We start from the raw sequence: 60,841 nt of genomic DNA, 5'->3' as shown, positions 1-60,841 counted from the left end.
TCATAGTTGGCCAGAGTGCAAATTATACTACAATATGTTCAGCTCTTCGTGTCATGGCTGGAAGATTATTTTCCTTTGTGATCTACCCGATAATGGTTCATTGTTCGCATTGTTGTACATGTAGGGCTTATTTTACATCAATATTTCATTACAAGCAGGCCCAGGTTCAGATCCTGGTTGAGGTTTTTTTCTGGAGTTTTTCCTCAATCCATTAAGAGCAAATGCTGGGTACCTTTCGGCATTGGACCTCAGACTCATTTCACTGGTATTATCATCTTCATTTCACTCATGCTAGAGAACTACTGCAGTTGATAGAGTGTCGTAAAATAAACAAATTAAAATATTTGTTTGTGAACATGTATAATACAATCAGTAGCGTAATTAGTTTACTAAGTGAGGCGAAATTACTTCACAGTTTTATTGGATGTGATGAGTACTCTTCAAAGGAAGTTCGTCTATTATTGCAGTTAATAATAAATTTGGTGATTTTTATTAGTGAAGATGAAATTATATATGTTAGAACTTCTATAAAAGTAGTTCTCAATATATTTATTTATCTAATGGCTGGTAAATTGATTATATAATCATTAATCTTCAAAGAAAACAACAAGCGAACAAATATTAAGAAACAGTTCTATATAAAAAAACATCTTTCCGGCTTCCCAATGGCGTTTCACTTCTGTGAGTGACTGTAGGCCAGGACATACTGAAAGGTGATGTCGGTCCACCTCTGTATTAGAGATACACAATTTGCAGGATGGTGTTTCCATTATCCCAAAACGAAACAGGTGTTTTGCCAGTAAATCATGCCTTGTTGCTAGACGAAAGAGTGTGACTGCACTTTTTCTTAGCTGAATTGGTATTTTCAGAATTGGCTCTCTCCAGTGCTTCAGATGTTCTTGAGGTTATATATAAATATTTTGATTTCGGTTTTTCTCGAGGTACTTACATTTCTGTCAACACAATCTGCCTTCGCCCATTTTCAACTATTATTTGTAATGGTTAAAAATAGGCTGGGCTTAAGTCTTGGGGATTGTACGTGTTTCCAATGTGGATGTGGGAAGAGCTTATGGCTTATTAGTACCCGTGTAGGTAGAGTTTCCAACCCTCCTGTATCTCCTGTACTTAGCCCTAACTTTTAACAATCTCCCAACTCCCGTATTTTTCTTCTCTTCGAGCATTTTTATCCTGTATTTCTGCATAATACAAAACTCTATTTGAAACATTTAATTTTTTTATTATCGAAAGTGATTTATATTATGGGTTCAGTTGTTCCAGAGATGCACTGAAATGTGTTATAGAGTTAGAAATTCAGAAAAAAAAAAAACTAGCTCATGCAGAGAATATTTTTTCTTATGAACAGTAGTAAATGAACAGATGTTCGAAACAGGACCACGAAACATCTAATTAAATCAGAACTGCAAATCACAGTTTACTTCAACTATTCATGCAGGGAATGTTTACAATTTGTTTGAAACTATTATACCAGGCAAACAGGACCACGAAACATCTAATTAAATCAGAACTGCAAATCACAGTTTACTTCAACTATTCATGCAGGGAATGTTTACAATTTGTTTGAAACTATTATACCAGGCAAACAGGACCACGAAACATCTAATTAAATCAGAACTGCAAATCACAGTTTACTTCAACTACTCATGCAGGGAATGTTTACAATTTGTTTGAAACTATTACACGAGGCAAAATGTCTCAAAATACTCGTAATTTAAGCCTAAATGGATGGAATAATTTCTCAGTTTTCTATGTGAAATATTGCAGATTGCTTAGTCTCCTGTATTTTCTTCAAAAGCAGTTTGCAACCCAATGTGTAGAAATGGGATTTAACTTTGTTAGGGCTGAGGAAGGATGATTCTTCTGTCAGCACAGGATTCACGAATGGAACCTCAAAAGCTTATTTTATTCTCTCCCCCACAGCACTTTGGCATGCAGGACATACTTCCTCGGGAAAAGTCTCTGTAATGATTTTGATGGTGATGCCTGCAGTCGCTTCTTTACATGCTGTTCTGTGCAGTCAGGTAGCCTCCATTTGCATTAATGTTAACTGATAAAGATTCTGTTCTAATTTTGTTGTTAATTGAATGTACACTTGGTCAAAATGAAAGTGACTGGCGTCTGAGAGACTTCAGTTCGAATCGGGTATTTCCGTGAGTGCTGAGGACAGCCAGGCTTTGTTCAAAAGATTGCGTATATTCTTCTAGTAGTTATAATGGGGAACACAACTATTAATCACTAAAATCTTCCGAGAAAATATTTATATACGAGATTTAAAACAGACAGATCGTTCAGTGTGTAAACAGTGATATTGTAATACAAACACTATATGAATGGGTTATTTATGAAAGGGCCTAAGTCATTATTTTGTGAAAATGAGTTTGTAATGTAATAACTGTTCTTTTGGTGTAGATACATCGATTTAGATATGAAGAGGACTAAGTTTCAAACTCTAATGCTTAGTAGAATTTATGATACAATTTTTATTTCAGCCTTAAATTCAAAATTTCGGCCTGTAAGCAGTTTTTCTTACATTGTTAACAATTTAGTATTCAAGACTTAGGCCCTTTCATAAATAACCCATTCATATACTGTATAACAGGTTCTCAAGTGGAGAACGACCATTGCTCGTTACAATGCCATTTCGAATGCAGTAAAACTCTTAGCGTAGTTGGTAGAGTGTTAGCTAAAAGTTCGCGAGCTTGCAAGTTCAAATCTTCGTGGAGTTAAACTTTTTTTTTTTGTTGCCTTTTAAATGCGTCAGTGAAAATATAACAGGTTTTCGTCATTTCATTTTTATCCTTAGAGTACTTTTCGGTTTATTATTTTTTTCGTGCTAATAGAAACTTCTGGCGCTAGATGGAAGTAACTCTAAAGACAACAATTAGGGGCTTTCATATTAAAATGCTGTGTTAATTATTTTATTAATCCCTGCTGCTTTGCACTATATTGCCTAAGGAACATTCAGTAAATATGTTGACGGTTAAATAATTGGCAATTATTAATTTGCAAGTTGTGCTACAGGGAATATGATTATTATACTAATCTAAATCCGTGATCATCAGGGCCTAAACGTAGTAATTATAAACAAGAAGAAAAACTGTAATTCTGATCAGAATATATCTTGATTTCCTGGAATCATAACCACAAATTTTCACCAATTTTGTAATTACCTGTAAGTATCATGAATTAACATAAGCAGAATTATTTGATTATATTACACTAAAATGAGTTGTAAAAAATAAAAGAAAGGACAAGACAAAACATTCTCGACGGAGATTCGAAGCATGCTGTGGAGGTAGCCCAAATCGGTTAACTAAAATGGCGCACGGAGGTTTATGGTAGTGAACTGTGCGCTCACTCGAAGGGACTTAGAAAATTTTCACTGCTCAAGAGACCGGCCACTTTAATTTTGACCAAATGTACACTTTGTTCACTGAAAGTATTTCGAAATTCCCCGTGGCATGCTTCAAATAAGGAACATATGTTGTTTAGGTTAACACTAACTTTGGCATGGGTGAGTGATTGTGAGTCTAAATGAGGTGAAATAGTTGTACTTCATACAGATTTCGTTTGTAAACTAGAAATACATAATGACTTCACTGAGAAAAGTTTGGGGCTTCAAGTAAGCAGATCATGTTGTATTGAAATCTTATTAATGGTTTTTCAGGCTGGCATATGTTCATATGTTTCTTCATTTTGGTGAATCTGGTGTTACATTATACAGTAACAAAGATGTGATTTGTCCCTGGTACTGTACTTTCCTTTACCTGTTTTCCATATTCCCACCTTCAGGCAGCTATCAGCTGCAGTTGGGAGTATGCACAAAATGGACAACACCCTAAAATATTTTAAAGTAAATTCACCCCCATTACAGGCGATGGAGGCCCACAGAGTGGCAAGAACTTAAGATTCTCAACTGTGCAGACAGTCAACACCACGAACCTGGCTTTCCAAATATTAAAAGGAAGCTCTAGGTATGTTATCCAGGGAAACACTCGAAAAACCCACGCTACCTATTCCAGCAACATTCCGGGATACCCAAGGGCAAATGTAATCTCCAAATTTCCCTTTGGACTTCTTGAGTTCGTGTTAATGAATTCGACAAACTAAAACTCCATCTTTGCTCATTTTTCCGAATCCAATTAAAGTTTTCGGCTTTGCCATATCTACTTTTATACATGTAAATTGATGTTTTAAGTAGCTTCACCTATGTACGATGCAGTGCAGTGCAGTATGAAGTGGCTAAACAATATGGATTGATTCTCACCTGTAATGTTTCCTAGCGTCAGTGGCGTAGCCAGACTTGAGTGGGCCAGATATGCAGGATTTGGAAAGTACATGGCCCAACTCCTGAAAACGCCACTGCCGTCAACTCTCTTGAAACTCATTCTCGGAAGTCTTATTTAATAACATGCAAAATTATGATAAACAATCATGTAAGGCATATCTATACAAACTCTTCATAAGGTGAAGCTGGGTCTGTCGAGATTTCCTAGCAACGAATCTCGAACACTGATGAGTCCTACAACTAATCCCAACTTTCTTCCCTTTTGATGGATAAAATTGCTAGATTACAAAGCCTTGTGTTTGACATGGTTGTCCTGGCATAAGTTTTTATTCGTCGTAAAGCAGAAAAGGTCCTTTTTGCGGATGCAGCACTGGAATGAAATTCTTCGAATTTTTCTTAGTTTCGAAGCTTTGAAAAGCTATCTATCGTTGCCTTAATGAGGGACGAACATTTACTAATATCCATTTTTGGAGACTGAAGTGCTTCCGATAATGACTGCAAGAGCAAGAATACCGTCTAAACATACCAAATAAAATAAGGTGTCAAATTTTTGTAGCTGATGTAACAATCCAATAGCCTCCACAGCTTCCTTCTTTTTATCATTGCCAGACAAATTTTTAGCCCAATCTAATACAGTTGACTCGTGAAGGAATGAACGCATTTTCTGATTTATCTTAATTCTATGGATTGTAACTCTCTGGATATATGGTTTATTTTTATTGTTGAATATTTTCCCTAAAAAGAAACGCAAAAATTAGCAAATTTTTTTTGGAGGGCCTGGGCCCACCCGCTGGCTACGCCACTGCCTATAGTGTTACTTATTTCCCTCCAGGCATCATGTACCTATGTTATTATTTCAATAGTATTTGTGACATTTGTCATAATGAAATTGATATTTCTCCAGTTTTTCACAATCCATTTTAATTTCTTAACTTTAAAGATGTCCCCTGAACGTCTCCCGAGGCAAGCATACTTTTATAAGCCTACCGGCAGACGAGACGTTGGCCGTCCAAGGAAGAGATGGACGGAACAAATATTCCTTTAGTTTCGGGACGGGACAAAAACCCAATCCTTGAAAGGAGGAAGAAGAAGAAGAAGAAGAACAGATAGGCTATATAGAAAGACAGTTGACTGTTTTATGTCAACCATTCAGCGCCTAACAGAAAAACTCTAGCATCTAGCCGACAACTTCGGGCTCTGATGTGCTTTCGAAAATAATTTGTTCTTCCTGATGAATACCCATCGTGCCTCAGCGTGACACGTGTGTCCAGGCTATTAATAGGCCTATCTGATGTGTTCTGAAGAACTTGTGTGATTTTTAATTTTATGATGCTTTATCAACTGGAGTGATTATCTAACGTCTGAGTGAAATGAAGGTTTTGTCAGCGAAATGAGCAGGGGTACGAAACTCGTATTGCAAACAGAACAGTCAGCATGAGTATCATCGTACAACAGCAACTGTACGGAGAAGCTAAGCTCCCTGAGAATGGCTGTTTCCCGACCCTGGAAATTAGGATGCAGCGCCGAAAGTTCCCTAGCATTTGCTCTTTATGGGTTGAGGGAAAACCCCGAAAAAAAAACCTCAACCAGGTAACTTGTCCCAACAGGATTTGAACCCAGGTTCGCTCGTTTCACGGCCAGACATGCTAACCGTTATTCCACAGTGGTAACACTTCAGTGAATGAGTTCGTTCACCTTTAAGTTATTTTCAACAGTACGATCACAAAAGATTCCCTTTGTTTATACAGTCTGTCTCGAAATGGTTATTCAGTTTGGAAAGTAGGTACAGTATGTAAGTTGTAGAAATTAAGTTTGTCTCAATAGACAACTAATATAGGCCTACCTTAGTTTAGCGTGTAGCGCTTAGTAGACGACTGTAGATGACAAGTGTATAAACGAGGTTAATTCAAAATGAACTTTGAAGAAGTTAAGGTGCACCTATACGATTCAACTTTTCTTTGAACTTTACGCATTCGAGCAATGCATGCAAGATTGATATTTAATATTAATACGAGTATGTATGTAGTGAAGATGACGTTCAAAACGGCGCACCATGCATCTTAATTGAACGCGTGTTTTAAACTTGATTATTTCAATATTCTTGCCAGATTGCATGCGTACGAGCATGGAAAATTGAACCGTGTAGATACACCTTAAGAGAGATCGGGAAAGTCAGAATGGAAAAGTATGAGTGAGGTAAAATACTTGAGGGTAAAAATGAACGGAAGAAAGACAGAGAATGGAAAAGTGAGAAAGTTGAGACAATGGAGAAGTCGGAGAACGGGGGGAGAGAGAACGAAAAGTTGGGGACAACAGGAGAGTCAGAGAAAACAGGTCAAAGAATGAGAAAGAGGATGGGATTGAGAGAGAACGGGAATCACGATACGCGAGAGTGAGTGAAGGAATGGGAAAGAACGAAAGTCAGAATTGGGAGAGAATGAGAGTCAAAGACGGGAGAATATGAGAAGTGGAGAGTAAGCGAAAACGGAAGTCAAAGACGGGATAGGTGAGTGAGAACGCGAGTCAAACCCGGAGAGTACCAAAGAAGGGGAGTTAGAAATGGGAGAAAATGCTAGTCAAAAACGGGAACTGGAGAGTAAGGAAGAAGGGCGAAGTACGAGAGAAAGGGAATCAAAAAGACAGGAGATCGAGGGAGAATGGCAGAGTACAGGAGAAAGGGAGTCAAAAACAATGAGGGAGAACGGCAGAGTACAAGAGAGGGACAATCAAAGATGGGATAGTGAATGAGAAAGGGGGAGTACGAGAGAACGGGAATCAAAAACAGTGAGGAAGAACGAGAGAGAGTGAGATAAGGCAGAGTACAAGAGAAGGAGAGTGAAAGACGGGAGAGCAAGAGAGAACGGGAATCAAAAACATTGAGGGAGAACGAGAGAGTAAGAGAGAACGGCAGAGTACAAAAAAAAGTCACAGATGGAATAGTGTGTGAGAACGGCAGAGTACAAGAGAAGGAGAGTCAAAGACGGGAGAGTAAGAGAACGGCAGGGTACAAGAGAAGGACAGTCAAAGATGGAATAGTGAATGAGAAAGGGGGAGTACGAGAGAACGGGAATCAAAAACAGTGAGGAAGAACGAGAGAGAGTGAGAGAAGGCAGAGTACAAGAGAAGGAGAGAAAGACGGGAGAGCAAGAGAGAATGGGAATCAAAAACATTGAGGGAGAACGAGAGAGTAAGAGAGAACGGCAGAGTACAAAAAAAAGTCACAGATGGAATAGTGTGTGAGAACGGCAGAGTACAAGAGAAGGAGAGTCAATGACGGGAGAGTAAGAGAACGGCAGGGTACAAGAGGACAGTCAAAGATGGAATAGTGAATGAGAAAGGGGGAGTACGAGAGAACGGGAATCAAAAACAGTGAGGAAGAACGAGAGAGAGTGAGAGAAGGCAGAGTACAAGAGAAGGAGAATGAAAGACGGGAGAGCAAGAGAGAACGGGAATCAAAAACATTGAGGGAGAACGAGAGAGTAAGAGAGAACGGCAGAGTACAAAAAAAAGTCACAGATGGAATAGTGTGTGAGAACGGCAGAGTACAAGAGAAGGAGAGTCAATGACGGGAGAGTAAGAGAACGGCAGGGTACAAGAGGACAGTCAAAGATGGAATAGTGAATGAGAAAGGGGGAGTACGAGAGAACGGGAATCAAAAACAGTGAGGGATAACGAGAATCAAATACAGTGAGGGGGAACGGGAGAGTAAAAGAGAAGGAGAGTCAGAGGGATAGTGAGTGAGAACGGGAGAGTGAGAAAGAAGGGAGAATGACAGAATGGGAGATTCGGGGAGAACAGAAGAGTCAGAGAAAACGGAACAGAGAATCGGAAAGTCAGAGAACGGCGGTGAGAGAGAACGAGAGTTAGAGAGTACGGAGTTCATAATGGTTTGTGTATTGTGAAACTAATTATGTTATTGAAATGAGAAAATTGCACGTAAAAACGGAATTACATTCAGATTAGTAACGTCACGATAACCATTTCGCCTGCCATATGCATTTGAAGTTAGTATTGCTAGTAGTAATAGTTGTGGTTAACTGGTTATGGTGGTAGTGGTGTAGATCAGTGGTCGTCAGCACTAGCTGAAATGTGCAAAGGGTACGCGGTGCCGTCCCGTGTGCACCGTCGTGCAGCGGGGAGAGATAGAGAGCATACCCGCTAGCAGCTACGAGTGCACCATGGTGGTCGTAGTTTGCGGTAAGGAGGACGAGAGGTAACAAAGTGTGCAGTGCTTTTTAATGCTCTAACGCCCACGTTCAAGATAAGCTACATACCGATTATTTAGTTCTGACAGCTCAGCGATGCGAAAGAGGGGAAGTAATAGGAGTAGTGGGAAGAGGTCCGGAGTAGAGATAAGGGCGAGCGGTCGGTAAAGGAATGCAGTACAGCTTAATTGCTCTACCGCACGCATGACTTCGATCGCTCCGATGGCAAGCGAGAGACTAACCCAAACACCCCTTGGCGAAACTAAATGAACTCGCCTGACCCAGGCGCACATCGCCAGGGACTGTCAGGACTAAATAATCGTACTGTACTTGAAATTTACCGATCACCCACTGGCAGAGATATATTAAAAGAAGCTTTAGTTTTTCATGATATTTTATTAAAACAAATTTAATATAGTTATGTTCAAATTTATAAGACTAGTATAAAAGACGCTTATCTTTTACATTAGATGATTAGCCATATCAAAGCCTTCTCTCTCCTCATTCTTACAGTGGAGTAAGTGTTTCTCATCGCAGAAGATGATATAGCGGTGTGGACTGCTTGCTTTGTGTAACTGCTTAATTTCCGCAAGCGCTGGGCTCTATTTGATAGTCTCCTTTCGTTCACTGTATTGACAGAACAGTTATCCAGCTGTAAAGTCCGCGATCCAGGAACATTATTTGGGCCGCTAGTGTGGTTTTCCAAATATGAAACGAAACAGTGATATTCATTATTGTTGTTTGAGTGTTACGTAAGAATGTCTTAGGAGCACAAATATATAAATGCAATATCTTATTTTATGCATAAGTGTGTGAGGTATTTCTGAAAAGATCAATATTTTAGTGCTACAGATTAATTTTGAAAACATTTTTCTCCTAATTTGTTCTACTGAATTCCGGAAAAATTTAATTTCGCTTAGTGTTTCAATATACTATATGCGCCAAATTAGTTTTTTTAAAGTTCCATTCACAGTTTTAGGCTCAATATAATTTACGTTTTTAGCTCCAGGGAACATAGAAAGTACGAAAATGTTGAAAGTTTTAGAAGTTGAAAGCTAAGAGAAAAATGTATTGAAATCTAAAAATAAGAGCCACATTCATAATTTGCGTATGGGCAATGTAGTTAAATTGTGGTAGGCTCATTCCCAAACCCACACCGGTTGATTACACTAAGGTTCGCTGCGTATCCAGGTTTCGAGCAGCCAATCCCCCTCGCTCCTAGGCCAGCCTCCTCCGTGCGTCGCCAGCCGGCGTTCGGGGAATGATGAAATGGAGAAATGATGTAGATGCCTAATATGAGGAAACGGGAGAACCCCGAGAGAAACCTCAACTGCGATTTTGTCCGCCACAAGTGTCACTGGATTTTTCATCCAGTGAAAAAAGCTTAACCGGGACTCGAACCTGGACCGCTGCGTGACAGGCTGCAGTTCTGACCATTCAGCCACCACAAAGGTTTGGTTTTGGTTAACTTTTTTTACTTCTGCCGCTGTGCCTGAGTAATACTGCGCAGGTCGTGTCAAAACATAGTCGATAATGGCATTTATTCGGAGTTCATGGGTGATTGTGTAACGGTAAAGAAATTTCAGAACGTCCTTCCAAACATTTGAGCCTTTTCCAACTCTCCTGTGTTGTGCATGTGGTCTTGGTTTATTTAAGTAAGCCCAAGCAAATTTGTCATGGCCATTATATCGCCCGCAGTTACAGGTGGGCATAGTAATGACGTCATCTTGGTTTGTACCTAGCTCATGTTTCTTTAACTAGTTTGATTTCCTGCCACTCCTCGGAGAGCGCCGTTGTATATTATTGCAACGCAGTAGGAGTGATCAGCTGAGGAACTAAAAACTACAGTGTATTTTACCTTTTGTAGGAAGTTGGTGGGCAACAGTTTTATCTAATCTTACGGAAGTTTTCCATTCAAGTAAGTACTGTGCTTTCATTTTAAGTCATTTATAAATGTATAACCCAACTGTGCAAAATGCTAATTCAGTAAAACGTATGTGCCAATATTTGTGAGTCAAATAATGGCGCCAGAATACTTGTCTTGTAGTTAAATAGAAGGATTTTAGTTTTGTTTTTGATTCACTTGATACCGAGGAATTCACTTCGTGATCACTGATTTTCATGATATTGGAGATGATAGCTTTACTTAATCCTTTTTTTCCGGCAATTAAATCTTTTAATATTGCTGCGTCAATATCATGTGGTGATTTTATTGAAACGAAATATAAGCGCAGAATATTGTGATTTTATACTATGAAGAAATTATAAGGAATCTAGATTTTACTTTATTATTTTGTTGGAATTTGAATAAAATAATTATGTGAAACGCTACACTGTGAACATAATATAGTAGTTGTGATACTTTCGAATTGCAATGGAATACCTAACGTAGCTTTAACGAATCAACATAACTGTAATACATTGACTGCGACTTTACGATTTTTGTAATTTTTATGCAAGCACGGCCCTCATTAGATTAGGAGGTAAATATGCTGCAGTCCAGGAACGTTCAAGTCACGCAGGAAAAGAAAAGGAAACAAGTACCATAAAAAACAACTTGACATTGTTTATTATGCGCGCTGTCACCACTAAAGCCGCCACTACTAAACAAGTCATGGAACTTACTATTCCATTTAATTTTCTTGAAACAATAACATTGAACTTAAACTGTTTATTGTATATTATAGTGTATTGTATTTTTATTTACCTGGTTTATACTATGAATTTCGAAATATTAGGCCTATTTGGTAAATATTTGTTTGAAATACAGAAGTGGATTGACTAGTGCTAAAATTTGATGAATATTTTTCTTTTAATTTTCGTACCTGGCTACTGATATCGAAATATTGCAGTAATATAGATGAATGAAGATTGACACGTCGTTTTGATACGGACGTGCTTGTTAAGTTTGCTCTGTGTCCATTAAGAAGTAGTTCCATATTATTTCGAGTTAGTATAAACTGAATTAAATAAATTTGATAATAATTACGCGCTCGGGCGTCGGTTCGATTCCTGCTTAGACTGATTATCTGGTTGGGGTTTCCCGAGGATTTCTCCAACTGTACGGAGAATGTCAGGTAATTCATGACAAATCCTCGTTCTCATCTCGCCAAATACCACCTCGCTATAACCAATTCCATCGACGCTATAAAAACTACTGTTGCCGAATTTTGGACTTTCAAATAAAGGCGTGAAATTTTCAAGTTGTCAGAAATCTGCAGAAATTGGGAGGTTAAAACTTGCAGAGACTTTTTAATATTGGTGACATTCTATTACTACAAAATAAATGGCACGGTCGACGCGTACACTTCTCTTCCTATTGCGATTCCGTATCCCGGTCGAGCAGGCTACCCGCTGCACAGCAGAGCTTGGCGTGCGGGCACTCTTTGTGGCATAAGCATTTACTCTACTATTAAGTTCATATTACACAAAATAATGTTGTATTGCTGTATTACTCCCGTATTTTAGAGTATGAGATATCACTGTGAAATGCTACTTAAATAAACCACCATCAATCATATGATTGTTACAATCAGTAGCGAAGTTCTTAAGAGGGTTTTCAGGCTTAGCCTACCCAAAAAATATGAGTCATTGTATCTAATAATATAAGTTCGTATCGTAACACTCGGTTTTACTCCGATCCTTCCATACATTAAATTCACTATTGGCAGTCATTACACTGCGAGAGGCTCGTGGCATAAGTCTCATAGCGACGCTCGACTGGGAAATTTGAGGGAAGGCAGGGGTATCGATTCGCTACGACTCAGTAGTAGGACGTGGGGCTAGCCTCAATCGCGATATAATACGCCGCGCTATGTTCGTGTTTTGTGGTTGAGCTGCACTGTTGAATGTTACTTTAATCAAAAGTGCATGCGTGTGTGTTAGTAATTTTGTGTAAAATGGCTCATACTGAGAGAACATTGAGGTCATTTGCAGAATTGAAAGGAAAACCGTTTTCAAGACGGACGTATGAAAAAAAAAATAGTTTACAAAGATGGGAGATCGACACTACATTTACATATTAAAATAGCGGTTGAAGGAAGACAAAATAGGAAATTTCAATTTCCATGGTATAGGAAATAACCTTGGCTAACAGGGCGCTCTGAGACATAAGTTATATTGTTTTACCTGTCTTCTGTTTGGGGGTGAAAATGAGTGGTCATTTTCTTGTGGGGTCTGTGTCACAAACTCTGATAGAAAAGCCGACAAACATTTGCTGTATAAAAATATATAAAGTAAGTATATTTTTTCAGGTTACCCAGTATTTACACCTTAGCTTCATCACTGAAAATAATGCGGCATACGATTTGATCCGTATATCCTCTTTATTGTTGTACTCTTGTTAGATATCTGCATACAATGAAATCATTCATTTGCATGATCAGATACTGCTTGTTCTCCCTTTTAGTGAGACATCCGTTGTTTTCGAAACTACGAATTTTTACTATTACGCTACTGCTACTATTACTACTACTACTGCTACTATTACTACTACTACTACTACTACTAGCTACTGATACTATTACTACTACTACTACTACTACTACACTACTGATACTACTACTACTATTACGCTACTACTACTACACTACTGCTACTACCACTACTACTACTACTACTACTACTACTGCTGCAACTACTACTATTACTACTACCCTACTGCTACTACTACTACTAAGCCTACTACTAATACTACGCTGCTGCTACTACTACTGTACTACTACTTCTGCACTACTACTACTACTACTACTACTACCCTACTACTACTACTACTAATATTACGCTACTACTACTACACTACTGCTACTGCTATTACTATTACTACTACTGCTACTACTATTACGCTACTACTACACTACTGCTACTACTACTATTCTACTGTTACTACTACTACTACTACTACTACTATTACTGCTACTACTATTACGCTACTACTACACTACTGCTGCTACTACTACTACGCCACTGTTACTACTACTACACTACTGTTACTACTACTACTACTGCTACTACTATTACTACTACCGCTACTACTATTACGCTACTACTACACTACTGCTACTACTACGCTACTGTTACTACTACTACTTCTACTGCTACTACTATTACTACTACTGCTACTACTATTACGCTACTACTACACTACTGCTACTACTACTACGCTACTGTTACTACTACTACGCTACTGTTACTACTACTACTACTACTGCTACTACTATTACTATTACTACTACTGCTATTACTATTAAGCTACTACTACACTACTGCTACTACTACTACGCTACTGTTACTACTACTACTACTACTACTACTACTACTACTACTACTACTACTACTACTACTACTGGAACGTAATTTCATGGTGAGGATATCCGGCTGTAGTATTAGCCTAAACGTAGCTGTGACCGAATATCTGATGTCCTGTGCGTGAAGACAGTTTTAAGGAGACTGCACAGCCAAGGTGACGGCAATTATTTCGAGAGGTGACCTCGACAACTCATTATGACTTCACATCTAAGTCACTGAAGTGAATTCATTACACAGTGGGCAGTGGGAAATCTACAGGAGACTGTTGTAATAGTTTATAGGCCATACCCAAGGCCGGCTCTGAGAGGGATCAATAGACTCATACTGAAGTCAGTATTTGATCTGTCTAGCGTTCTTTACCTTTCGTGACATGCATGTCTTCGTCTTACTGGATTTATAGATTTCTCTATTGCAGCTATTTTTATTTTCTTTCGTGCGGGATGGAGATGGTTAACATCACGTGCGGGTGGTTTCGCCTCAATAAAGGGCAGAGTGGGGCATACTGAAAGTGTACGGTGTGAGTTAAAAATAGTTATGGAAGTAGTACAGTTATCCCTAGTACAGGCCCTCAGAGTAGCGGAAGTTAAGGTTTCTTCCTTTACAGAAAATTGGCATTAGTAGCAGTAGAGGTGCCAGGCCTACATGCTTGCCGGCTTTACACCAAGAAAGCAAGTCTGGTATTCATTTCTGTTAGAGACTGGCAAGCAAACATTCTAATGGGGGCAGATAAAAAAGTTATTTTTTTTCTTTCACCATGTTAATGATGTCAAAAGTGTTCATACAAATTTTGGCCGCTCGAGCACGATTAAAAAGGTCCTCTCCGGAAGCAAGTTTCCCTGGGGCCGTTTACAGAAAGAAAACACGATTTCATAGAAGGATTTATTGGAACAGATATAGCAATTGTTGAGCTATTTTTCAACATATCCCCCACTGGAATTGAGATATTTGTCATACCGTGGGATCAACAGAGAAGTGCAGACGGCTGTCACACACTGGTTCTGATCCCAGACGGCAGATTTGTACGATACAAGTATTCAAAAGTTCATCCCATGGTATGAAAATGTCTCAATTCCGGTACGGAGTTTGTTGAAAAATAGCTCAGCAATTGCTATATCTGTTTCAATAAATTAATCCATGAAATTGTGTTTCCTTTCTGTAAACGCCTTCAAGGAAGCTTACTTACTGGACGGCCCTCATAATTGCGACTGGCCAAAATTAGTATACATAAGCATTTGTTTTGATAACATTAACATGGTGGAAAAAAACTTACCTTTTTTATCTGCTCCCATGAGAATGTTTGCTTATGAGTGAAACCAAGGATCATTCCGGGCCGGCCGGTAGGATTTAGATCAATGGAGAAAATCAATGACTCCATCGGGAATCGAACCGGCGACCTTCGGGATTGCGGCAACTTAACTACGGCAGAAAGGGAGAGAAAAATTCTTTGTATCCTAGATAACATTTATTTTTAAATTCTGATCCATTTTGAATTCCGCGTGTACAATTTTCGTGCATTACAAAAAGGTATAGGCCTATATCGTGTAAATGGTGGCTATTTGAGCAGCGATCAGTTCATTTACCGATCAGGATAAGAAGTGAGTGATGATTACATCAATATAACTGTAAAACTTAACAAAATTAATAACGTAATAAATTGCTTAATAAGGGAAAATCTTTCAGGAAACTTTTTATTTATATCAGCATCAAATACTAGTCTATTAAACGAGCGATTTTTGTGCACCGCATTTGCACATTTTTCTTTAACACGGGCCTTAGGATTTTGATGAAATTGGGTAAATCTACCGTTTCTGTGTATGAGAAAGATATTTAAGTCTTCACTTATGGAAAACTCATTTTTGACTCCAAGAACTAATAATCCACTAACAAAATAAACATAAGAAAAGAATTTACAACTCGTACAAAAATCGATTAACGAAGCAGTAATATATGAATGAATCTATGTTTAATACTTCGACTGCTTCCCCTTCCCCAGCGCCACTATTTTGAATTCCCAATGGAACTAGATTATGAAGAAAGGAGAGCAGTTACGTATCTCAACAAGGACTTGAACATCACAGCCGAATAGCTACAGAGCATAAGGTTTGTCTTTCTTGATTACAATCTTTGGAAATAGCATAGCATAATATTGTTTATGCACTCAGTTCTTTACCGAGCGATATCTTCATTGCAATTGGGCATCATCCCGATGGTATCTGTGTGCAAAATACGGAATTACAGATCGAATTACAGACATGATGAAAGATAACGAAACCCTTTAAATTACATATTGAAGAAATTGGCAGAATTTGGCAATTAGAATTGAATTAACATCTTCATAATAATTAACACACCTCTCAATACGATGTTATTTGCAGATGATAGACTGTATTCGCTAAGAGTACTATTTAAATTAAATCAAATAGCTTGTGGCTATGATCTGAAGATATCGATAAAGAAAACGAAGATAATGGGGATTTTCAGGGAAAAATGCCTCTAAAACAAAAATTGTAATAAATAATGAGCCCATTGAACAAGTTAACAATTTTAATTACCTCGGCTATATTATATCATATTATGGTAGAGCATCTGATGCAGAAACAAAGCTTCCTAAATTAAAATAGCTGGTGTGAACTATTGAAAGAGCACTTTTCAATAACATTAGAAAGGAAACTATTTTAAATGTAATAAATAGGTTCCGTATTCCAGCTACCTTTAAACTGGAATGAAGTTACCTGATTCGAAGTATATCGTCGTTGTTCCTGCAATAACTCCTATGTGCAAAATATAAAATTTTTCAATAGGAAGAAAAAACACATTAATTCATCCTATGGCAGCCGTACATAGGAGACTGTGAATTCTTACATTTTCGAAACAAAGAAATATAATTACGTATAGGAGATTTATTATTTGCTGTATCACTATTTAAGTTGTTTAATAGAGTAAAAATCTGACAATCAATAAATATGTCACATAGGAGTTATTGCAGGAACAACGACGATATGTGACGTTACTGTGCAGGTACAGGTACTTTCGTGTACAAAATAGTTACGCATCCTCTGCCCTCTTCCTTTAGAAAGTGAAAATTGGGAAGCAGTCATTTAACTATATCTTTGTGGCTGATTGAAGGTTCATTGCAGAGGTAAAATGCCTTAGGTAAGACGCTCAAGCGTGTAATATTGCAGGGCATAGTTGAGGATATTTGAACTAATATTTTCACTATCAATATACTTACTTACTTACTGGCTTTTAAGGAACCCGGAGGTTCATTGCCGCCCTCACATAAGCCTGCCATTGGTCCCTATCCTGGGCAAGATTAATCCATTCTCTATCATCATATCCCACCTCCCTCAAATCCATTTTAATATTATCTTCCCATCTACGTCTCGGCCTCCCTAAAGGTCTTTTTCCCTCCGGACTCCCAACTAACACTTTGTATGCATTTCTGGATTCGCCCATACGTGCTACATACCCTGCCCATCTCAAACGTCTGGATTTAATGTTCCTAATTACGTCAGGTGAAGAATACAATGCGTGCAGTTCTGTGTTGTGTAACTTTCTCCATTCTCCTGTAACGTCATCCCTCTTAGCCCCAAATATTTTCCTAAGCACCTTATTCTCAAACACCCTTAACCTATATTCCTCTCTCAAAGTGAGAGTCCAAGTTTCACAACCATAAAGAACAACTGGTAATATAACTGTTTTATAAATTCTAACTTTCAGATTTTTTGACAGCAGACTGGATGATAAAAGCTTTTCAACCGAATAATAACAGGCATTTTCATATTTCTTCTGTGTTTAATTTCCTCCCGAGTGTCATTTATATTTGTTACTGTTGCTCCAAGATATTTGAACTTCTCCACCTCTTCAAAAGATAAATTTCCAGTTCTTATATTTCCATTTCCTACAATATTCTGGGCACGAGACATAATCATATACTTTGTCTTTTCGGGATTTACTTCCAAACCTATCTCCTTATTTGCTTCCAGTAAAATTCCCGTATTTTCCCTAATCGTTTGTGGATTTTCTCCTAACATATTCACGTCATCCGCATAGACAAGCAGCTGATGTAACCCATTCAATTCCAAACCCTCTCTGTTATCCTGAACTTTCCTAATGGCATACTCTAGAGCAAAGTTAAAAAGTAAAGGTGATATTGCATCTCCTTGCTTTAGCCCACAGTGAATAAAGTGAATTGGAAAAGCATCTGACAGAAACTGACCTATACGAACTCTGCTGTACGTTTCACTGAGACACATTTTAATTAATCGAACTAGTTTTTTCGGAATACCAAATTCAATAAGAATATCATATAAAACTTCTCTCTTAACCGTGTCATATGCCTTTTTGAAATCTATGAATAACTGATGTACTGTACCCTTTCACTATCAATATAGACAATATTATATATACATGTGTAAAATAAACGTGAAAGTGACAAAAAAACAGTGCACTGAAAGACACTGCAATACCAAAAGGTACAGAAAGTGTGATGAACGTAATCCAAAGGAACTAGTACCATCAAAATCTGAAAATTATGAAGATATTAATTCGAAGTTTGGCATGAATTTGTGTAGCCTATCATGATATTCAGTGCTATCTCAATTAATAAATTAAGTAATCTACATTTTAGCAAATTTCTAGAAAAGTACATTGACAATTAGTGTGTTTTCAGTACAATATCCTAATGAAACAAAAAAAAAAAAAATCAAGACAATAGGAATATCTTGTAGGCCTACTAAATCGTGCACCAATAAGTCATATGTTATTGAAATAATTTCTTGCAATATAAAATAATTTCAAGTGACATCCGCATTTGTTCAAGTTCTGTAACTTACGAATGCATGTTATTATTTAGTACAAAGATAACGGCTCAAGCATGTGTTTACTAATATAGCTTCAGAATGTCGGGAGTTGACTATACTCCACGAACACGCGGCGACGACGTGTTTGTTTATATCCTTATCCGTTGCATTAGCTACCTGTGTTCGGCGTACTATATGCCCAATGTGTCTTTAACTTCAGTCTTTAGGTAGCTGGATTACGGAGCCTAGTTATAAAATACTTTTCATACCCACATTAATCTTTGGATCTGAGGTTTGTGCTTTAACTGAAAAACAAGAGAAAAAAATAGAAATTATAGAAATGAGACTCCTCAGACCTTTGGAAGATTGTATTTACTCCGCGAAGAACTTAATATACCGTAACATGTATGACAACTCTTGATAAAATGAATATAGCCTATGAATAGATGGCTTGATCTCAGAATGGAACAAAATCGCATTCCGAAAATAATATACCAGTGTAGACTAAGAGGCAGAAGAGATATCATTCAACTTAAAAAGAGATGAAGTGATCAACTTTAAATTCTAATATTTCTTAAACTACATATGGAGACGGAACAGGCCTTAAGGCCTAAGCCGTGTTGTTTATGATGATGATGTTTTTTCAGAGACTTTAATTTTTAATTGCTTATTTAACGACACTGTCGCCCTCGGTAGCGTAGTTTGTATAGCGCTGGCCTCCTATGCTCGAGGTTGCGGGTTCGATCCCTGCCGAGGTCCATGGCATTTAAGTGTGTTTAAATGCGACAGGCTCTTATCAGTAGATTTACTGGCATGTAAAAGAACTTCTGCGGTACAAAATTCCGGCACACCGGCGACGCTGATATGAACTTTGCAATTACGAGCGTCGTTAAATAAACCATAATTTAATTTAACGACACCTTACAGTTGGAAAAAGCCACGAATAGAAACACCGAACCAGGTAATTAGCTGAACGCACGCCTCAGTGCATCCTCGAAGCACTAGTTAGCGTAAATCTTAGCGGAATATTGTACAGTCAAATCTCCGTATAACGATTATCGTTAGAACGATTAACCCCTCTATTTTGATTAAAAATATGGTTACCGGCATAAAATGTGTTCTTTTAATGTAAAAATTCTCCCGATATAACGATATCCTCTATTGCGATATATTTTTATTGAACGATACACTTTAATAGTCCCCAGTGTAATATTTTCTCTACTACGATAAAGCCCGGTAAAATGAAATGTTTGTCGCTAAGCGATACAGTAAGGTAGATCTTACTTGATAGAAATCTCAGTTTAACTGACCACTGCGTATTTACTTTGGGCATCCTTTCTCCTCCTATCACCAACCCGACATTTTAGTTTCCTCTGAGTCTACAGAGGAAGACATACTTGCTGAAATTAGAGGGAACCCTGATGACCAAGAAGAAGAAGAGGAAGAAAATGATCTGCAGAAACAAGTCACTTCAACTATAACTCCAGGAGAGGCAGCATGTTAACAGTTCCTATCTAGTGTTAGTGATGTTTCAGAAGTGTAATTAGTGTCTTTTGATTTAATAAGGTCTTTATGTGTGGCAATTTCCGTGAAGAGAGCTCTGAAACAAACTGACATATGCGACATCTTTTAAAAATGTTTGACAGTATAATGGGCAACATATTAAGAGGGTTTCAGTAATAATTTTAACGCTTTGTATAATAATATACAGGGTCTTTCATAAGTAACGAGTCTATCGAAAAATTAACTATTTTGGATAATTTTTTTTAATGTTGCCCATCCTCACGAGAAAGAACCCTTTCCGGTGCCATACAGTCGATTTGAAAACAAACATCCCTTCCTCTCGCTGCCAGAGCTAATAAACGAAAGAATGGTTAGTGTTTTAAACCTTCATTAAAAGACATAAATATAAAAACAGTTTAAATTGTTGTCAAATCATGGTGTGCAATTTTAAAAATGTCTTTCGTTCTGCTGAATGCACAAATGTAAGTAACGTATCAACTCTTAATGGATTCTGGTGAGCACGTCAGGCGGTAACCATTTGTATCGTGTGTTCAATTCGTTCCACCAATTCACGAGTGGTGCGTGGCTTAGTCGCATAGACACGATCCTTGATGAATCCCCAGTAAAAGTAGTTCAGGGGAGTCAAATAAAGTGATCGCGGAGGCCAACGAATTGGTCCTGTGCGACCGATCCACCTGCCTGGAAACACGTTGTCTACGGAATAAACGCTTAATTTGACCGACATTGTTTCTAAGTTCAAACAAGGCAGCAATTTTTCTCCTCTGCAATAACGTTAAGCGTTTCCGTGGCATTTTATCATTCCAGTCTATCACAACAATGTGTATAGACATGGCCGTGTGCCATTATACTTGGTGTATAGAAGGCCATAATCGAGATCATTTTAAGTCTTTGGCGTATAGAAGGCCATGCTCTAAGTCATTTAAGTTGGCATCAAATACACATTACACATGGATACGTAGCTTCCTCTCGCGGCGGAGGTAGGAGGTGTTTGTTTCCAAATCGACTGTACGGCACGGGGAAGGTTCTTTCTCGTGAGGATGAACATCATTTCAAAAAATTATTCAAAATAGTTGATTTTTCGATAGACTCGTTACTTAGGAAAGACTCTGTACACACCAAGTAAGCTGAATAGAAAGCCTCTTACCAATTTGTCTTATTTTTAAAACCCTCCTTATAACAGTATTTTTCTTTGTTCCCCTAAATAGGCTATCGCTATAGAGAGATTTGACTGTATTAAATTCCTTCCGTCAGTGATACAATTTTATCGACCTACATGAAACATCACAGACAACGGAAGAACAATAATCCCAAACTAAGCAGGATTCCAATCCACATGGGATCTCGTGTTGCTGTAAGTCTAGATCTTAGTGTTCGTGTATACAACGGTTAGCGTAAAAGAAGACATTATACCGTAAACGTTTTTCTTGCCTCTTCAGAAACAAATTCTAGCCATGTCAAAATGAAGGAGCGGACGTCTTACAAATCGTTTCCTTATCTAGAAACCAGTTCTTCTGCTAGGTCAACTTTCGCCTTCTGGGGGTTACTGCTCACAGCATGCAAACTAGTGCACGTGTTACAATTGTGGTACATAGTAAGAGTATTATAGTATTCACTGGACTAAACGACATTCGTGAGGTGTTGTTCCGTGAAGGACGATCGTTTCACAGCAAATCCTGTACGTAAGTTTAATATATGAATAATGTAGATGTTACAGTGTTAATTATATTTTTATTAATGCATAGTCTACGTATCTACAACAAGTCCTGCGTTATGGGTACAATGGTAACTTTTCAGAATTACAAACTCAATCGACTCGGGTTCGATTCCCAGGAGAGAAATGAAGATTTATTGTATATGCCCCATAGGCGGAGATAGAACGATTTTATTGGGAGAAGGGGTACTGTTGTGAGACAAAATAAGCTAATTCACAAATACATTCGTAGTGTTCTGCCCAAGGGCGGGTCTTTCACTGCAAACCCAGCTTTCTCTTGTCTTTCCCATTCTCTGCCCTCCTCTTTGTCTCCTCATATGATTCATATATCTTAATGTCGTCTATAATCTGATATCTTCTTCTCCCCGAACTCTTCTCCCGTTCACCATTCCTTTCAGTGCATCATTCAGTAGGCAGTTTATTCTCAGCCAATGACCCAACCAATTCCTTTTCCTCTTCCTGATTAGTTTCAGCATCATTCTTTCTTCACCCACTCTTTCCAACACAGCTTCATTTCTTTCCTTTTCACAAAGACGTAAAGTTAATATTTTCGAATGCGCCACACACGTAAAAATATATATAATACACATAAACAGAGTGAACAATAAGTATGGAATATTGTTAATTACTTCTTAAATTTTAATTTTACAAAAAAAAGTTTTAAACAAAACCTGCTGGAGATAGGGGAGACTTGTACCTTGAACATATTATACCTTTGAACATTTTTTGTTTTTTAATTTTTGCTGCTACCTAGAGGAATGAAACTGAAGTAGGTTGTAGAGAAAGTCGCTAACTAGCTCTTTTCATAGTTTCGGTTTGATTTATTGCAAAATGTGAAAAAAAAAAAAAAACAATTTTTTTAGTACCAAAAGTAAACATTTAGTTCATTGATATATGTTTTCTAAGGCAAAACCAGATTGTATTTGTTACTATCAATCAAGTACGGTGTGTTCCCTATCACCTGGTGAGTAATAACATATTTTAATTTCCACGATTTATTCGAATCTCTAATTTTGGGAGCCATATTTGTTTAAACGTGCACCCTCTTGTATCTTTGAACACAAAACATCTTTTACCATGGAACATGTTTCAAGGTACACGATGCTACCGGTTTTTGTTTTTCTTTTATTTTAAGATTATGTCACGAAGTAAGTCTGAAGTCAAGAGGCCTCCAATTGATCCGTATGCCTTGAAGAAAGCTGTTGAAGCAGTTATTAATCTTCTAGGAAATAAAATCTAAATCAGAAAACCCTGCTCTGGTTTTTGATGGCAAATACATTTTAAATATGATTGTCAATTTTTACAGCTATATTACCATCTATATTCCATGTGTTCCAACTTGCAAGAGGTTCCAAGGTACATGAACCTGTTCGTACCTTTGAACACATTACATATCCCTTATTTTATTTTTTCCATCCTTAATAGATCTGTAAAACATAAAAATACTTACAGGAGTTGTAAAGGAATCTTCAATAATTATTTCAAGCGTTTTTTCACTTAAAAGATTTCATTTTCCAAAATTAAAAAAATGAAATGTGAAAAGTGTTTCAAGATACAACAATCTCCCCTAAACCATACAATATTATGACGGTATTCGAAAACAGTTATTCAAATATACAGGCTGTAACAGTAAACTAATTAAAAAATAACACCCTATATTAAAATTTACATATTCCGAATCTCCATTAAATTTTACGTATGGATGAGTAGAAACTTTACCCATTCTCATATTTCTCGTCTCGTAACTATTTATTAAACTTGTTTCGTGGACTTCAAATCTGAGACGAATAAGTATGTAAAATCATATTGAGTAGACCATAAAACTAAACAAAACATTGTGACTAACCAAATTTATCACAGATGCTCAAAATGAGAAACATTTATAGCCAAACAGTATCCCAGTGTATTACGAAAACAATCCATTGTACGAGTAGATATGAGATGGAACAGAACAGTCATATAACTGTGAGGAAAACAATGGACTATTTTCATGATAGACTGGGATAGGCTGCTTCTGTTGCTGATGTTACTGTTGCAGAACTGCTTGTGCTGAGAGAGAGAGAGAGAGAGAGAGAGAGGGTGGGGGAGAGGGAGAGGGGGAGAGAGAGAGAGAGAGAGTTGGAAGAAAATAATCAGAGCTCGCTTTAAACGAATCGCTATTTTATGCCGATTTTTCTCTTGGAATGTATTTTTATCTGTTACACTTTTACTACGTCATACTACTTTTGACCAATAAAACTGTACGAAAGGACGTGTTTCAAACAATCATGGCTGTTTATCGCTACAATTTTATCAGTTCCCTAGCATTTGTCTCTTTGTTTGCCAACATTTAAAATTGCAAATTCTTTACGGTACTATAAAATATGCTTTGCGATCGTCATTTGTTTCCCGCATAGATAGTCGACTGAAAATGGCGGCTCCATTCAATCGTTTTGGTGAAGCTAACATTAGTGAATTAGAATTTTAGCAAGTAGTTAATATCTATTTTATTTTATTAGACTAATATTTATATACTTTACTCTGTTTTTATCACCTCCCTTCCATTTGTTTCTTTGTTTGCCAACATTTCAAACTGCAAATTCTTTACTGTACTATAAAACGTGGTTTGCGATTGCCATTTGTTTATCGTATAGTCAACTGAAAATGACTGCTCCGTTCAAACGTTTTGGTAAAGCTAAAATAAGTGAAATAGAATTTTAGTAAGTCAGTTAATATTTTAATGTACTAGAGTACTTTTTCTTCTAATCTGTATATACTTTCTTCTAATCGTGTAATAATCAATTAAATCCCACTCGAGTTTTGATTTCCTCTGGATAAATCAAAACCTCTAGTGAGATTACTGTTGAAAAATCATTGCTATCTATTTGAAATTTCAAAGATTTAGGACTATATGGGTGATTGAAAAGAAATTTAGTAGGCCTGCACTCTACACATATTTTTATTAAAAATGAAAGTTCGGTTTTGTCGGACTGACACAATGTGTTTACATAGTCACTTGGTCACAGTTTACTTCATCTGTCAAACCGATTGTGTGCCGTGCTGTGCTTCGCATGTTGCGTGTTTTCTCTTTCATTTTGATGTTGTTGTTTGCTATTTGCTGTACTCAGCACTTGAGTGACTCAGTTCCCATTAGCGGTCGTCTCAGGTGATCATGACGGATGAGACATTGCTCACGGTCATCAAAGGACAGTAGGTTCGTAAAATGTGAGCAAACTGGTTAGTAAATTATTATTTATTGGGAAGATAATAGCGTCTTGAAACGTTTAACACACTCTGAATGAGACTGAATTCTTGTTCTTAGTAATATTGGAAACGCGCACGTTCAAACGTGTTTTATTTATAATTGTTAAGTATAAATATAGGAACACTTTCACCTTTGGCTGTCAGATCTTGAGTCTCATTTGTATAGAACCATTTACTGTATGCTATGTGTCCTTCCTATAAGTTATGCTGCAATGAAGCTGTGACAATATTGGGAAATATTAATGGTCATATGCAATATGTAAACACTGAAATCCTAACGAAAAAAAGATGAAGTTTACGAAAAACTTCAAATCGCTAAGCATTTACTTAGGATCTGAACCAAGGTAATCTAACATAATACCTAGCGTGAAAAGCAAGTAATATGACTGTACGTCTATACTATCCTTGTTCCAGCCTTCGCTGTGTTCGTTGCATTTGTCTTTCGAGTCTCGTCTCGTCTCGTCTCGTCTCGTCTCGTGCGCTTCGAGTCTCGCTCATCATTCTAGAAATAGCATTTGGTCGGCATGGAAAGATTTCGTAACTTTGAATAATATATATCATTGAAATAAATAACATTATAAATGTTTAAATGAGACAGAAAGACAAAGCAAAACAGTATCTTAGTTATCAAAATGTTCTGGTTTTATTATATGATATTACCTATGGTTATAGGCCTATAAACAGAAAAAAAAAAACAATTCTCAAATAAATTTGCATTTCTAAGAAACATAAAACATAACGTTAATATCTTTTTACTTGAGATTTCTTAAACATATGAAAAGAAAATTCCTAGCCTTTTAATAAGGGCCTAGTAATTAAATAAAGATTGGGGGGACGGATTATTATACACTGAAAGGTAGAGATGATGTTTCAAATAGGCTACATAATTGTTTATACATATATAACAGTTGCCAAGGTAAATAAAAGTTCATTCAGATATAAACAACTGTGACGATTCAAGGCTGCTGGACGTTCGGGACTTCGGGAGTGATCAATCTCGACATCTCGAAACACTCACAAGCAGTCTTTACGTCAACGACGCGACGTAATACATACAACATTGTCGCGAGGGTTTTCGGCTTTGCGGGCGCTGTTAATCTTGCTTTCTCGATCGTTGTGAACTCTATTACACATCATTGCGGTAGGGAAGATAGGCATATTCGTAATACCAGGGCATTCGAAATGTAATGGCGACATAGTTACTATTTCACACTAAATTTCTTTAGGTTACTTTTGGCATTACATACTTCAAATATAATCCCCTACCATGTCAACAATACGTTGCCAAATCGTGGGAGATGGCGGACTCTAAAGCTCTTTGGTTGTCAGCTCTCGATTGAAAGTAATGCCTCGCTTCCACCCATCTTGCAATAGTTCATTGTGGTAAGACTTATCTCCCATAAGCTTCTTTCATTACCCTAAAGCACCGAGTTGCATTTTTTTCCTCTTGAAACTTGGATTTCATAAAGCACTTACTGAACATTTGTTAGGGCTGTATTATGTGCTACAAATCATAAACAATCACTGTATTGACAAAATAATATGGTTTCTTCGAGACTTTCAATGTTGCATATTTATGAAATAATTCTGCTGCAATACCTACTAGTCCACACCTATGGAGTAACGATTAGCGCGTCTGGCGAGGAAACCAGGTGGCCCGGGTTCGATTCCCGGTCGGGGCAAGTTACCTGATTGAGGTTTTTTCCGGGGTTTTCCCTCAACCCAATATGAGCAAATGCTGGGTAACTATCGGTGCTGGACCCCAGATTCATTTCACCGGCATTATCACTTTCATCTTATTCAGACGCTAAATAACCTAAGATGTTGATAAAGCGTCGTAAAATAACCTACTAAAATAAAAAAAATAGCCTACATAGTAAAAGATTTCAATGGCCACTGCTAGGGGCATTTATTTACAGCATTTTTGCTACTAATCGAATGCTCTAGTATACCGCGTATTATTTCTCGCTGTTGTAATTTAACATCATGTAAGCCTTAGTGTTGTTAATTTCTTCAAAATCATTTATAAAAATTTCAATCGAACCTCATGGGAAGTTCAAACGTATCAATTCTCCCCTCTCTCCCCTCCGTTTCCCTTAACTTTCGAAAGACTGATAGCAATCTGGCGGGATTGTCTAAAATTTCCGTTAAGTTTCTTTTCTCTTTTCAGATTAACCGAAATCTGACTAATTGGTCCATTCATTCATTCATAATTTTCTGCCCAAGGGCAGATCTTTCTCTGCGAACCTAGCATTCTCCAATCTTTCCTATTCTTATTTTATGTCTTTCTCTTGGTCTCCGCATATGATCCATATATCTTACTGTCGTTTATCGTCTGATATCTTCTTCTGCCCCGAACTCTTCTCCTGTTCACTATTCCTTCCAGTGCATCCTTTAGAAGGCAGTTTCTTCTCAGCCAGTGACCCAACCAATTCTTTTCTCTTCCTGATCAGTTCCAGCACCATGTTAAATCCATAGGTATATTAAACTGTGTTACATAGTGCATAATGTTCTGAATTTTATTATAAGTTCAGAACATTAATATACATACATTTATGATTACGCTCCGTATTCCAGCTACCTAAAGACAGAAGTTAAAGACACATTAGGTATATAGTACGCCGAACACAGGTAATGCAACAAATAAGGATATGAACAAACCGGTCATAGCTGCGTGTTCGTGGAGTACAGTCAACTCCCGACATTTTGAAGCTATACTAGTAAACACATACTTCAGCCGTGATGTTCATTTTCGTCGTGATCTTTGCAGTGAATAATAACGTGCATTCGTAAGTTACAGAACTTGAACATATGCGGATGTCACTTGAAATGATTTTATATTGCAAGAAATTCTTTCATTAGTACATGACGTTATTGGTGCATGATGTAGTACAAGATATTCCTATTGTCTGATATTTTTTCGTGTTTCATTAGGATGTTGCATGTAGTTCATCACTGAAAACTCACTAATTTTCTATGTACTTTTCCAGAAATTTCTTAAAATGTACGTTATTTAATTTATTAATTGGGATGTTGGCACTGAGCATCATGCTAGGCTACACAAATCCGTGCTAAACGTCGAGTTAATATGTTTATAATTTCTAGATTTTTATGGTACTGGTTCTTTTGGATTACGTTCAACACACTTTGTGTCTTTTGGTATTTCAGTGTTTTTCAGTGCATTGTTTTTGTCACTTTTAAGTTTATTTTACACAATTTAGGGGAGAGTCGGGTAGTATCGGACATCGGGTAGTATCGGACAGTGCGTTTCTTTTATCTACCACCATTGATAGTACCTGAATGACATGGTTACGTTTATCTATGCGACATCACAGAAACGTAACCATGTCAATCAGGTACTATCATCGTGTGGTAGATGAAAGAAACTCACTGTCCGATACTACCCGACTCTCCCCTATATATAAAGTTGTTGAAAATATTAGTTCAATAATATCAACTATGCACTGCAATATTACACACTTGAGCACCCTACGTAAGGCACTTTTCCTCTGCAATGAACCTTCAATCAGCCACAAAGATGTAGTTATTTAAATAATAAGACCAGTAAGATCAGTGATCGATAAGGTTATTCACTATGACTGCGTCTAGGAAGAGGGCAGAGGATGCGTAACTATTTTGTACACGAACGTACCTGTACCTGGCTGAAATACGCAGCCTATAATGATACACGTTGACAGCTCTTTTATTTACTCTTTAATTCACATGTAGGTTTGTGTTGTCTTTCACAGATACCAGGTACTCAGTTAATGGCACTCTACTGTGTTAGCGTCAGCTTGACTTAACACATTTTTGTGTCTACAGCATATATTCGTTAAAAAAGAACATTAGTCACACTTTGGTAAAATATACGGGAAACTTGTGATAGTTCACAAAGGAAGTAAGTGCTAATCCGAGTTGTTTGCGCAATATTTACCCGAAACAAATATAAATATAAAATCATGTTAGGTAACCTTTTTCTTAGAATCAGTAATTTAAAGTAGCAAGTAAGTCAGTAGGAACGCAATTAGGTAAAGTGATTTTGTTATATTTTGCATAATAATTCTTGTGTAATATTTTATATAAACAGACACTTGGGAATTCGTTGTTTTTAGCAAATGACGGAACACTTCTTGGCTGTCACACCTACATCGTGACTCCATTGTTAACTTCGCCTCTCTCCTTCAATGGAACACACTAAACAAAATTCCGTATATGATGACACATTTTTCGCATTCATACTTGTTAGATTTTACAATACAAAATGGTGTGCGTTCTTGTGACGAAGGAAAAAGAAGTGACTAAAAAAAAAAAAAAAAAGAGTTCAAAAGAAATATCCCTCCCCTCTTGATTCAAGCCCATCAAGGCTAGGGTCCGTCCGGCAAAAGGAGGACATGTCCTCTTTTTAATCATTTTATCCTGTTCGACAGGCATTAAAAAAATTGAAATGTTCGACATTTCGCATTTCAACTAGAATTAATGTGAATATTGAATAATGTGCGATATTATGCATAGAATATCTAAACAAATGGTAAAAACCTATAAAAGAATTTAAGTGCTTTCAATGGTTGTAGCTGGAGCACATAAAACATAAAATATGATTACCTATTGACATGTATTGAATTCTAACATTCTAAAAATGTCACTATTCATGATTCTAAGCTATTTTATCAATTTTATTCTGCAATGTACAAAGATATGAGAATCAAGTTAATTTTGACAAAGATTTAACTTTAGATAAACAATGGTGTAAATTCTTCAATTTCAATACTTCTGCGTGCACTGAAACTTTTTCAGAACTCTTAAAAATATGTCAATTCTATTTATTTATCCCAAGTCACAATGGAAGTGTGAGAGAGTATTTTCCCTAATATCTGCTCAATGGACAAAAGAACGAAATCGCATGGTAACGGAGACAGTCAGAGGTATCATCATAGTGAAATATCATTTCAAGGACATGTCCTGTGAACAGTTCCATAGTTGTTACAAGATATGTTTGTCTCTTTAGACTCTTGTGCACAAAGTGGGCTTCACCGATAAGTAGGGTACAGATGTAATACTAACCCAGCAAGTAGTGAGAGAACTAAGGTGAGCCATTGTCCTCTTATTTTAGATTCCATGTCCTCCTATAGAATTTCTTCTCATGGTAACACTAATCAAGGCATGAGTTTATACCAGAAGAACTGAGTTTACCATGACCACTTACATTAAGGTTTACTTTTCTGGTAGGTTATTTAACAACGCTGTATGAACTACTATGTTATTTAGTGTCGATGGAATCGGTGGTAGCGAGATGGTATTTTGAGAGATGAGGCCGAGGATTCGCCTATCAAGGTCTAGGCCTACTAGTTCAGTTATTTTGTGAATTAACATCAATTTGCAAGCTGCAGAAAAGCATGGCACAGCGCTTGAGACAACATAGTGAAAACACAAAATGACCCACACCTCATAACAATGAAAGAGAATTATAGGCATATTTCGAGTCTCCTTCTGTGATTCGAACCTTGATCTGCAGAACCTGTAGCGGAAAATACTCCCACCTGAAACAAAGAAGATATGATGATGTCATCTCAAGAATAGGAAGATGCTTATTCAGCTTCCCAATTTTTTCTTCAGTCGTCCAAAACACTTTCTTCATTTCCTAGGTGATATATGTAGATCGTCATTTGGCATTCTAAAATTGTAATTATCTATATTTCAATATTATCCTCAGAGTAACTGGTAACCTCCCCAGAAAAATGTTGTTACTCGTTCTTTAAGGCTTCTAAAAGGAAAATGGCTATGCCAAATCTGATATTTATGATAAATGATACTTTTTAAGTTTCTAACATTCCATTTCTAATATAGACGCGTGTGAAGGATAGACAAATCCCCTGCGGTGGCTAAGTGATAAGACCTTCAGCCTGTCACGCAGGCGGCCCGGGTTCGAGTCCCGGACAGGACTGAGATTTTTAATTGAAAAATTCGTCGTGAAACTTGTGGCGGTCAAGGTCGAAGTTGAGGTTTTTTGGGGTTTTCCCCTTACTCCATATTAGGCATCTACATAATTCCGTTAACATTTTTCCATTTCATCATGATTACATGGCATTCTTCGAACACGGACTGGAGACTCACGGAGAGGGCTGGAGAAGGGAGTTGTCTGATCGAAACCTGGGTTTGGGAATGCGCCTGGCTTGAGGGTTAGCGCAATGGGTCTTGAAAGATCACAGTGCTGGGTCGTAGTGCCTTTTCCCGAAATTCCATTCCAGTTCGAAGGATAGATAATGGCTAGGGTCCACACCTGTGGAGTAAGGGTTAGCGCGTCTAGCCGCGAAACCAGGTGGCCCGGGTTCGATTCCCGGTCGGGGCAAGTTATCTGGTTGAGGTTTTTTTCCGGAGGTTTTCCCTCAACCCAATATGAGCAAATGATGGGTAACTTTCGGTGCTGGACCCCGGACTCATTTCACCGGCATTATCACCATCTCATTCAGACGCTAAATAACCTGAGATATTGATAAAGCGTCGTAAAATAACCTATTAAAAATAAAAAAAACAATGGCTAGACGATAGTGAGTCACTTGTGCAGTAAATTTGGCAGGAAAATCGACATACTGAAGAAAACCATCGTCAGATTCTTTGGAAAGCCATCTCCTGTGAAGATGGTGGTTGGGACTTAGAAATTTGTGGAACGTGGTTTCTAAACATGATGTGACACGTCTGCTAGTCTAATGTGTACCGTTGGTTTAACACTCCACGAATAGACAGACATCGGTTGCATGTAGAGTTTGTGAAACCGAGAAGTGAAAGGCTTTGGTCTGCTCTCGCTCTGAGCCGTCTGATGCGGTACTTTGTTGTTACAGACATAAAGCGATGGTTAACCTGACCGTGTTGGTCGTGGTGAGTGCTGCAACGGTGTTCGCAGTGGTGGCGGTCATTGAAGCAGCGTCCACAGCGGAATGCATAAGAGAGACACACAGAGTAAGTCTTGTTTTATTCTTAAAATGAAACTGTGTTTACATTTTGAAAAGATGTGTTTGGAAACAAATGTGAAGCATAAAAATAATAATTCTGTTCGTAGTCTAACCAAGATTTTGTCCACTCGAGTAATCTTGATAGCTGGGTCCCTAGTGGTCTCTGTCTTCTCTGCAGCTGCTCCTTTTGTATCTGAAGATTCTTCTGAAGTTGTACCAGTCTTAGGAAGTTCGTACCAAAACATTGCTTTCAGGTTGAGCGCAACTAGGCATATATATCTATTGTACTAGCATTCTGCAGTAAGGTCCGAAAGTCTTGTCACCCTCTCCCTTGTTTGTATGTTAATGTGCATCCATTTTGAACATGTCATAGCAGATGTGTGACAATGGTTGATACTTTACGTTCCAGCTTGTTTAGTGATCCACAACATCAGTATGGGGTCGGCCTCGGTAGCGTAGTTGATATAGCGCTGGCCTTCTATGCTCGAGGTTGCGGGTTCGATCCCGGCCCAGGTCGATGGTATTTAAGTGTGTTTAAATGCGACAGGCTCATGTCAGTAGATTTACTGGCATGTAAAAGAACTCCTGCGGGACAAAAATTCCGGCACACCGGCGACGCTGATATAACCTCTGCAGTTGCGTTCGTCGTTAAATAAACCATAATTTATTTTTTTTTTCCAGTATGGGACCATCATTGTCGCGGTACAAAATCATGCGGCGTCATATCCTGTGAAATTTTCCGCAGCAAAGGCTGGTGTGTTTTCCCTGAATCCCTCCCCAACAGCTTGCTTCAAATTTTCAATTGACTGGTAGCCTATCGATGTTTCGAGACATGCTGCTTAATTATTTCCCAAAGGGAAATCATACCACCTTTGCTGCAGAAAATTTCACACAGGACATGGCGCAGCATCGTTTTGTGCCGCAACAATGATGGTGCCCATACTGATGTTCTGGATCACTAAACAAGCTGGAACGTAAAGTATCAACCATTGTCACAAATCAACAGACAAATAAAGGGGGATGGCAAGACTTTCGGACCTTGGTGTATACTCTGTTCACATAAATAACTCACAGTATATCAGCAACTATGGGTGGATGAAGTGAGTCACTACATTACAATATTATACACATTAGAGAAGCAGTTTCATTACGTACTAACGTTCGTTTGGGGTTGTGCAGTTGAATGAACGGTTTTCAACATGGCAGAAGTTAAATCCTCCAATTGCAAGAAGTTGAATGCAATACTTAAAAAAATTGCTGATAACCATATTAACAAACGCAAAAATATTTCACTGGAAATTATGTAATGTGGAAATTTAATCTATAAAACGAATAGTAGTTCAGGAACATTGTGCTATGTAAAATCACGCGGAACACCTCGCTTTACATGGGAAATGTAGCAATGAAGAGAAACAGTCTTCTTCAAAACCTAAGTCAAGTAGGCCTATACATAATTCTTATTCGATATAATGTATAATGTTGGAATGGTACAATATCCCTTCAAACAATATTGAATTGCCTATAACAATCATTCTCCTGCAGTCCAAAAATGTGGAAGTGACTGAAGCCGTGAGATATGTGGAAGAATATTGTTGTTCAAGTATATATAGGCCTATCAATCCGCAGAAGTCCCAATAGTTATTAAAGTAAATATGAAGTGTCCTTGAAAATAATTTTATGGGTTTAATTTATGTGCCACATACGAGATGCGCTATTAGATTCACAAAGCTATTGTTCATTCTATGATATAGTAAGAAATACTGCATTATATTTCAGATTTGATCGTCACGTCTTATGACTTAAGACGAGCATTTTTCGCATACAAATAGTTTTCTGAACGTAGGAGTATTTTGATAAAATGAAACATAATTAAGTAACAAGTCTAGAGACATATCATTATGCATTTATTTTGTTACTTTTATACGTATGAGTAAATTATTTTATATTGAAAATTACGAAGGTTTTAATTGGAAATTAGTGTACTTTTACATTATTTGCTTATTGTGTTTCATGCTTTATGACTATGGACCATTGGCACAAAGACAAGTTTGGTTACCACCCGACTGTACACTTCTTTTTGCGGTTTTTAGACGTTTAGAGCTGCTTGACTACTGTTCATTCGGTAGAGGTAAAGTCCAAGCTCACATAACTTAATATTTTCGGTACCAATTTCCTAGAGTCGACGGCAATTCGGAAGGCGGTAGTCTGCTAGCGTTTGCTGGCAACGTTGCAGTCAGCATCAATATGGCCGGCGGCGTTCTGCTCGTCAACGTTTTTAAAATAATTATATACCTTAAACACTATTTTCCGCGCCTGCCTGTGCAATACTTGTCTTTTTACAGTCTCTTCTTCCATTTATTTATCTTACACACACACGCACGCACGCACACACACACAGTAAATGGTAATTTTACTTATTCAATGTATTGAAACACTCACACGTGAACAAACGAACTCTGGAAGTACTTGTTATAGACTGATTCTGATTGGTTCTACTGTACAAGTTTGTGACGTCACAAACCAGAAATGCTACGGCGCATGTAGCAGCCGACCACCTTCCGAAATACCGTCTAGTCTAGTTCTGGTTGTACCCTCATGCTCAGAAATTGCCGGGAAATGTAGGCCTAAACAGATCACTTGCGTCCAAGCTTGCTGTTTGAGACAACACGCGCGAGGTTCTGCAAACAAGTAGCCTAAACAAGACAGACCCATATTTTCTTTGAAGATAAGTTAGGACATAATGCAAAAATGGTTATTTAAAAGAGAAAACAAAGCTGCAGTATTGCTTATTTCTGTAATTATACATTTTGTGTTTTGCAGTGTGTCCACAACACTGAGTGCTGCAGTGGCTGCTGTGTGGAGGAGAAGTGTGTTGCATGTAAGTGTATTAATTATTTAATTCGGTGATTTTTCCTGCTATTCGCCGCTTACCTCTGAGAATAGCGTACGTGCTTCTCATCCATCCTTCCGTGGTTCGATTTCCGGCATTGGTAGTGGAGATTTATCTTCAGTCCACAGGACTGGGTATTTGTCCTTTGTCATGTGCTGTCCTGTGTGTCCCGATGTTGGACCTGTGACGTGATCCACATGTCAGGGAGGCCCGCAATGTGTGACTGATGTTGATTGAAGGCGTGTCCTCTCTTAACTAACATGTAGGTTTATTGGCATGTAAAAGAACTCATGCTGGACAAAATTCCGGCACACCCGCGACGCTGATATAATCTCGGCAGTTGCGATCATCATTGAATAAAATATAATTTACAATTTTTACACGAGCATTGAATTATAAGTAGACAACAAAGATGAAGAATAAAGAAGGAAAGAAAGAAAGAAAGAGTATTATACTACCTGAAATTAATTACTTGTGAATCTCTCTAATCTAGAAATGAATGGAATTCAGATGTTGGTTAAACGAGTATGTTACTTAGCCTACTCGGAAAAGTCTAAAAATAACTTGGGGAAGCCACCGGGGTGGCTCAGTGGGTTAAGGCGCTTGCCTGCCCCGGTCTGAAGTTGCGCTCGGGCGCGGATTCGATCCCCGCTTGGGCTGATTACCTGGTTGGGTTTTTTCCGAGATTTTCCCCAACCATAAGGTGAATGCCAGGTAATGTAAGGCGAATCCTTGGTCTCATCTCGCCAAATACCATCTCGCTATCAGCAATCTCATCGACGCTAAATAATCTAGTAGTTGATACAGCGTCGTTAAATAACCAACCAAAAAAATAAAATAAAAAAAAAAAGAAAATAACTTGGGAAGACTGCGAGTTTAAGACCGCTGGGATAAACATTCGTTTTTGAACTTGAGACAATCTTGAACCCACTTTGATCTACGATTCTTCAAAAGAAAATACATCACTTGAATCTACTTTCCTTTCAATGGAAACTATAATGTCAGAGACTATAATTTTTTTGCCCAATTACGAGCAATTGACTGCTCCATTCACCCAAGATCTCCCTCAACCTCTTGAAGCAGAATTGCTGGATAACTTTCGACGTTGGACCTCGTACTCATTTCGCCTTCATCTATCATCTTCAGTAGTTTCAGATCGGTCGGGAGATCGGGCAGACGTGGTACCACGATTCGCCTACAGGTGTCGTCTGTCTAGAGGAGCTGCACAGATTCCAGGGAGACGGATGGGCTCCCATAGTGAATGGCAGACCAGGGATCTGGTAGCTCTGTGTAGATTGCGCATTGGTTGATCACGGTAGCTACGGCGCTGCGATCTTCAGGTCAATATAGGATGCAGCAGGACGTAGTACGTGATTTGCGAACAGATGTATCGATCTGAGGAGGCTGCGGAATATCAATAGGGAGACTCCGTCAGACCTAGATGTCGTAGTTGAATCGGTAAGATAACACCAAGCAGTGAATCAATCTTAAGAACTTCAACAATCATCCAACAATGAGGAGATCGGCACAATAAGTCTCAGGCTGCGATGCAAGCTTCGGGCCCTTTTCAGAAAAGGGGAAAAAAAATTGTTGCGTTTTCTTATTAATACCTACTCCTAATACGATAACTACGGTTCAGATAAAGTAGCTGTATCAGGATAGTAATTCTTGATCCATGCGTTTTGTTTATAAACATTAACTGTTGGGAAGAGCATTCCCCACCCTCTAGCTAAAACATCAATGAATGGGCAGTACAGACCTAGTTAATGCTTGTAAACTAAACGCACGGACCAAGGATGCCTATCGTGATACAACAGCGGTGACCAAAGCGGGTGTCGTGTTTACATAGTGTAATCACTGACATTCAAACGGGTACGAGGAGTTTCCTGTAAATTGCTGACTGTGTGTTTCATTCATGTACTGAAGGCAAGCAGTGGCTATATCATGTCGCTCAACGAACTCTGTCTCTACAAACAGTAAGAGGTGCTTTCGTTAAGAATGAGAAGGAGAACTTTTTTATTGTTCTGTCGGACAAAATGTAATATGTTTACTTTGCTTAACAGTTCAATTAGGCGTACTGTATATAGAAACATTAATTGCCACGCTGAATAATGTATTATTATTATTATTATTATTATTATTATTATTGTTGTTGTTGTTGTTGTTGTTGTTACTGACCTCTAAGTATGTGTTACTAGAATTCTTTTGTACGTGCATGAATATCGATATTTTTTTATCTTCTCCTTAGAAGGATAAAGTTATTAGGTTTTATCTCAATTTTAATCTTCTTAATCTTTAGATGAGTGTAACTATTTATTAGTTATTCATTTAATAATAATATTGTAGAAAAACTGATTCAATATTATGTGCCAACGAACTGTTAAACGCCAGGAATTTACGTGTCTTAAATCATAGCCAGGAAGAGAAAGATGAGATAAATAAATGTAAGGAAGTCAGCTACCTAATGGGGTTTGAAATATCTCGTGCTCTAAAGTCTTTTAATAGAACAGAATTTCTCAAAAAAGCAATGATTAAAATAACTTAAGTAACTTGTCCTTAAGAAGTTTTTAATTATGAAAAACTACGAATGTCTCGACCAAGTATCGAGAGAAGAATTTAGAAAATTCCTGATTATATTCAATAGGAAGGTTAAAAAAAGAAACAAGAAAAATCGTTTATTATTCACTGGCTCTTGATGACAGCAGTGACATTTCTGATACAGCAAAGCTTGAGATTTTTATCCGCGGGATTGATCAAGATGTTAGTACAGGAACCACCACTGGTTGTAGTTTTCATGCCAAGTACTCTTCCTTCGTCTCCTTACTTCATAGACTGTCTGTCGCATATAATCACTGCAGCTCGAGTTTTGGTCACCGCTGTGATACAGCTACTTGATTCGAACCGTAATGATAACACAATCATTGGTACGTTATGTTTTATTTAACGACGCTTGCAACTGCAGGTTATATCAGCGTCGCCGGATGTGCCGGAATTTTGTCCCGCAGGAGTTCTTTTACATGCCAATAAATCTACTGATATGAGCCTGTCTCATTTAAGCACACTTAAATGCCATCGACCTGACCCGGGATCGAACCCGCAACTTTGGGCATAGAAGGCCAGCGCTATACCAACTCGCCAACCAGGTCGACCTCATTGGTACGGTGCGGCTTCTTTCGGAAGGGAAGTTTACAGCATCTGTCCCTGAATGAGAGATCCCTGGCAACACTTCCTGTCCATTTCTCGCCCATGTCGAAATTTGGAAGTAACACAATGGGGCTACATGATAAAGTGTGTGTAGCTCCATTCCAATCACCATTAAACATAATAGCTAGCATTCATCCAAGACAAAGGTACCCTGACAACAGTATATATCACGAGAGCGCGTTGACCACAGCAATTTTTTGGACGGCGCAATCCTCTAATCATCAGGCTAGGCCAAACAATGAGAGAAGGACACAGATGTTTCAAGGAAGCACTCCTTGTCGGAAATCACGTAGTCACGTACATCGTTTGACCTACAGTGTACTACTCCTACCCGCGTCTCCGTGAGCGCTTGAAGTTAATGTGTGTGACGTAATGACTTTATGCTCAGAACAGTGAGTCATATAAGCGGTGTATAAATAATACCCGTAGGTGTAGTGCTTCTGTGTGTTAATGAATTTAAATAAAACATCTGATATGATCAAGGTCTAATGTGTAATATGTGTTGTTAATTACATAATGACAGGAACAAATTTTCATGACGTCATATAGTTTACGAGATATAAATTAACGCATACTGTAGTAAGCAATGATGGTTGAAAGATTTACTACGACTATTTCGTTTATATGACGTCATTCCATTTTCGACCAATGAAGTGTAATGAAATTTTGAATTCCAACCAATCACAGTCAGACTTTGCGATAATTTCTGCAGCTAGATTTATCGCTATCAATTTATCGCATGGTCATTCTTTTGTTTAGTCGTTGTCGCCAACTGTTTCCCCGTAAATTAATGATCATAAATACATTAAGATGCAACTACACGGTTAACTTTTCTTTCAACTTTAAAGCAATGAATGCAAGATTGATATTTAATATTAATTAATATATTTACGCAGTGAAGACCACGTTCAAAACGGCGCACCATGTAGACACAAAATCTTTATGCATCTTAATTGAACGTACCTTTTAAACTTGATTCTTTCAATATTCTTCCCAGATTGCACGCATACGCGATTGGAATATTGAACTGTGTAGATGCAGCTTTAGTTCCGTTACACACTACAGCGAGAATGCGTTTGTCGAGCTATAAAAATGCTTTCATGTAGCACTAATTGTAAGTAACGGTCGAAACAAGGCACAGCTGACATTGGTCCTGCTCCCACAGGTACGAGTAACTTAACCTATAAAATTGTAGCCTATAACATTTGTATTGAAATTAAACAAATAATAGACGTTCAAATTGATGTAACATCATCGCATAAACTCAAAGACCTTGCATAGTAATAATGTCTTTGATCAAACTGCCTTTCGTATGGCGTAATAAAATTCGTGTTTTAATTAGGCCTATCTATACCAAGATGGCTTCACTGTGTAGCAACATGTCTCGCTGTGAATACAAAAGCATTGGTATATAGCTGTCCCCACTGCTACTGTTAAATTAAATTATGATTTCAGCAGATAATGAAAATGTATTTGTTATAATAATAAGAGTAAAGTGCAGTACATGTAATTAACATTGTTAAACCTGTATTTCGCTTTTCGCAATTGGCATTACTGAATAATAACATCGAATTTCTTTATTGCAATAATCTATATTCATCTACGAGTATTTCAACTTCACAATGTCTGAATAGGTTAAGTATTCGTTAATATACAATTATTAACATTTTGGGATCGAATTTTAGGGATATGTTACTTAAATTTTTATTTTATTCACGAAATAGTCCTAATAAATGTCACTCGAGGTCTGAGATTTCCCAGATAAATCCACTCGCTTCGCTCGTGGATTTATCGGCAGATCTCAGACCTCTCGTGACATTACTACAGACTATTTCGTTTATATGACGTCATTCTATTTTCGGTCAATGAAGTGTAATGAAATTTTGAATTCCAAGCAATCACAGTCATACATCGCGATAATTTCTGCAGCTCGATTTATCACTGTCAATTTATCGTATGGTCGTTCTTTTGTTTAGTCAGCGTCGCTAACTCTTTTCACGTAAATTGATGAGCATGATTCCATTGTACTAAATAAAGTGCGAAATCCTACTTCCATATTTACATATTCATCTTCTAATTCCATGTCCATTGTATCTAAAGAAAATGACACTCCTTCATAACAATTGTTCATTTAATTAATGTATTAATCAGGTTATTAGTAAATATATTATAAAATGTCTCAGCAGATAATGAAAACATATTTCTGTTGTAATAACAAGAGAAAAGCGCAGTACATGTAATTAACATTTTTAAATCTACATTTCACTTTTATCACTTGGCATTACTGAATAAAATTCAATTTCTCTATTGCAGCAATCGTTATTAATTTATTTCGACTTCACAATGTCTGAATAGGTTAAGTATTCATAAATATACAATTATTAACATTTTGTGAGCGAATTTTATGAATATATTATTTTCATTTTTATTTTATTCACGAAGTAGTCCTATAGATATATCCACTGAATAAACAAAATCACTGACTGTCTATAGACATTCGTTAAAATATATAGTCAAATCCTCGTATAACGATAAACTTCTCTATTGAGATTAAAACTATAGCTTCCGGCATAAAATGTATTCCTTCAATGTAAAAATTCTCCCGATATAACGATATACTCTATTGCGATACTGTATCTCTATTGAAGGATACACTTTAATAGTCCTCAGTGTAGTATTTTCCCTCTCTACTACGATAAAGTCCTGTAAAATGAAATGTTTGTCGCTAAACGATGCAGTATTAGTGATGTTTCAGAAGAGTATACCTATTTAATGTCTTTGGATTTAGTAAGGTCTTTATGTGTGTCAATTTCCCTGAAGGGAGCTCTGAAGCAAACTGACAGAAGTGCTTTCTTTAAAAAAATATAGGACAGTACAATGGGCAGCATATTAAGAGGGTTTTCAATGATAATTTTAACACTTTGTACCATAATATACACACCAACTAAGCTGAATAGAAAGCCTCTTACCAATTTAAGTCTTATTTTTAAAACCCTCCTTATAATAATACATCTCTTTATAACAATATTTCCCCCTAAATATCGTTATAGAGATATTTGACCGTACTTTAAAAGCAGTCTACAATAAAAGTATTGAACAAGTGATGAGCTTTAACTTTACTATTTTGCTACAGTACAAAGATTACAAGCACTAAAAACTTGATGGAAAAAAATAAGAACACAAATAGTAAAGGCATCCAGTGTATCAGTATTTTTTTTTAGAGATGTGAATTTGAGAAATAAATATTTGGGCATAGAAAGCGAATGCAGAATAAAACATTCGTAATAGAAAGAAAATCCAGGATAAAACATGCGTAAGACCTCTTTTAACAAGTCATAGAAACAGGGTAGATACAAAAAGGACCGAAAAAATGATGTCAGTAACGGAAATCAAAATACTCCGAAGCGTCACAGGTTATACAGTTTATAAAATAGAAGAGATCAGGAATTTAATATGAAATTCAATATGTGATAAAGAGGGTAAATGAAAGAAAGAAAGAAAGGATGAAGAGATCATGTGTTAATGATACCTGATGATCGCCTTCCAGAAATTGCTATGATAGGAAAATCGCTAAAATATTGGCAGAAAAGTTGGCTACCTGCCTCTCAATGAATTAATGGCATTGAAAAGTACAAGACTCGGTCCTAACTTAAAAGAACAAGAAGTTATGCCACGAAATAAGCAGTCTTTTTATAGAGAGTTTTTATAGCAGAGTTTTTATATATATCAGTACAGTACCGTACAATACGTAATGCCACAGTCTAGTATATACAGTTACGAAGCTCAATAAGTAGTAAATATGCATCCATAGATAGTTGCTAACCACTAGGATCGCTAATATCGCCTCGTTACAGACGATGCAAAATCGTACCGGCACAGTCTATTGTTCCTAACACCCTCACAACTAAAGCTTCGTGACTGTATATACCGGAGCTAGACTGTGCGTAATGCAAAAACGAACTCATGCAGAACGCAGTAAGGTGATTCACAGGAAAATGTCCTGTTCCAAGTAGGGAAACTATTTATCAACTTGTTAAAAATTTATGACAAACAGCAAATAGGAACTCTTATTGATGATAAGCTATTACCAGACTGTATGATATTTTTTGTGGGAGAACTTAAAAGACAAAGTTCATATGAATACCCTCACGCAATAGATGACGTAAAAGAAAGTATCAATCGAGAAATTGCTTTAATCATACATGAGGAATTTATGCGTGTTAACAGGAATTTTCTACACAGATGTCCAGTGTGTGTCGCTGCTGAGGGACATCATTTTCAACAATTCTAGTAACACAAGTTACTCCTTATTAGATATTAATATCAGTGTTAAATATCAGTTTATGCTTTCAGTTACAAAAGGATTACATTGCGCTTTATTATTAGTGGCGACATTTTTCCTGGCTGCAATGTGAGGTATAGCATAGGCACAAATGGAGTCTTATGGTTCCAAATGCTACTTGTCAGCCACCGGCGTGGCTCAGTCAGCTACGGCGCTTGCCTGCCGATCTGAAGTTGCGCTCGGGCGCGAGTTCGATTCCCGCTTGGGCTGATTACCTGGTTGGGTTTTTTCCGAGGTTTTCCCCAGCCGTAAGGCAAATGTCAGGTAATCTATGGCGAATCTTCGGCCTCATCTCGCTATCACCAATTCCATCGACGCTAAATAACCTCGTAATTGATACAGTGTCGTTAAATAACCAAGTAAAAAATACTACTGGTCACTCTATACTTTTAAGATTTATATCACTTTTAAAAGTCGATTTTCGTAAATAGAAAAGTATTAGAAATGATTAGAACACTGAGTAGTTAATGTTACGTAAATTTGTAGTAACATTGATTTTATACCTTACTTAAAACCATACAATATATAAATTAAATCAAATACCTTACTTTTGGGACTATAGGATTTCGTTTTGTGTGTAATCCAGAAAATGAAAGTTCATCTTATTTGGGTGCATATTAAATGAGTTCGTTTATATGTATGTTTCTTGAATATAATTTAAAGAAAATAAACTCTAAACAATAACATAATTTACAGCATATTAAAGGGACAATTCCTACGAAGTGTGCTTGTTGTTTCAGTTGCAGACAGCTGCAGTAAGGGACAAAATCCCTGTAGTGTGCATTCATGTCCATCAGGCAAAGTATGTTACTTGCAACAAGTCCAGTGTGTACAAGCACCCTGTCCCCCAGTACCGGCCTGCAAGAGTGAGGATTACGATTACTGATCACATATCAAGGTATGAAAATCTTCAAGTTTGGCACACTTCACTATTTTAAAGAACATTTTCTTATATCTGAATAATTTCAAGGGAAAAATTGTTCCTATCGAAAGTGTACATTCAATGCTGGACTCTGACATTCTGTTAATCCACTTGAGGTATGTGGATGTAAGGGGAATAATTTAGCCAAGGTCTGGTATAGTTCCTGGGTAGCTCAGTCAGTAGTGTGTTGGCGTGCTCAGCCAAAAGTCCCGGGTTCGATACTCTGCTCTGGAACCAGTTTTTTCCGTTGAAATTATTTGTCTGCTTTACATGGAGTTATACCTGAAAGCCAGATTTGTATTTTCTTATATCTGTTAAGCATACAGTAGTTTCTTTTTCGAGTACAGTATAAATCATTTACAGAAACATGAATTGATCATTCAGTGTAAGCAAGCAATAAATATTATAGCAACTTAAAAATACTTATATTGAAGACAGAATTTCTTCTTCTTCTTCTACTTCATGCTTTGAGCTGTACTACTCTGTTGTGATTTGAAGATGCTGTACCCCATTTTTTGCACTTATCAGAAACAGAAACATTTTCCCCTGAGGTTTTACTGTCTTTCGAAATAGAGCTGTGATAAGGCTAGATATAAAACTGTGATTCTTGTGATAAGGCTAGATATAAAACTGTGATTCTTGAATTTAAAAAGCAGGTTTGTAATAACTTGATTCATGAGTACCGGTACTTACATTGAAAGTGACAATCAAATTGAGTGTGTCAGTAAAAAATATGACATTTTGTTGCTGAATCCCTGGAGCGTTGGATTTTCACACAGTAGTCGTGTCACTGAGTCATCCAAATTGCTCTCAAGGTACTCTCACAACATTGTTAGACGTACGATAATTTTGTATTCATACTTTTAAGCTACAGTCAACTCTGGATATTGTGAACATTCGGCTATAGTGAACATAAATCGTTGGTCCCGACCCGCATACATTAATATTTACGTTTATAGTGAACCCTCACTTCGGTTATAGTGAACCTTAAACTAGAACGTCCCCAAGAAAATGTAATTTTAAGATGGCCAAAATCGTAATTTAGGAAACCTTTTGTCCTATAAACTTCCAAGAATATGTTCAGAACAAAATGCCAAACCTTCTACTCCTTAAGTGCATTGAAAGACAAAGGATTCATTCAGCTTCCTGGACAGTTTGAAACATGTTAAAGAGAATAGTGTACGCAGTGAGGGATAAAGGAAGGATTAGTTCTGGCTTCTTTAAAAGAGACTATTAGAAGAATAGGAAGAGAAAGTATTTTCTTTTGTAAAAGGGAGTAGAGTGATGAGCAAAGGTAAATACAAGAAGGATTACAGTATAATGGTCCTCAACCCTGCCTCCCACATCTTTGTAAAAGTGAACCCTGGGAAATTCCGAGGCCGAGTACACAGTAGCATACCTCTAGTGGGAAGAGGTGCGAAATCGGTCAGTGCCTATACCTACATGGCCAGATTAGATTCAAGTTTCGAACTGTGAACATCAGGATGTCGAAGCATAAAGTGTTTAAGTTGAAAGATAAAGAGAACATTAGTACTGATATTGAACGTGGTCTGACCAAAACAGGCATTAACTGTATGTATAGCAACGTCAGTAGTATAAAAACAGACACTTCGGTTTTAGTGAACCTCGGATATAGTGAACAAAATATACTGGTCTGCAGAGGTTCGCTATATCTGAAGTTGACTGTATTTCAATTTTGTTCAAGTGAAATACGACAATTTAGAACTTAGTAGTAAATCTCTTATAATATATGTATAATATTAAGCAACTTTTGTCATTAACAAACATTAGTTTTAGAACGAATTTTCTTTCAGGTTAACAGTAGATATTTTAGTAAAATTGTATCTGCCCTAGTAGGCCAATCCAGATTAGAAATTGTAGTGAATCCTTTGTCTTACAGAAGACTTGAGTTTAATTCTGGTGAGAATAAAAGATATTATTGGTGGAATAAGGAAATTTTGGGGACATTTTTCTTAGGGTAGTAAAATAACGCACAGTAAATAATAATTTAAAAGGCATAAAACCTTGAAGAAAAAAAAAAAAAAACTAGAATAAAAGAATATCTTGTAAAACTAAAATTTATAGTACTTAACTAAAATAAATTCATCAATTATATCACTATTATCACTCAAACAAACATAATTTACATATTCAAAGATCTGGGTTGGATTCCCGACAAGTAAGTGGAAATTTTTCTCCCTCCCACAAATAGGCCTACTGCAAGTGTTTCTTGTCTTGACTTTTCTGTGTTATCTCAAGCTGTGGCTTCGTGTATTACATTCAGAGTCATGTTACTCGTGAATCGCTGAAGTTAATTAAAAATATCCCTGAGAACGAGAACAGAACTGGTCGAAGGGCTTAGTATTTTAGGGACAATGGTGGTGGTGGTGGCAGTGGGAGCGGTGGCAGTGGCAATGATTGGAGAAATGTCACAATGTTGATAGAGGAAAGGAAATACCCCACGAAAACCTACAGTTTTATTAAAAAAGAAAAAAAGTATTCCTCTTGGATTTGCAGGAATTTTAAATTTGGAGAAATTGAATTTGCTTGCATGGTTTCATAACCTAAAAACTTTATTAAAACGTAAGAATCTACATTATTTCATTTCCTAATATATTAATATTACTGTAAGATTATTGCTGTAATTATTGTTCTTATTGCGGTAATTATTGTAATGTTATTGTATGTTATATATCACTGCCATAGAAAGTATACCCAATTGCAGTGCTAATAAATACGTACGTACATACATACATACATACATACATACATACATACATACATACATACATACATACATACAAGATGAACAATTGAATGAATTTCAACCATTTAGCTTTTATTTTGTCAGTGAGAGTACTTTCAATCACTGACTTGGGTAAAATTCTGTGTTCCTAATTTAACCTTTTCACTGCTTAGACTGTCAGATTAATGACAGACAAATTTATTACATATCCTTGCATCGACCATCACTCTGACGGCGCGGTTGACTCAATAGAAAGAAGGCTCCCAAAGCATAGAATAGAAAAGTGGTTGTAACTCATAATTTAATTTGATATGTTAAAAATATATTATCCAAGTTTCATGTATATATTCAACCTACAAAATAATTTGTAAAAGAAATTAGCAGTTAAAAGGTTAAACGAAATAGCAAACAGTTTACTTATTAATTTGATAAAAATAAAAAGCTCTTTGTTCATTAATATCAACCAAGAGGACACCTGTTTAAGAAATTAGCTTTCACTCTTAATTCCCTTCGAGAAATGTGTTTTTCCTACTGTTTTTCAGTAGTTCCAGACTGCAAGGCTTTGATTTATACATGTTGTCTTTTAAATTTCTCAGAGATCAAATTTTGCAACTTTATACGGTTTTACCTTTAATAATTTTTTGCCTCTCCATACAGAACTTTTAAGAATTCCTATTTGCAACGGAATAAACTGAAGAAATTTTTTTAGGAATTCTGTAGGAGGTCAGCAGTGTCATCCAGACATTCATAGTTGAGGATCTACAAGGAAATTTAGGCTTTTTTTTCTTAAACACTACGATATCTCATGAATTTTGTTCACTAGTTTATGAATAGCTGGCAACTTGGAACTTTGTCACCAAGGAATTTTTCTTGAAATTGTTTTTGAACTTCTTGAGCTCATTATGTTAGCACATATGAATCATATAAAAGCACTTCTTGTGGAATGAAACACACACTGCTTGCTGGATCGCCGCCTGCTCAAGCAAAGTTACAAGGAAAAATCGCCACCATAAAGTGAGAAGCTCCATCACAACCACTCTTCTGAAGGTAAAATGGGAGGTTTACGAAGAAGTGCACTGCTTGACTAAGAATGAGTCAATGAGAAGAGCAGACATTATAGCCATCAATCGCCGGAATCAAAGAAGCCTCATTCTTGACCCCACTGTCCGTTTTGAGAGGAATGCTCAACAAGCCGATAACGTTAATGATAAAAAGAAGTCTATTATGTATTCCTCACTTCAGTGAGAGATACAAAATGAATATTAATACATGGGAAGTGAAAGGATTTCTCTTTGGCGCTAGGGGAATTTCATTTAAGTTAACCAAAACCATTCTCCTTTCTCTTAAATTTTCTAATGAGGACATTAACAAAATTTGTCTAATGGTATTGAGAGATTCATTATCAATTTTACACAATCACTTGTCTAACACTATGTAATATTTTTTTACTTCATTTAATTACTCTTCATCTCATGTTTCTCCGACATCAAATTGTACTTTTTTTTTTAAATTTATCATTGTTTTGTATTCTCTCCGCAAATCATATTGTATTGTAACTTTTTAAACTGAACAACAATGTAATTTTATTATCTCAACTCTTCACTTTCTACACAGTAACACAGTATTCGTTAGTGCACTCCACAGACGACAATGACAATTTACTTGGACTATTACGAACAACAATGAACTGTTAATCTTAACTAATATTTACAAAGCACTATTTACAACACAGAACGGTCAGTTCTCAGTTTACAGCTCGTTTGTCTTGGCTAGTTCTTCTAGCTCAGTCACTCGCGTTCACAGAATCTCGAACCACAGACCTTCAGAGACGATCCGCTGAACTTCGAACTCAGGTCCCCCAACTGCGGTCCACTGCACTCGAACTCCGGGCTTCAGGCTCCACAGTTACGGACACAACTCAAGTTGCGCTCTGGTCTCGAAGCTGGCTTCACTGCTACACAAGACTGGCTGACTGACTGACTGACTGACTGACTGACTGAATAAACTGTCCCAAGTTCACTCGCGTGCGTAATTTATACTCACACCACAGTTTCTGGAAAGTACGAGTTCTCGATATTTCGACGCATGTCCAGATAGCACTCCAGAGAAAGCACTCGAACAATCCGGACCCCTCTCCTCTCCGCCGCGATCGCTCTTTCCCCTGTCTTCCCTCCGCAGCACATGCCACAAGGGAGCAGATGCGCGCGCAACCCGCCCAAAACACGGCCGACTTAGCACTTCCTTCTGCTGGTAGTGAGTTCGAACCTCACGTGGCCGTCACAGTATTTTATTTTTAATTTAACCTCTGCTTTGTATTCCGGATCCTAGTGGTCGACCATAGATGTAGGCCAGATGTCGCAAATTGTGGAATTTGTGCCACTAGGTGACAGACAGTGGTCACCGCTATTAACATTATCCCTAATATCTGCCACATAGTGGAAGCATTGATTGAGCAGGCAGTTAAGCAGCCATAGGATACGATCCAGCAGACAGTGGGTACACTTTATCTGATCCATGTTATTCTTTATGTTTATACATTAACATATGGAAAAACAGATGTGATATGGCTGTAGCATGATGACCTTGAAACTAAAATTGCTATGCTGAAGTACTCGGGACAAGATAAAAAGCCGCAAGGCGGAAATATGCTTAAGTGTTCACTCTGTATATGAATAAATACATTAAGAGGTGTGTATCATGATTTTTGGAGGGTATATGTGAAGTGTATTGCTTTATGAAAGAAACTTCGAGTAATAAAATGTTAATTACAGCAATTGTTCTGCTATTATGGTGATATTTCTATTTATGTTCACAGTGACTGAAAGGATGGAACTATAATATTTCCATGACCAATTCTTCAGCATTCATGACCACAAACTGAGTCTAAAAGAAGATAATGAGCCAGTTAATGACGTCAGCAGTATGAAGTTACCAGCTATTATTCTGAATGACAGAGTTTGTTTAAAATGTTCGACTTTTCCTTTAATTCCATGTCACCAAGTGAGGCTGCGTTTTAGTACAATTTTCCCATAAATAATCTGTGAACATAGTCCATTGTATAAATTCATACTTTCCCATTTTGGTATACGTATGATTAAATCATTAAGAAACTAGAAAGTATGTGGGACTTGTGCAGCAAAAAAAGAAAAAAAAACTGAATTAGTTACAATTAGAAAAAACAGTATGTGTACATTTCTTTTTAGTGCTTTGATTATGTGTTCTCTGACGTTTGTACCAATAATAGTATCAGAGTAAAAAATTGACTGAGAAGCACAAACGGCTGGCACTTTGAGAACAATTTATATGAACTATTCTTCACTAATTTTCTTCAGTACTTTAAGACAGAACAAGAAATGGGTTCATCCCACGGATTTGTTAAAATTTATCCCGAATAAAAGGGCTACAGCTGACATATGAGTTAAGGAATAATATTTTGTGTGAACATTTCGCATTTTAACTAATTAGAAAAACGTCTCTAATAAATGACAGCATCTTTACCTATTACCGGTATTGTATCTGGAACTTTTCATTCACTTCAGCTTTATCTTAAAGAAGGCACATTTATTACTTATTTATCATACGGCGGTATTTTCAGTAGTGGATATGTTTTACGAGCTCTGGGAGCAGTGCCAGTGCCTGACATAAATTCTCCAGTTGCTGACAACTTGTCAGTTTTTGGTCCCATACTTGTTCAAAAATAAGGTATAGATATGACTACAATAGTATCTATAACATGTAATCTCTATTCCCAAAAACTAACAGACTGATCAGCATGTGGGAAACTGCACATTTAACTTAAGTTTAACAATAAAATATTTACAAAAGTGATTTTTAAGATAGAAAATGAAGAATGTTTAAAATTTTGTTTCAACATACGGTAACTGTTGTACCATATTTTAATTTAATTAATAACTATTGTTTATTACTATGATGTACTGAAGTACACATATGTTATTTCCGTGCAGGAATTCTGCATTAGCATATGGTGAAGAATGAGTAGAACGGAGAAAAATTCTCTCCAGCACCAGGACTCGAACCCGGGTTTTCAACTTTATGTGCTGACGCTTTATCCACTAAGCCACACTGGATTCAAATTCCAATGCTGGATTGAATCCTTCTCAGTTTAAGTTCTACCTCTCTGTTCCCCTTTGGTGGCCTATCCTCATGTACTGTGTCACAGAATATGTAAATATTGCACCATGCTGTACTTCCAAGGCAGACGGTAAATGCGGACTACTACTGCAGGTTCCTGCAGCACCACCTTTGTCCAGCGCTCAGAAGAAAATGATGACACTTGGTGGTACAGAACCCCCATCATTCTTCATGACAATGCAAGGAGTCACACCACTGCTGCTGTCAAGGACCTCTTGGGAGATTCTGGAACATCCACTATACTCATCCCATATGAGTCCATGCGATTACGATCTCTTTGCCAAAGTGGAAGAACCACTGCGGGGACCCGGTACAATACCAGAGAAGAACTTATCTGTGCTATAGGCAGTCAATACAGAACATCAACAAAGATGGACGTGTTGATGGTGTACAACGCCTTCCAAACATTTGGCAAAAGGTGATAAATAAGGGGGGCAATTATATTGAAGGTACGTAAATATTGTACCCCTGTGAATAAAGCCATGTCAGAAATATCGAACTGTTGCCATTACTTTTTATCTAACTTTTGTATCTTCCGAGATATTAGAATTCAACTTGTTCATAGCAAATGCTCGATGTGACTTCCATTCATCATAACACATCCTCTGCTCGACATCTTAGGGAACAACGCAACCTTTCAAACACCCCTGGTTGGTCTCTGATGTGCTGACAGATGTTGAAGACACGCTCCTGTAGCGTTTGAACGCCTTCAATGGGTGTTGCATACACTAAATTTCCCATAACCAAAAGCCCAAGGGATTAAGATCTGGGGAAGGAGAAGGCCATGGTACAGGACCTCCCCGGCCAATCCATCGAAGATTAAATGAGGCTTGCAAATGGAAAAGACTGAAAGTGCCGCAAATAAGAACTTATAGAAATCACATAACTGTTTAAAGCTGGCATTTTTTAGTTTTAATTATTGAAAAAAAGGAGTTAATCTGAATTGTAAAATTTTATATAATATTTACTTCTTTTCATTTCATTTTCTTTATTTTGTAGTGAGAATGCATGGATAAAGGAGAAAGTTCTTTGTTCATAAACCTGGAGAATGGTGTAAGTACCACCTGGCTACTTATGAAAGGATGAAAGTTCAAGATACAGATTTACATATTTGTACATATTACATATTTACATATTTTTATATTATTTATTTTGTAACTTGAGAAGAACAAAGTGCAGACGCACTCTAATACTGCCTGTTAAAAAAAAACAACTCTCATGGCACAAAATAAACTAATACGTAGTAATATTTGCATGCTCTGACATAGGCTACAATAATAATCATTATATACATCCTCAGGCACAAAGTATATTAAATAATGATATATCTACATTCTCAGTGGCAGATCCTATGAATTTTTTTGACGGGTGCGATGTCCTTCAATGAAGTGCGCTACATCTTTGTCCCGAAAGTGACTCAGTGTCCCTTCTTTTTGGATTTCAAGAGAATTTCCTGGTAGAACTGTTTGTATTTTACTTTCTCAAGATAGTTTATCATACCCGTAGATCTTTGGCCCTTTCGGTGCTGATTTTGGAAACAAACCGAATCCTTGGCAAGTTTTGTAAATCAGGAAGTGAGTTAAGGTTTTTTCTTTTGTTGAGAACATCTGTTTTCGTCCACACACTTGTACGATACAAACTCGTGGATGTTTTAATGACATCAGGGTTCTTATGAGAGATACGGATGTGTAGAATTGCAAATATGTCCTGGAAAGTTTTAGAGCATACCTCTACATTTTTACCCGAGACATTTGGATCATGTATGACAATGTACACTGACGCCTACTCTCTGTTGAATCATGTTTTTTTATGAAACTTACGACCCACATTTTGCATGTCTATTCGTTTCGGTAAATAATTTACTTCTAGGTTTTCACTAACTTTGTAGAATTCCACAACAGCTCCTTTTGTTCAGGTGCAAGATCTTTATATGCATACTTACATGAACAGATGGCTTGTTGTGGCGGTGGTTTACTTGCAGTTTGTTTCCCTGAGCGTGTTACATAGAGTTTTCCGTTCTGTCTCGCCTGTCGACGAATTTTCAACACAATCACTTTACTAACAGGACGATCTAGGTTCATTTATTTGGTAGACAACTGATCTTAGACTCAGAATAAAAACACGTTCACAGTGAGCCCCAGCAAAGCAAATGGTACTCTAGACGCATACTTGGCACTTTCACCGTGATGCTTGGACATTCACCCTTATCCAGGTTTTATTCACAGTGACTTCAATCTCAGCTCTATCTATCACTCGCTCTAGAAACTAAACCAATACTTTACGGGATTTCTATAATATCCCACATTGTTGGCGACGTCATTTTCACCTGTTTTCAGATAGAAAACTATATTCTGAAGTTTTGGCACTTTCAGCCTTTTCCATTTACATGCCTCAAATATCCGTGTTAGATGTCGTCTGACTCTGTTAGGGAAATGTCTGGTGCTTTGTCATGCATAAACCACATTTGTAGTATTTGATGATATGGCACTTCCTCCAGCAAAATGAGCATTTAGTTTGCTAAGAAACGTCGATACTGAGAACCAACTAATCTACGGAGTAGAATGTGTGGCCCTATTAACCTGTCATTCACACACGAAGTATGTTTTTCGTAAAAACTATTAATTTTAGGACTCATGTTTATTGGACTTTTTTCTTGTTGTGATGCATACTACCACCCCTCAAAATATTAGACCCTTTTTTTTTTTTCAGCACTCTGTATATTGAATAATGGTATTATATAAAAGTGTGTTTCTATCTTTTTTATATACAAGCTTCAAAGTCAGTGAGAAATTACGTTTCACAATTAGAAAATTATTCTCAGTTACACCTCTTTCTCTCAAATTGCTTCAATATCACTAGATGTAATAATTTTATTGGCACTCAATTAAAATTCGTTCGGTACATATAGATGGTTTATTTCTAATGTTATATCCTGATTGGTAGTTCCAGGACGGAAATCTCTGTACTAAAAATTAATAACTGAAAACAGAGAAAAAGTATTTATATTAGCTTATAGTTTGTAGTTCTACAAAGTACAATTGGTGGACTTTCTATTGTATAATTACTGTAATTAGATATGTAAATTGAAGCTTTAAATGAAACCTATATAATAGAAATATTTTCACATAATTTGATTATACATAAGTATTTTCTAGAAAATTATTGTATTCACAAAATACCTCAGATTATGGCGCCTGAGATAATATATTTTAATATTTTTAATACATACCTCTAGCTTTTATATTTTGTATTATTGAAAGATGAATACTTAGTAAAAGAATAAATAAATATTTGTAATGGTGTATCTAATTTCATGTTGTTATTGCATTTTATAAAATATTTTTAAGGCGACAAGGAGGAATTTCAAGAGAAGGAAGAAGACAATGAAGAGAAGAAGATTGTTGAGAAGGAAAGAAGGGAAAAGAGAATACGATTTTATTGTCAGGATAGAAGAGAGTGGGGCCACACTATACTGCCTTCACATTCTCTGGACGACACTTAATTGTCACGACACCTCAGACTGAAAGAAAAAAAAAAAAAAAAAAAAAAAAAAGGGTGTTGATGACTTGAAAATGTTAAGAGTTTGCATTAGATTAGTACGTGATTTATGGTGCGAAAAATGAAGATACTGCCACCAGTGTGGCTCATTCGGTTAAGGCGCTTGTTTGCCGGTCTGAAGTTACGCTCGGGCGCGGGTTCGATCCCTGCTTGGGCTGATTACCTGGTTGGGTTTTTTTCGAGATTTTCCCCAACCATAGTGTGAATGTAAGGTAATCTATGGCGAATCCTCGTCCTCATTTCGCCAAATATCTCGCTATCCCCAATCTCATCGACGCTAAATAACCTAGTAGTTGATACAGCGTCGTTAAATAACCATCTAAAATAAAAAATGAAGATACTGTATATCACTTAACATATTTGAGGCTGATATTTGATTTTAGGATTCATGCAGTTATTATTACTGTATTATTGTATGAAGCAAAGTTAAGGTAAATATGATAAAAGAAACTATCAGTTTTTAGTTTATATGTAGTTACATTAATTTTGAATGGATTGACAGTATTCTTAAAGGAGATGCTCTCATAATATAGAGTAATGTTAATTGTTTCTTGACACGGGTTTTCTTAAAAAAAAAAAAAAAAAAAAAAACAAACAAACAAACATAAGTTTTAGATACATTTATCTTAGAAATTATTATAGCTATTGTTTTGAAAATTTTCAAAATGGTAAATTAATGCATTACGAAGAAAATAATTTATTATGAAAGTTTTAAAACAAAATGACAAATTCGTCGCATGACAACCCATGGAGGTCGAGGCCTACCAGTGGACTACTGGTCTCACGTCCACAGTCTTGGCAAAGGTAAACATTCCTCTAACCAGTATGGTGGTAACATATAGTTACCACAATGATTTCACTACACCCCCCCCCCCCAACGCAACCATTATGATACTCCAATTAGGATATCCTTTTAGTATCGTCTCCTCTTTTGCTAATAATACCATATCATCAGCAAATCTTATGCACTTTATTCTTCTTCCTCCTACTATCACCGCTCTCATGTTCTGAAACAGTTCTTCACTAAATCCTCCAAATAGATGTTGGACAGAGTAGGTAATAAACGGTATCCTTGTACTCCTCTCCCTATTTCACTTCCTTCTAACATTTCTTCGCCTATCCTGACTTTGACTCGTTTCGTATGAAGTTTATTGAACAGCCTTCTCTCTTTCCAATCCACACCAATTTTCTTCAGGATCTCCATCAGTTTGTTCCAATGAAATTAAATAAATTACTCTTTAATTTACATAGATTTGTGTTGTTTTTTACAGGTACAAAGTTATTGCCTTTAACGATGTTACTAGCCAACGTTACAACATGTGTTTTGCGAAGACTCGTAGATAAGCATCATTAGCGTAAAAAAAAACACAAACACACACACACACTCTCTCTCTCTCTCTCTCTCTCTCTCTCTCTCTCTCTCTCTCTCTCAATTCCGACTCCTGAATCCATTAAGTGAGGTTTGTATTAAAAACCATTATGACGGGAAGGCATGGGAGTGAATAGCACAGCTGGGCAAAAAGCGAGTTATCCGGTAAACACAAATGGCCTTGAATATAGAGCAAACCTATAATGGCTCGATCCTGCATGAGCTCAAACGGAAACGTAATTCGGGTATTTATCATAGTAGCTCCGTGTACAACATAAGTTAATTCGTAATGTATTTGCCATACATACATACATACATACATACATACATACATACATACATACATACGTGTTCTGCCCAAGGACAGGTCTTTCACTGCAAATCCAACATTCTCCAATCTTTTCTAGTTTCTGCCTTCCTCTTAGTCTCCTCACATGATCCATATACCTTAATGTCATCTATTTATTAAATTTGATATCTTCTTATGTCGCGAACTCTTCTCCCGTTCACCATTCCTTCCAGTGCATTCTTCAGTAGGCAATTTCTTCTCAGCCAGTAACCTAACCAGTTCCTTTTTCTCTTTCTGATTAGTTTCAGCATCGTTCTTTCTTCACCCACTCTTTCCAACATAGATTCGTTTCTTAGTCTGTCTGTCCATTTCACAGCTCCATTCTTCTTCATATCCACATTTCAAATGGTTCTATTCGCTTCTCTTCACATTAACTGTAATAAGGTCAATGCCAAACTTAGGAATTCAGTTGTATTAATAAAGTCGTATGTTTAATACCTTTGGAAGTATTTGATGTTAATTTTGCGTAGGTATAATTCTTAAGGTTCTGTTCATGAACGAATTCGTAGCGTAATAGCTATGGCAGTGGTTCACTAGTGAAAGGTCCTAGGATTGAATCCCGGCGTATTCAAAGGTAAGTCACGTATTCCAATTTAATATAAAATTGAATAATTTCAAGGAAAAATTGTTCCGGGGGCCGGGTATCGATCCCGGGATCCTTCGTTTAGCGCACGAATGCTCTCCCGTCTGAGCTACCCCAGGAACTATACACGACACCGTCACAATTTTTCCTTTATTTCCACACAACTCAAATGGGCTGACAAGACGCCAGAACCCAACTTTGAGTGCACACAAATTGTGACGGTGTCGTGTATAGTTCCTGGGGTAGCTCAGTCGGGAGAGCATTCGTGCGCTGAGCAAATGGTCCCCGGATCGATACCCGGCCCCGGAACAATTTTTCCTTGAAATTATTCAAACATGATTTACAGGGAGCTACTACGTGAGGTACTGGAGGTAAGTTAACAGGAAGCCATAATTTAAGTCACACAGAATTTTAAATTATTCAAAACTACCTACTACTACCTGAAAGCCAGACTTGCATAATATAAAATTATTTGTAGAATTAAGTACGTAGAGAAAGAAAGAAAGAAAGAAAGAAAGAAAGAAGCACAATCTAGTATATACAGTCGCGAAGCTCAATACGTAGTAAATATGCAAACATTAAGTAGTTGCTCACCACTAGGATCTCTAATATCGCCTCATTACAGGCAATGCAAAATAGTACCGTCACAGTCTATTGTTTCTAGCACCCTCAAAACTCAAGCTTCGTGACTGTATATAGTAGACTGTGAGAGAAGCATAGGGGAATATGTGAAGAAGGGAATGCAGTGGAGTGGTGTAGGGTGGAGAAAGAAAAGTGGGGAAAGCGGGATAGCAAGGATGTTGGGGGCGGCAGCTCCCGATTAAAATCATATTTTGATGTATTACCATCGTGCATGACGTCATATATCATGTCATCGATCTCCTATTGGTCTGGAAAAACAGAGACTGATTCTTGGATTTTACCGACATGAACATTCACGACTTTAAAAAAAAAGAAGAAGAATATTAACTTAAATATTATAATGAATATTAACAAACTTGAAACTGAAGAAGAATGGAAAATGAACAAGAAAACAGTAGAACACGAATGAAAATATTAATTCAAGTTTTTAAACATAAATAAGAATATTTAGTTATATATGAACATGGTTATTAATATTAAACGAAAGGAATATTAACATATTTGAACATGGACGAGAATTTCAGAGAGATTGAACATGAAAGTATCAAGTGAATGTCTATATGAATATAAACACGCTAATTAACATGTGTAGACATGAACATGAATTTAATTAAAATAAATTTAAAGAGGAGCACAAAAGATGTAAACATGTATGATGAACATAAACATTAATTTGAATATAATAGGTAAGCGAAGAGGAACATTAACGTGAGTACGGCTGTGAACATGAACAGAGTAGTTCAACAGGACACTTGAATCTAACATCGATGATTCAGTTCCGGTTGATCTGCGTGGTGGAGTAGAGAACTCTAGTGATGTTTTTTTTTTTTTTCGATCGCGATATTTGTTCATAATGAAGAAGGGATTACCAAACTTCGACGCATTCGTTTAATTTCAAAGAATAACGAATTCCTGCACAAGTAGGCTCCCTTGTAGGTTTTAAGGCATAGTAATTCTCTACCGATACATGTAACGTGCCATTAACTTGTATGATTCTTGTCATTTCAAAACTGTGCAGAGAAAGAGTGATGCGTGTGTATGAAGTTACGAACTCTTTCAAAGGAAATCGTACGGGTAAAATGCAATTTGCAGTGAAGCGTGGTGGATCTCTGAAGAGCTGTGAAGGTAATTATTGTATGCTATATTACTTATCATCACCATCACCACCACCATCACGTGTCCCGTTAACAAGCCACATGTAGGTACCTAACAATACCGGACAACTTCTTTATGTGGCATGTTTATAATTTTAGTGATTTTGTGTTTTGGGTAGATCATTTGTTGTTAAGAGCAATATTCATAATTTTAAGTGATTTTCATGTTGCTCCTGTTGCAGTGCTGTAGTTGGAAACAAATTTTTAGGGGGTACTGTTGAAATCTCCTTGGTCAGACTAGACCAGGGCTGAGCATCGGGAGCGCATCCAGATCCTAAACGGGGACGCTTAATATTTATCAGTTACGGATCAACGCTGCGCGGTGTTCGGCGGGGAAGAAGGGGGATGATGATATGGCTCCCTGTGAGAGAGTAGAATCCGCTCTTGCTGCCCAGCCCTGGACTAGACTCTGTATGGACTCGTTTTGCACTTCTTTTCCAAGATTACTTCTTCGTCACGCAGTCGCCTCTGCAGACCTCCTTCCAGATCGCAGTCATAATTGCATAGGCTATTAATTAATTCATTCTGCGTTCTGTCCAATGGCAGCTTTCTCCAATCTTTCCTATTTTCTGCCTTCCTCTTTGTCTCCTCATATGATCCATATCTTAATGTCGTCTATCATCTGATATCTTCTGCCGCGAACTCTTCTGTTCACCATTTCTTCTAGTGCATCCTTCAGTAGGCACTTCTTCTCAGCCAGTGACCCAACCAATTCCTTTTCCTCTTCCTGAATTGCATAGGCCTAAAGGCAAGAAATTAAAGGCTGACATTAGTGGCCCAACACTTTTTAAGAACAAAAACCTAAGAACTCTTTTAGCTGGAAGAATATTCCTTTTCTTAGAACAGATACCATCCATTAGAGTATTGCTCATTCACATTCTTTTGTTGAAATTGAAATAAAAACTATAATATGTAACTGGACTCAAGATTCATGAATGCACGAAAAGTAACAATATTTCCCTCCTCTAGCAAACTGAGCTGAGCGATTTTTAAAATTAGTGAATCAGTGCAGCAGAATTCTTGAGGCGCCACATCATAAAATTAGTGTTATGCGAAGGCATCTATGCAAGTTTTGAAATTAGCGAATCAATGTAGCAGATTTGTTGAGGCGCCATGCCATGAAGTTAGTGTTAATTGTAGAAATACGACGGCGATATGAAAGCTTGAAATTAACACATCACAACTACTCCTGAAGTGCCAGAGCATGGTTTTTCGATAAAATAACGAATGAACAAGCGTTTAAGCAAAGGATATGAGATACCAGCCTCTACTTTTATTCATATATCAAAATCAAAATGTTTTTAAAATGGCTAACATCCTCCATTTAAAAATCTATTAAAGTTCATTTAAACACAGTTAATATATTTTTGAGTCTAAGTTATATATTTTTTTCTGGTACGGTAACAGTGAGTTTTTATTTTAGACGGTACGGCTGATAAACTGGTTGGAACGACTGAAACTTCTTTCTGGTTTGAAATGACTTTAATTTTATTTTTAAGCGCTTCTTTAAGTAAGACATAAATATATAGCCTATGTAGTATTATCCATTGAATCAATGATTTTATTTGTTGGAGTAGAGCTTCATTATTTACATTTGTTGATATACTTATGCCTATTCATATAGCAGTATAAAGCATTATCAGGATATTCGTTAATAGAAAATGCAACGCTATTAGTTCAGTATCTGGGACATTAATTTTTCGTAACCTCTCTGTACTGTAGTGCTGTTTTTAATTATGACAATCTTCCACCGATATTTCTTCTTTATTTCTCTCCATTATACAATAATTGCGACAATACTCGACAACGTGTTACAAGACTATAAAAATACTAAAACTCGAATTTTGCGACTGTTTGTAATAAACGATTGTGCCACTTTACGTCATCTTCTGTAGTTCAATAATTGGATTTTTAGTTGGTTATTTAACGACGCTGTTTCAACTACTGGGTTATTTGGCGTCGATGGAATAGGTGATAGCGAAATGGTATTTGGCGAGATGGGGCCGAGACATTTGCCTCACGGTTGGGAAAAGCTTAAAGAAAAAAAAAACTACTAGTTAATCGACCCAAGGAGGAATCGAACACACGCCCGAACGTAGCTCCGGATCAAAAAGCAAGCGCCTCCGGCGACTGAGCTACGGCGGTGAACTTGGGTGCTGCAGATGAAAAGTCACTACTTGAAAGTGTAGCCTATATATAGTTTTCTGTAGATTAAGAAGTTACCGTACTGTCTATGATGTTGACAGAAATGTGTTGTACAATTTTTGTTTTTGAACACTAGTTTCATCACAATAAAACAATTTGTATCAGATATTTGAGGCATTCTTACTTGATAACACGTATTAATAACAGAACTGCGTTAACAGGTTTTAGTTCAGAATAAATTGATTACATTTTCCTTTACCTACAGATTTTCTTTAATGGTAATGCTTATTGCGAGAATTCGAAATTTAAATTCTGACAAAATTGTAATTTACGTAAAGTATTACACTTGGAAACACAAAGCAAACACGCGATACGCCTGTTATGATATCATTGGACTTGTCTTAAACGGCCCACAGACGTAACGATTGGTTTTACAATCCGTCGTACAATTGCACTTACAAGCAAACATTCTGATGGGGGCAGATAAAAAAGTTAAATATTTTTTCTTTTACCATGTTAATAATGTCAAAAGAAGTGGTTATCAAATTTTGGCCACAATTATGAGTATCGTTAACAGAAAGAAAACACAATTTCATTGGAAACATTTATTGAAGCAGACACAGCAATTGTTGAGTCATTTAACATAATCCCCACCAGATTTGAGACATTTGTCATATCATGGGATCGACAGAGAGGTGCAGACGGCTGTCAAACGCTGGTTCCGATCCCAGGCGACTGAC

At 37.1% G+C, this 60,841-nt stretch overlaps 1 protein-coding gene across 2 annotated transcripts; it reads left to right on the top strand.

Moving 5' to 3' along the window:
* The first annotated feature begins 10,269 nt into the window (after positions 1-10,269).
* Positions 10,270-53,610, top strand: LOC138696905 (uncharacterized). 2 transcript variants are annotated; one of them, XM_069822392.1, is made up of 5 exons: positions 10,270-10,429; positions 31,935-32,052; positions 34,866-34,923; positions 43,222-43,379; positions 48,965-53,610. In XM_069822392.1, exons 2-4 carry the CDS (start codon positions 31,945-31,947, stop codon positions 43,365-43,367), a joined length of 312 nt encoding a protein of 103 aa, XP_069678493.1. In that variant the 5' UTR covers positions 10,270-10,429; positions 31,935-31,944; the 3' UTR covers positions 43,368-43,379; positions 48,965-53,610. The 2 variants fall into 2 exon arrangements, with proteins under 2 accessions (XP_069678493.1, XP_069678485.1); XM_069822384.1 differs by lacking the exon at positions 10,270-10,429 and adding an exon at positions 24,999-25,048.
* Positions 53,611-60,841: the final 7,231 nt, after the last annotated feature.

Source organism: Periplaneta americana, chromosome 1, assembly GCF_040183065.1.
Source record: "Periplaneta americana isolate PAMFEO1 chromosome 1, P.americana_PAMFEO1_priV1, whole genome shotgun sequence".
In the NCBI taxonomy this organism is placed as follows: Eukaryota; Metazoa; Arthropoda; class Insecta; order Blattodea; family Blattidae; genus Periplaneta; species Periplaneta americana.
This window is presented reverse-complemented; position numbering and strand designations above follow the sequence as displayed.

Excerpts from the sequence above, each read along its gene's own strand:
- LOC138696905 (XM_069822384.1), top strand. The coding sequence starts at position 25,014 with ATGAGACATTGCTCACGGTCATCAAAGGACAGTAG. Across the intron at positions 25,049-31,934 it reads CGGTCATCAAAGGACAGTAG|ACATAAAGCGATGGTTAACC; the intron begins GTTCGTAAAATG and ends TTGTTGTTACAG. Across the intron at positions 34,924-43,221 it reads GGAGGAGAAGTGTGTTGCAT|TTGCAGACAGCTGCAGTAAG; the intron begins GTAAGTGTATTA and ends TTGTTGTTTCAG.